Here is a 55,773-nt window from a genome sequence, read left to right as displayed (position 1 = left end):
AAGGCAGAGATGTGGTCTGTTTAGTTCACTCTAAAACAGAACTCCCAGAATAGTGCCTGGCACACAGGTATTTAATAAATATTTGTTAAATTAATATTGTTGAAACAGAGAATGAGGGGAGCAAAGAGTGGCTTCAGGGTTTGGAGCCTGAATGATGGTGCCACTTCCTGAAGTAATATTGAAGATTTTTCAAAATGAGGATTGGGACCCCCTGCTCCAAACTTACAGCTGGAGTCCCTGAACTGCTTCATCTATTGCAGGTTCAGCAATGTCCTGACTTCCTCTCGGACCCACTGAAACCTGTGACAAATCTAGAATCCTGGGGGTCTGGGCTATTCTCTTACCAGAGGGAAAGAGGGAGAAAATAGTGATAAATTAAACTGACTCTCTCAATTCCTGAGACTCAAAATGACATCAGTTTGATCCAAGCCCCACAACTGATGCTTCAGACGTTATTGACTCTGTGTGTGGTTTCCTGGCAAACAATTGGCTGCCTACTTTAAGAGACAATATCGCTAAGTGCTTTTTTTTTCATGCAAAAGAAAGAAATAAAAAAGAGCTACCTATTTTCCTCATTCCTGCAGGTGCCCAACCCGATTGACTTGTTGGAGTGCATTTTCTGCATTCTTAATAGATAGCTAGCAGGAAATGCCTTTTATAGCCCCACTAGAGTGGCAGAGAGCAGCAAGGGGTGGATACAAAATCCCCAGCCCCTGCTTCCGCAAGCACTGAGTTGCTCTAAAGAGGGCCAGGCATCAAGACGCACCTCTGACCAGCGATAGTTTGGCATCTGCATCTTGCTCTGGCTCAGCTGATAGTCAGGAATTAAGGTAGGAGAGGCTGGGGACTTTTTTAGTTGTTTTTTGTTTGTTTGTTTGTTTGTTTGTTTGTTGTTGTTTGTTTTTTGTTTTTTGTGGAGGAGGGATGGAAATTCAAATGGAAAGGAATGGGACACGGGGGTAGGAGGGTAGGGAGCTGTGAGCATCATAAGCTTTTCTCAACGAGATACAATCTAGCCCTTTTGGGGCTTTTATTCCAAGTGATTCTTGTGACAAAGTCTCTGACTCCCTACCCCACCCCTGGTGCTGGGTACCGGTTTGCAGAAGGGTGGTAAGTGTGTCCGTGCATGCAGACTGTGGTAGAGTTGAGGCCAAACAGCTGGTATGGGATTCCATGTTAAAATATTTGTGCAGAGGATTGGGCAATATTTTGAGGTCTAGTTGAACACTTGGTGTCTGTATATTTTGTGTATTGGGGAAATTGTAAGCTAGGTGTACTTTTGTAACTTTGCTGTTCTCACTGCACAGCTGGCAAAGCTTGGCCTTGGGGTTTTGTTTGCAAGAGTATTTTACTACAAGCCAGGTACTTATACAGAAAATCTTCTCTAGGAAAGTCCCCATCCTTTCTCCTGTTTCACTGATATCCCCTCAGTTCCCGCTTTGCAGCATCCATTTCTAAGCAAGACCCATCCTGACCAATTCACTCATTAATAGAGACCCCTCACAGAAGGCTCATTGGAGGATGAAACTGCTCAAGTTTCTCCAAAGATGCACTTCTTAAAAAGATTAAGTCATGTAGCAGTTCTCTGAATTTCAACATCTCTCGAATACAGATCCTGTCCATTGCAATCCAAGTGCAGCCCAGAGAACTGTTTGTGAGCTGGATAGAGAAAAGTCACTCATGGCATTTCTTTGAAAGCATGTCAGTGTTTTGGGGAGGAACAGAGGGACAGAGGGTGTACTTGTGGTTTATTCAGGATCCCCAGTTCTAGGGTCTGAGCCCTTCAAGATGATAAGGCTGAGATGTTGACTTTCTATCTCTACCCTTTCCTGCCTGTGGCCAGGTGGCCTGTGGTCTCTTCCCAAGGAGAGTACGTGCTTTAGGGTCCTGAGGTCCCATGGGTCAAGCCAGCAGTTTCTCTTGTGGTTTCAGGGAGACTTGGCAAAGATAGAAAGCAAGTTCTGTCACGCCTTAGCCTGGAGCAGTGGCCACAGGCAGTTCGGAGATTAAGAGTCCTACAAAGGTGCTAAGCGGCTCTTGAAGGGAGAGGCTTCAAAGAGAAGCCCGGAGGGAGTACGTGAATGTTCTGCCCGCATTCTGCAGCCCGCATTCTGTAGCCCGCATTCTGTAAAAGAAACCAGATGGCTGGATTAAGGTCCTAGCTCAAGGTCCTCTAGAATTTAAAGGCCAAGCCCTCACATTTGGTAGATGGGGAGACTGAGGCCCACAAAGGGAAAAGGACTATTAGTTCCACCAGGTAGACAGTAAGGGACAATGGAAAAAGGACAGACATTGAAGCTAGAGTGACCTGGGTTTAAATCCCAACTCTGCCACTACCTAGCTGTGTGGCTGGGGCAGTTTATTCACATTCTCTAAGCCCCTATTTGCTCATCTATAAAATGGGAATAATGATAGCGACTATGAGGGTTGTAAAGGTTGGAGAAAATATGTATGTTTCTGTCACAAAGTAGGTATTCTGTAAACTGTAGCTTTAGAAAAAGTACTGCCTCCACATTTATTATTACTTTATAATTCACAACACCTTTGCTTTACTTTATTTTTTGAAATATATTTGACATTATATTATGTGACTTTACATGTTACATGAACAACATGTTAATTTGATAAATTTATATATTATATATGATTACCATGGTAGCCACAATTAACACCACTCATGTTTTATAATTATCCTTTTTAGTAGTTGGAATAATTAAGCTCTAGTCTCTAGCAGTTTTGATGATGATAATGTAGCATTGTTGTCTATATTCACTGTACTGTACACTAGATCTTAAGGGCTTATATACAACTTGTTGTAGATTTGTACCCTTAAACAACACTTGTTCCTGTTCTCTGGTCACCACCATCTTATTTTCTGTTTTTACAAGTTTGGCTTTTTAAAATTCCACATCTAAGTGATAACATGCAGTACATGTCTTTCTCTGACTTATCTCATAATGTGCTCAAGGATAATACCTTTGCTTTATTTCTACAACTCTGGGTATGTGAATATATCATGTGCTTTGTCACTGAGGAATAATTTAGCTACAGCAAAATTCACAAATCTTAAGTGCTCAATCTGATGATTTTTGACAAATGTATACATCCATGTATAATCTTCACCCTCGACAAGATGTAGGACATTCCCAGCACCCCTGAGAGTTTCCTCCTGCCTTTTCCTAATCTCTACCTTACAAGCAACTGCTTTTCTGATCTCTATAACCAGAGATTGTGCCTATTTCATGTAAGTGGAATCATATAAGGTGTTCCTTTGTGTCCATCTTTATTTCACTCAACATGTTTTTGTGATTATTCCATGATGTCGTGTGGATTGGTAGTTTGCTCCTTTTATTATTGAATAACATTCCATTGTGTGAAAATGCCACAGCTAGTTTATTTGTTCTCTTGTTGACAGAGATTGGGTTGTTTTCACTTTGGGGCTATTTAAATAAAGTCACTATGAACATTCACATACAAGTCTTTGTGTGGACATATATCTGCACTTCTTTTGGTTATATGTACCTAGAAGTGGGATTGCTGGGTCATGTAGTATGGGTATGTTTAACTTTATATAAAAAACTACCAAACATTTTTTCAAAGCAGTTGTCCACATGTTTTTTGAAATAATGATACAATAAATTCATTTTTCAAGTAGTTCCTGATTATACTTAGTGTGTCTGTCAACCAGGGGGAATAGATTGATGTACTCAATCAAAGGCTTCTGTAGACAATATAGTCCGGTTATGACTGGGGCTAAAGTGATTCTGAAAGGAGAATTCTTTATAAAGTGTCCCCCGCTGACTGCCAGATTCCTTCCTAATGTCCCCATCATAATCTGTTGACACTTCTAGCAAAACCATAAAAGAATAATCTGCAGAATTCATATACTACAATCTCTTCATTTTACCCAAGAGGAATCTGAAGCCCAGAGAGGCCATGTGATTTCCCAAAAGTCAACCCCAGATCCTCTGACTCCTCTAATTGATATGATTTCCTTGCATTGTGCTGTCTCTGCATGAAATGGCATTCAGCCATTGTTTAATGAATACCTATACTGTGCTAGGTGTTAGGGTTAAAGAAATGAATAAGAAAAAGTACCATCCTAAAAGATCTCATAAACAGGACTATTCAACTATCCTCATTTCAGCATATTCACAAGAATGAATATATTAAAGATGTCTTTAGCCTGAGCACAAGAGTGGCCAATGGTAAAGAAGCAATCCGATGAGCTACTTCCCCAGTTAAAGAAAGGCCACAGCATGTCTTGATTGCCTGTTGTGTGCCATTTACTGGCCTGAGTGCAAAAGGACAGCCTCTGCCCTCAAGAAGTTCAAGGTAGAATACAATGATAGAGGCCAAGCTTAAGACAATTCAGTAAACAGTTCTTGAACATCTGCTCTATTTCAGGCCCTGATCTAGGTGCAGAGGATATGGTGGTGAGCAGAGCTGACAATCTTTCACATTTGCAAGAAGTGTGTGTGTGTGTGTGTGTGTGTGTGTGTGTGTGTGTGTGTTTTGAGATCTGCATTTGGTTCAGAATATAGCTTTACGGAGGCCTTATGACTGGAGTGGTTTGTAATTGCTAGTTTCTAAGATTGGGATGGGGTGGGTGGGTGAAGGCCACCATCATACATAGATTTTGGTATCAGGAGGAGTGGGAGAATTTGATGTGTTTAATTCTCTTGCATGGAAGTAGTCAAGATGGAAAGCAATGCTTACTATGACTATTGAAATTGTCAATACACACTGGATTGCTTAGTCAGGGAACCTCATCCCTTTTTCCAGGGGGATCATGTAGTTCTGGGAGGAGGGAGGCACTTCCCCAGAAAGCAAGTAACCTCATGATTTGGCCTCATTATTATTATTTTCTTTCATTTCCTAATGCTCTTCTAGTCATGTTGCCAGAAAATTCTTCTAATTTGTAAGAAAGGGCCCCTTCAGTTGTTTCCTAAACACTGATCAGATCAGGCTCCTCAGCTGGTCCTCAGATCAGCACAGCGTGGTTGTTGAACTTGTACTTCGTAGGAGCTAACTTCTTGCCCCCCAAGGATACTGCTCATCCAAACTATAGCCAAGCCACTTGGAAAATAGTGCCAATAATATTTCACATTTGATCTGCAGCTATCACCTGTATCACAATGGAAGAAATGAGTATGCATGCCACCCAGATGCAGAAGCCTATAAAGACTGAGTGGAATTCTCGGTGTGTCATTTTCACCTATTTTCAAGGGGACATCGGCAGCGTAGTGGATGAACACTTCTCCAGAGCTCTGAGCAATATCAAGAGCCCCCAGGAATTGAGCCCCTTCAGCCAGAGTGGAGATGTGATCCTGAAGAATGGTGAGCATGTTGTGGGGGAAGAGGCTGGAACTTCCAATCGAGGCTATCACTGAAAGATAGTTCTCTGATTCTCTTAATGCACATACACATGTATATATTTGCTGAAGGCAAGCCATATTGTCAGAAAGATGCTGCCACCCCCTTCTTAGAAGTTTAATGTGATAATGGACACTGTTTAATCAAATTAGTTCACCTATTTCACTGTTTCCTCAATTGTGTCAAGTGCTGGCTGGATTAACTACTCGGTACACAATAAGAGCATCATAACTGTTTGCTATTTTTACCTTTACCAGTATTATTATTATTACCATTATATTATTATTATTATTATTATTATTATTATTATTATTATTATTTCTACTACTGCTGGCCTCACAGGGGCAGGATGACCAAAATATTCACAATATAAAAAAAGCATGTCCCATATAGGTACACCCAGACTCCTCTCTACTAATAGTGGATGATCTGATGGTCAGGGAAGGGGCCAGAGAGAGGTAGATGGAACCTTACCACATCCCTCTTTGCACCCTTAACAGTATCAGGGGTGTCTATTGCATTAACTATTTAGTAATTATTTTTAAATATACATTCTTATATCTCAAAACAATTATTTCAAGAGCTATGTAAAAAATGTGCTCATCAAAATATCTAGGTTTGGAGAAAGCCATAAATAAGCTGGCAAGCCCTCAGTATGGCTTTTATGGACCCTGGACACTTTGCTTCATAGGCTCATTCCTCCGTAAAGATATGAAAAAGGACATTTTTTCCTAAAATGGCATAAAAGCAAATATAATCTAGGATGCATTCATTTTATATATTCATTATAATTATTATATTTATTTTTTCTTACAATTTTAAAGGCAGTTAAAATATTTTCATGGGCCCTAGACACTGTACCTGCTGTGCCTAATGGAGAAGTCACCCTGCCAGATGGATGTGATTTGATAGGGCTCTTTATCACCTTTTTGAGATGTGCAAATAGACCAGGGTCTGATTGATTTTTTAAAAATATGTTTTTATAGATTTTTAGAGAGAGAGGAAGGGAGAGGGAGAGAGAGAGAAACATCTGGCCCTGATCTGTCACCTTTTGGTGCATGGGATGATGCTCAACCAACTGAGCTACACCAGCCAGGGCAGGCCTGATTGATTTAAGAGCTCTTCATTGCAGTTGCTGAGCGCACATTAATGCCTTGCTCCCACTGGAAGATGTACATGCCTCCAAATTGGACACTTTGTGCAAAGTGGCCATGCAGGGCCTCTGCCCCCATAGGAAGAGCTCCTGTGTTTTTAGATGCCATCACTCTGGTTTTGTTCTTTGGGTTTGGACAAGGAGTTGGTATACATCTGATGTGCTTACTCACCTTTGCAGAATTTACTTTTCTCTAAGAAATTTCTTTTCCAGTCAAGAGATGTGATTTTCTTAGAGACTCTTGTGAGTTAAGTGAACATGTGGAAGGGGATGTAGTAGCAGCATATATTAAAGGAAATGCTGTAGGTCTTGTTAAAATGGGAACAAGGAGGTAGATGAAGAGGTGAGGAGGTGATGTTCAAGAGTGTTCTGAAGCCCTACCTGGTTTGGCTCAATGGATAAAGCATCGGCCTGCGGACTGAAGGGTCCCAGGTTCGATTCCGGTCAAGGGCATGTACCTTGGTTGCGGGTACATCCCCAGTAGGGGGTGTGCAGGGGGTAGCTGATCGATGTTTCTCATCAATGTTTCTAGCTCTCTATTCCTCTCCTTTCCTCTCTGTAAAAAATCAATAAAATATATATTTTTTAAAAAGAGTGTGCTGAGTACTACAGAGCAGGAGAGGGAATGATTGATCTTGAGTCATTTGGGGAATTGATAGGTGGAAACTGGGATTCAAAGGATCTATCTGGCCCCAAAGAAGGGGCAAAACCCCAGGCTCTTTATGCACAGACAAGATATTGCTAATTTGGGTTCTTTGATTTAGATCTAAATACATTGACTTGAATTCATTACAGTCATTCCTTTGAATACTGACAACTTGGTGTCTTCCTTTTCAGCCAGGGAGAGGAAACTGCCAACATATATTAAACTCCTATTGGATGCCAGGTACCAGGCTACAATTACTGCATCCACTTCAGTGGTTCATAAAGGTCAAAGATGGACAAACTGAACCTATGTTGTTAGAAGAAGATGGGTTGCTTTTGGGAATGGGGGCTAGTGACTGGATGTGGGCACGAGGAGGGCTTCTGGGATGGCGGTCACGTTCTGTTTCTTGATCTGGGTGCTCATTACTCAGTTCGTGAAAATTCCCAAGCTGTACACTTTATTTGTACATTTTTCTGCATGTGGGTTGTACTTCACAAAACCACTTTACAGTAGATTTCTATATCCTCACAGAATAGGAAACTGCAGCCCAGAGAGGGTAAATAACATGGTGCATCACACATGTGAGTGATAGACTGAAACCCAGGTCAGTCAGACTCCAGAGCCAATCTCTTGACTACTTCACTGTCCTTCCTTTGTAGACTCTGACAACACCCTGGCAAGAGAGTTAATAATGCCCATAAGAACTATAGCTAATACTGTTTACAATGGCTAACATTTACTGAGCACATACTTTCTGTGAGTGAGACCTCTTGTTAGGGGTGTCACATGATTGATCTCATTGAATCCTCATACCAACTTACTGGTTAACTCTCACTGTGTCCATTTCATGGTAAAGAAACCGAGGCTCAGAGAGTCCAGGATCCCACAGCTAGAAAGAGGCAGCCATTCACAAGCAAATCAGTTTGATTGCAGATTTTGAGCTCTTAGCCACTTTCTATATTTCACATGTTCTGTATTTCATCTCCATTTTCAGCTGGGAAAAGGAATCTGGATAAATCACCAAAACACTAGGCATCTCAGGGAAGTGATTGTGAAGTATGGTGAGGGACTGAACAGTACCCACCCCCACTCCCAGTGCCCAAGAACGGGACTGTCTCCTATAAGCTGTCCCTCTGTCTCTGGTATTATTTTTATCTTAGCTAATACAAACAATATAACGCAAAGAAGGCAGAGAGGAGAGAGTCAATGTGTGCAGTTTGGGCAGGCCAAAGTTTGGACTTTCATGGTACAAGATGTGGGTGTGTGTTCTGAGGGATCTCAGTTTCAATGTAATCATAAAGCAAGATTTGTATTAAAGGTAGAGACAGGGAGGCCAGGGGATTGTCAAGGGCGGGGGGAAAAAAAGGACACATATGTAATACCCTTTGTAATACTTTAAGCAATAAAAAAAGAAAAAAGAAAAGAGAAAATGACATTCCTATGAAATAGCCACGTGGAAATCTCACGGAGAAGAGAGTAGGCAGGAGAGGGAGCTGCTAGAAAGATAATTCCCCTTTTAGCATTCATTCTAAATGTCGCCTTGTACCAAAGACAGTTTTTAAAGAGGAAGACAACCCCAAGAATGTGCTGCTAAAGATGAGGCATTTTTCTATTTTTAAATAATTGAAAACTTAACCTGGTTGTTGTGGCTCAGTGGTTGACTGTCGACCTATGAACCAAGAGGACACGATTTGATTCCCGTCAGGGCACATGCCCAGGTTGCAGGCTTCATCCCCAGTGGGGGCATGCAAGAGGCAACCGATCAATGATTCTCTCTCATCATTGATGTTTCTATCTCTCTCTCCCTCTCCCTTCCAAAAAAATAAATAAATAAAGGTAGGGACAGAGAGAGGGAAAGAAGGAAAGAAGAAAGTATGGGTGGAAGGGAATCAGGCATTTATGTGTTGGTCTTATCATAATTATGACCCAGAGTCACTGAGTCAAGAGGTTTTTTTAAGTTTTTACTTTAAAGTAACTTTTTCTAACCACAAAAATAATGTGTTAATTTTTGAAGAATTTAGAAAACACGGGTAAGCAATCAGGGCTCAAAACCACGTGTGCATCTATGCACACATACTAAGTTTTACAGCATAACATTATTTTGCACAAAATGGGTTGTAACTTTTTTTAATCGACAATAGTCATATATCTCTCTCTATGCCATTATATGTTCTACTACAACATCAAGAATATCCTCCTTATAGACATACCGAATCTATTAAAAGTTTTAGACATTTAGGTTATTGCCAATCTTTAACTGTATTATGTCACTTTGAATCATTGTAGCTAAATTTATACATGCATCATTGATTATATCCTTAAAATAAATTGCTGTAAGTGCAATGATTGGGTCAAAGGGTACACACAAATTTTAGGGTTTTGACATGTACTGACAAAGCGCTCCCTAGAAGTGTTATGCCCATCTGCCACCCATCCAACCCTAGTAGTGTGGGGAAATGCCCATCTCACAGTACTCTTTGCAATGTTGGAGAGGCATAGCCAGTAAGAGCATGAGGTTTGGAATCAGACAGATTTATCACTTGCTAACTGTGTGAATTAGGCAAATTATTTTAACCTCTCTGAGTCTCTATTTTCTCATCTGGGTTACTACATAAGACCATGTATGCAGAATGTTAAGCAAAGTGTCTGCTCCATAGTAAGTGCTCAATAAAGAAAAGCTTTTCTAGATTTATAGTTGTTCCTGCCCATCTCTGACATAGTCTTCCCTGGGAATGGACACATACTGAGCACAGGCTTCTGAAATCTCTTTTAGAGCCAGTATCTATTCGATCCTCCACATCAGTGATTCCAAAAGTGGGCGCTACCGCCCCCCGGTGGGCGCTGCAGCGATCCAGGGAGGCGGTGATGGCCACAGGTACATTTGGGGGCGATGAGTAACTGCTATTAAAATTAAAAAAAATTAATTTCCAGGGGCTGAGTAATATTTTTTCTGGAAAGGGGGCGGTAGGCCAAATAAGTTTGGGAACCACTGCTCCACATCATCCCTGAAGTGCTGCTGCTGCGGGCTTTTTTGCTTAGTCCTTTCCTCTCTTCCCTTTTTGGCACTGAGGGTAGGAGGACACTCAGGTCTCATACATTACATTTTTGCTTTTTCCTAAGTTGATTATATGAGTGTTGCAAACTAGGAAAGAAACCTATGAATATGAGCCCAAACTGGGTTTATAAACCAAAATAATGATTAACAATAATAGCAACAGCTATCACTATTCAGGACCTATTATGTACCAGGAACTGTGCCACATCCTTTTAAATGGATTGTCTCATTTAATTTCACAACAGTCCCAAAGGCTCAGAGGTTGGTGGGGACATGCTCAGTGTCACACAGCTTGGAAGGAGCAGAGCTGGGATTAGACTCCAAGCCTGTCTGACATCTGACATTGAAGTCTGTGCTCTTAACCACTTTGCATGCTGCTCTCATCAGTGTAGAAAGATTTAATGGAGAAGTATGTGTGTGTGCATATGTTTGAGAATGGGTACATGTATGTGTAAGCGTATGCGTACGTTCATTAGAATAATATTTAGTCAGGGCCTACTAAGTGCCAGGCACTGTGCAAGTTCCTGAGAATATGGTGGTGAACAAAAGAAAAATAATCTCAGTCCTCTCAAAGTTTACTGGCTAGCAGAGAAGGCTAAGAGTGAGTGAATGAATACATGAAGAAATTACAGGTTAGGATTACTGCTATGAAGGAAATAAACAGAACATAGTCACAGTCAATAGCAGGATAACAAACTCTAGATTGGAGGGTCAGGGAGATCCTTTCTGAGAGAGTGCATTCAGTGCCTAGGTCATATGTACAAGATCAGTAAGGCCAGTTCAGATGGAAACGACCCAGTTGTTGGAGGCTACACATTGTTTTAAATTTGTTCTTAGGGCATGTGGTACCCTCATTGAATACAAAGAATGGACAATGATTATACTTAGTTAGCTTAATCACTCTATTTGTGCTATACAGTGCCCTGAATTGCTACTCTCCTGCAGATAATCAGTTTTCAAAAGTAGCATCCATCCCTGGGAACAAATCTTATTATATGTTTCCTTGCTCTTGATTTCATTGAAAGAGGCCAATCATTGTAAATGATGTGAAATGTTGGGCAGAATGTCTGTGCCCCGTAGGTTAGGGCTTTTTTGCTCTTATCATCTCTATGACATCGAAAAGCTAGGGTGGTGGGTGGGAGCACTCCAGTATCACCGGGTAGACCTCTCAGATGTTTTTATCTTGTACAGAATCCAGGCAAACTGAACATTCAGAGGAGCTGAGAGAGGCACATGTGGAGGGAAAAGAGACCAGACAGCCTCTCCAGCCTTCCAATCTTCCTCTGTCTCTACACCCATGCCCCCTTCATTATCTTGGATAGTTGAGAGGTTCCAAGCTTTAAGTATCTGCTAAAAGTCTCTCCTTCTTTCCCTTTTGCTTGAATGGGAGTTGAGAACAGAGAAAACATCCATCATGAAACATCCATGTCATGAACTATCCTGGACTTCTTGAGGACTCAAATTCTGCTGCTATTTATAGGTACAATTAGAATTAGTGTTTCTGAGACCAAAGGAGTCTCCATCCTCATTAGTTAGTCCGCAAGAAGAAACTAAGTTACTGCTTGACCTTGAATGCTTTGCTTATGTAGGAAGAGGTCCAAACAACCATTTCCCTACCCCATCACTTATCACTCCAGCTTAGATCCCTACTTGGCTAATCTGCTTTGCTAACTTGGTTCAGTCTTCTAACATCCCCATGCCCCAAATTCCTCTTGAAAATGGGGTTTCAATCCCTAGTTTTGTGTAATTGATGGACACAGGCAAGTGTTACACCCCTTATAAAGTTCAGTGGAGTCTTCATAGTCTGTGTACTTAAAGGATTAGCTATAAAATAAAGCCAAACAACAGCAACAACCACACACAAATCACCTTTAATCAAGCAATCCTTCAAAAGTTTCCCTGAGGGGCTAGTTGGACAAGGATGCAAAAATGTATATACAAAGGTGTTCATCACAATGTTGTTAATAAACAAAATCGCAAATAACTGAGTTTCTCACAAATACAATGTTTGCTAGTCAAGTTACTACCTAATGATAGAATACTGTGCAGCCATTTAAAAAGCTGGTGTCGTCTCCATTCATGTCTATGGGGGATATTTGTGGTATTTTAATGATGTGAAAGCAGCCTTAAAAACAATATGTGATGTGAAAACAATGCAGCCCTGGCCAGGTAGCTCAGTTAGTTAGAATGCCATCCCAATATGCCAAGGTTGTGGTTTGATCCCCAGTCAGGGCACATATATGAATCAACCAGTGAATGCATGAATGGGTGGGACAACAAATTGATGTTTCCCTCTCTCCTCCCTTTCTCTCTCTTTCTCTTTCTAAAATCTCTCTCCTCTCTCTAAAATCAATAAATAAAAATAAAAATAATACAATGCATACATGAATAAAAACAAACCTTAGTAAGAAATATACCTAAAGGTGGACAATGGTGGTCGCTGGATATTATGATGAGTTTTTTTAATCTTTTCTACATTTCTTCACATTAAAAAATATATTATGTATTAACCAGAAAAATTAAGTTACATCCATTTTGAAAACAATAAATACACACCTAACATGTCTTCTAAATCTTTCCTTCTCAGATAGTGACATGCCTCCAAATCAGTGGCGTTTCTCTTCTCAGTGGACAAAGCCACAACCAGAAGTATCTTTTGCAAATGGCACCGTCAACTGCATCACGAATGGATTTGGTCCCATGGCTATGGATCAGTACCCAGTGCCCCTGACTGGGAGTCCCTCTGTTCAGCCTGGTGAGCTGTGGCATTTCTCCTCCCTAAACAGCGCAGGATCTCCAGAGCCAGAATATCCTCATGCCTTCTCTGCTGGGCACCTGGTTCCAGAGGCCCAGCCTAATGGGAAATATGAGTCCTTCCTAAATTTCATGCAGCAAGAGAGATGTGTAGCCTATCCTCAGCAATCTGCCATGTGGGAGAATTGCAACTCCGCCCAGGCAGCCAGAAGCACGGGAATACCCTTCAACCTGCCTTCCAGCTCAGCCCACTGTAAGTAAATGCTTGCCTCTGGTTGGTTGGGGTTGAGAATGAGTTGGCATGAGGTGGGTTGTCAAGACTAATTGCTGCTACTCTGGACATGGAGGTTTTGAGGGACAGAATGTTCTGCTTAAATGTTCCATATATCTTCACTAGGCTTCAATGACATTCACAGTTTAATGAATAAGGGTTACGTAGAGAGCCAGTCAGATGAACTTGGCCTGGAATATTCATCCAGTCTGTTGACTTGGACTTATCCTAGAAAAACGATGGGTTGCTACCTAAAATTGTAGAGTCTGTATTCACATCACTGTGAGCCACCAAATAATCCATTTGTAAAACAGAACTCGGCGCTATACCTATAAGCTAAAACTCTATTCTTCAAACAGGTTGGCAACTTGCAATGATGTCAGGCTCAGTCAAAAACAAGGGCAATATATACCAGCCATCTGCTCCACACACTAAAATTCAAAGCAACTGTAGAGGCATCCTATTGCTTCCTGGAGACCATCACAGTGCCTGTGCACTTGGCTCTTCCTGCTTGGTTTTCCTTGGAGTCTTGTTCCCTGATCATCACCCATCCCACTGAACTAAAACACTTCTTCACTTACCTACTCATTCAAAAAAATATTTAATTAGTGCCTACTAGATGAAAAAGACCCATAAAAAAGATTCCTTTCTTTGTAAAAATGTGGGGAAGAATTGGCCCCGGGGTACATTTTCACCAAAAGAGCAAACCACTCTGCTATAAGATTTGCCTTTCACATGAAATACTGAAGATATACACTGAGTGGCCAGATTATTATGACCACCTGATGTTTGTAGGCAAATTAGCTATAATTTCACGCTGAAGTTGCTAGAGGGAAGCAGGTTGTTTACCACGACAGTAGAAGTGATTTTTTCCAGAAGATATGGGTAAACAACATGATTTAACAAACTTTGAACGTGGTATATATTTGAACGTGAGTGGCCAGATTATTATGACCACCCCATCAGTACTTCGTTGGACCACCTTTTGCCTTCAATAATGTGGCGATTCTTCCTGGCATTGACTCCATGAGATGTTGAAAGGTGATGCGAGGAATCTGACACCATGCCTGATGAATAGCACTGTCCAGTTCTGTGAGATTTGATGGTTGTGGAACCAACTGCCTGATGACTCTTTTAACTTCGTCCCACAAATGCTCAATTGGATTGAGATATGGTGATTGTGGGGGCCACCTAAGCAAGGTAAAGTCTCCCTCATGTTCTTGAAATCACTCCTGCACAATACGAGCACTGTGGCATGGCGCATTGTCTTGTTGGAGGAAGCCATCTCCATTGGGATACACCATCAACATGATAGGATGAAGTTGATCAGCAACGATACTTAGATATGTTGTGCTATTCAGACGTTGTTCCACACGAATTAAAGGGCCCAAATCATGCCAGGAAAACATGCCCCAAACCATAACACTGCCCCCACCAGCTTGAAGGGTTGTACCCATGCATGTGGGGTGCATGCTTTCATGCTGTTTTTGCCAAATTCTCACTCTGCCATCTGCATGATGCAACTGGAAACATGATTCATCCAACCACGTGACTTTTTTCCAATGCTCGACTGTCCAATCCTTGTGTTCCTGTGTGAATTGGAGACGTTTTATCTTGGTAACTGCAGACAGCAAAGGTGTTCGAACAGGCCATTGGCTTCAATATCCCATACAATGCAGTGTATGGCTAATTTGCCTACAAACGTCAGGTGGTCATAATAATCTGGCCATTCACGTTCAAATATATACCACGTTCAAAGGCTGTTAAATCGTGTTGTTTACCCATATCTTCAGAAAAAAATCACTTCTACTGTCGTGGTAAACAACCTGCTTCCCTATTTATAATGGTCTGGCCCTCTAGCAACTTCAGTGTGAAATTATAGCTAATTTGCCTACAAACATCAAGTGGTCATAATAATCTGGCCACTCGGTGTGTGTGTGTGTGTGTGTGTGTGTGTGTGTGTGTGTGTTTGTGTATTAGTTGTCTGCACTCTGGGTGAATTTTCTTTTATAGTTCTCAAATCCATACATATCTGTGGTTCTAGTGTCCCATGCCTGAAATAAATTGCTAAAAGCTGCCTTTACTCTGAACTAAGTATATAGTACACAAAGAGTCTGTTCAGCATAGCCTTCCTAAGTCAGACCTTGTGTTCCATCCTAATGTTGAAAAAATTTTCCATTAAGATACCAGTCCATCACTTACAGAGTTTGATTAAAAATGTACATATTTAAAAAGAGTAAATTATAAATGTCATGATTGGGAAACCTAGGAAAATTCCCACCCGATACTCTTTGTCAAAAATCTGTTTCTACTATATTCAGAGGGAAGATTAGGCCAACTGTGTTTGTGTATATGCCAGTGTATATATACACAGCAGAGTCCTGTTTCAACAGTTGGTTAGAACACAGATGGCTTAAATTATCGCCTCCCAAACATAACTCTATAGTTCAAATCCAATTCAGCAAATACTTAGTGAGCTTCTACTATAGGCAAAACTAAAAGGCAGGCATATTCTCAAATGTTTGTCACTACAGTCTTGACTGCTGCAAAGTCTTAGCACTTTTCTGCTAATGTTGACATTAGTCATATTAATTGGTGATTGATGCTTCCGGATCTGTTCAGGAAGTTAGTGACCCTTAATCAAAAACACTGCCTAGAAGGTGGGGACAAGACTCAGGGGACCTTAAAAACAGAAGCTTTTCTGTTTTTGTAGCATCTAAGAAAATATGCCAGGTGTCCACAAACTGAGGAGCAAGTGATTTGGAGGTCCTGGGGTACAACTGAGCACTTACTAACCCAGCCCTAGGAATTTCATTTTCAATCATATTTGTTCTTTAGGTAAGAAATATTTCTGCCCAGATCGTGGATCTGCCAGTGCCAGCCTTGCAAGTGGAAGTAAGTATATGGTTCTGCTTTTGATAGTGTGTCTCTGTGTCCTGAGAACAAACTTGAGGAGAAGCTTGTAGTGTAAAAACCAAGATTTTTAACAACAGAAAAGACCCTCATTTGTATTATTTAGTATTTTCATAGTTAGAACTTGTTTCATCAGAATCTCAAAGATTCCATGCACTCGGAATCTTATAAAATTCTTGAGCATTTTCTTATTTTGACATAAATGCTACTCTATTGAGTTTTTAAAAAAATCTGAGCTGGATTTAACTGGGTTTACTGAGGTGACCCAGAAAAATGAACAAGTTCATAATATTAGCTTGCTCTGTCCCAGATGTCCAATTTTCAGTCAAGAACACAGGGCTACTCCAGAACTCTACAGTCAGGGAAAATGACACTGGAGACCAAAGGCCAGGACTATGGGCTTCACACTCAATTTGAAAGTGGTGTCAGTAGGAACTTACAAATAAGGACAATCTGGGTGGAATGACATGAGGATTTTTTTTAAAGCCAGTGTAAAGAACTTTTATTGCAATAATGAAACTTGAAACTCATATGTAGTGCAGGGGAGGTGGATGGGAAGTAGGCAGCAATAATTTCTTTCACCAAATCACTACACAGGACAACAAAGGAATAAGAGGAGGGAAAAAAGCCAGGAAACTTTCAGCTCAGCAGGGGGAGGTGAGCATCAAAAAACAGGAGATGCTGAAGCTGTGATGACCAGCATCATTTTCTTAAGACAACACTCAAAGATTTGTCATGATGGCTGGGCTTTCATTGGGTTTTAAGTGATTTGGAGGTCCTGGGGTACAACTGAGCACTTACTAACCCAGCCCTAGGAATTTCATTTTCAATCATATTTTTTCTTTACTAGGTAAGAAATATTTCTGCCCAGATCGTGGATCTGCCAGTGCCAGTCTTGCAAGTGGAAGTAAGTATATGGTTCTACAAACAGCACCTTCAATTTAAACTTTTGATTAAAGTTCTTAAAATTTAGAGAGTGGAGCCTGGATAGCTATGACATAAAAATCCTGAATATATATTAGAAAAAAACCCCACAGGATTGGGGGGGTGGAGGGAGAGCCAGGACATGAAGAAGGCTTCAGAGGTCTCTGCTGGCCCTGAGATATGGATACCTGTAGTGTCCAACATTACAGTGAAAACAATTTGCTTTTAAAAGGCAGAGGGTTTAGGGGAGAGTGGGATGGGGCAGTGGAGGCATGGGCTCTCCCCTCCTCACTTCAGTTTTGGGTAGGGCTCTTTTTAAAAAATATATATTTTGTTGATTTTTTACAGAGAGGAAGGGAGAGGGATAGAGAGTTAGAAACATGGATCAGCTGCCTCCTGCACGTCCCCTACTGGGGAGGTGCCCGCAACTAAGGTACATGCCCTTGACTGGAATTGAACCTGGGACCCTTCAGTCCGCAGGCCGGCACTCTATCCACTGAGCCAAACCAGTTAGGGCTTGGGTAGGACTCTTAATTCAACCCAAAGACATCTCTCAACTTGGAGATAATTTGGCCCTCAACAGTGCCTCAAGTCTGCTATGGCTTTGCAGGGCAGCAATAAGAATGTTTAATACATAATAGGTAAAAATTTCATCAAAAAAAAAAAGATTCTTGCATCCTCCACACACCAATTCCTAGTCTAAAGTCAACTCATTACTTGTGCAGTTAATACTTAAGTAATATGTAATTGGAAACCTAGATCCAAAAGACTGAAACTGAATCTTCACCCCAAAACAAAAAAGAGTAACTTGAGGTTTATGGCAAGTAGTTTAGGTCAACACACATACGAAGAGAAAGGGGAAGAACAAAGCTGGGTGACAGAACACATTCAGTCGGAACAGATGTTTATACAAAGTGTAGTGCAACATCAGGAAAAGCTCTGCACAGATTCGCGTGTGCGTGTTGGCGCCAGATCCCTCCATGGCACATCCAAGCACAGGGAGCTCAGGAAGTAGGCCATTCCTGTCATTCCAGTTTTAGAATTTCTACGTCAAAGAGAGTGGCATTGGGTGGGATGATGCCTTGGTGCCCAGTGGCACCATAGGCATAGTCTGGGGAGATCGTTTGGCTCTCTGACCCACACTCATGTGGGCAACCCCTTCCCAGCCTTGGATCACCTCCTGCCTGCCTAGCATAAACTTAAAGGGCTTGCTTCTGTCCTGGGAGGAATCAAATTTCTTTCCATATTCAAGCATTCCCACGTAGTGCACGAGGCAGATCTGGCCATGCTTTGGGAAGGTGCGCCCCTCTCCACCTGCACTCCCATAGCAGCGGGCGGTGGCAGGCGTGGGTTGGGTGAGCAGTGCAATGGATGTCAGCGGCTGAACCGAGAGCAGACCTGTAGACTGTGAGGCTTTGCCTCCTCCCTCTGCACGATGCCTCGACATGAGGATCTTCATGGCCTGGGTTCAAATGTGGCTTTATTACTTACTATTTCAGGAACTTGGTTCCATTTCTTAACCTCTCCATACCTCAGTTGCCTTCTTTGTAAAATGAGGATTAAAATAGTGCCCACCTCAGGGTTTCTGTGAAGATTAAATGATAATATATGTAAATGATTTGAATTTATATCCTAATGTAAATTAGCCATGGTAAGCCATGAAACACACACACACACACACACACACACACACACACACAACACACAGCATCTTGTATGCCAAAAGCTGTGCTTCATGCTGTGTTTGAGAGGAACAAAAGAAACAGCTACCACCATGGTACCTGATCTCAGGCACTTTACAGTCTAATGTGAAGTAAGTGGGGAGGCGGGGGGCAACATATAGATCTTACTAGAATGTCAGTTCCTTGAGGGCAGAGACTTTGAGGGGTGTGCCGCCATATTTACATCACCAGCACCTGCAATATTGCCTAGCACAGAGGTCAATGCATATTTTATGAATGAGTGAATGCTGGAAACAATAAAAACATTGATAAGGGAAATGGTACAAATATATCTGCCAATGTAGTTCAAATTATTTTGTTTGAAGCCCTTGTCTGAGAGTAACAAATAAACAAGCCACAAACCACCCTGAGTGATTAATTGTACATGCCCAAATGAGGAGATGGATTTAGGGCTAGTTCAAGAGCCTTAGCATGGCTGAGTCAGGTTTTGTATCAGTCTCTGCCCAAGGGAGTTAGCTCTGCTGGGCTTCTAATTAATGAAGTCAGGATTATAAAGTCTCCTAAATACTTGTTAATAATTTATACATTTTTAAATTGTATTAAATTGTAAGCCTTAGAATTATTGAAAACTTGAGATGTTAAATTGTTCTAGGCCAAAAATAATAACGACATGTATGGGTAGTGACTATGAGACAGATACCCCACACACCATCCTGCTCAATCCTCACAATAACCTCATGATAGGCATATGAGTGTATCTTAGGCACTTTACACATTAGGTTTTCAGTAAATAGGGATTGAACAAATGAATAAATATTCCCATTTTATAGATGAAAAGACTGAGTTTCAAACAGGTGAAAAGACTTGCTTTAATATCACAGCAAGCAGCAGAGGTATCTCTGCTTTCACAGTGTCAAAATATGATCAAAATCATAAATTACAATAAATAAATAATAAAAAAGAATTCCAACTTAAATCAAGTATGTACAACAGTAAAAATTAGCAACTGGTAAGATTGTTTTGTTTTTTTTTTAAATATATTTTATTGATTTTTTACAGAGAGGAAGGGAGAGAGAGATAGAGAGTTAGAAACATCGATGAGAGAGAAACATCGACCAGCTGCCTCCTGCACATCTCCCACTGGGAATGTGCCCGCAACCCAGGTACATGCCCTTGACCGGAATCGATCCTGGGACCCTTCAGTCCGCAGGCCGACGCCCTATCCACTGAGCCAAACCGGTTTCGGCACTGGTAAGATTGTTTTACTGTATATGGGTTCACTGTCTATCTGTGGCCAGGACACTATCCTAGAATAAGCAGAGGGATGTAGAAGGCTTGGAAAACATTCAAAGGAGCAATATTACCTTAGGAAAGGGGCAAGGAATGAGCTTTCATGTGGAGAGTGGTTAAGGAGAGGTGACTATTCTGCCACTTTGGCTCTGAGCAGAGGGAGGCAGAAGAGCATGACAACTGTGAAGGGGGCAACTTAGGGCTCTGAATAAAAGGATCAGGGAACACAGAAAGCCCATGATGCATGCGCTTAGTCAGTCTCCCAGTCTTGCCTGATGGTGAGAACCACAGGGAGGGAGTTTGTGAAATGCAAACTCTGCACCCTCACTTTTTGGTTTGATATATTTGGCATGGAACTCAGTTGCCTCTGTATGTTTGATTATATATTTTATATTAACTTGATTTCAAAGTGAACTGGATGAACCTTTCAGTAGGAATTTTGGTAGTTCTGAAAGATTTCCTATGTGAGGCCCCAGATAAATTTTTGTCAAAAGAAGGAAAGCAGTCTCCTCCTGTCCTTCCAAAATGGCCTAGTCCCCACATGTGGGCTGTCAGGTACCTCAGAAGCAGTGACCATGTGGAAGAGAAGAGCAATCAGCCAGAAGGGTAGTCAGATTTTCTCAAGGTGATTTAAAAACTTTGGTGCCAAGATTTTTAGTGGACTTTATTTTTTTCATTTGTAGAAATAACACTGGATGTATATAGCTTCTATGTCCACAGATAATAATAACATTGGTATTGCTATTTGCCAGACTATATATGAATAAAACTGTCTTGGTCTCTCTCCTCATAGAGTCTAGTGGGAAAGGCAACCCCTCCCCCAATAAAAGGAAAAATAACAAATTTGTAAGTTATGACTAAGTGCGGTGAAGGAACATACAAGATGTTGAAATAGGGAAAGATGGGGGCCAACTTTGGATAAAGTGGTCAAAGAAGGCTTCTTGGAGGAGGTGACATGTGAACAGAGGCCTGAAAGAAGTGAAGGAGCCAGCTTTAGGAAGAGTTGGGGTAGAGATGGAGGGAGATTGAGTAAGCTGCCCCCTGCAAAGACCCAGAAGTATGAGGGGAATGGGTGAAAGATCAGTGTGGCCAGTGTAGTGAGAAACAGAGTAACACAAAAGCAGACTGGAGAGGTAGACAGGAACCAGATGACAGAGGGTCTTATGGGTCATTTTGAGAATTTTGATTTTATATTCTAAGTGATTTGGTGAGCCCTGAAAGACGCTTATTAAATCCAATGTCCATTTAATGAGGTCACAAAAGCTGTGGTAGAGAAGATAGATTGAAGAAAGACAAGAATGAAAACAGACCAGTGTGGAGGCAAGAAGCATGAGAAGATGATAACCTGGATTGAGTGGAGATAGAAGTATATGTATTTGATATCTATTTTGGAGGTTTAGCTCTTAGGATTTGCTAATGCTCTGGATGAGAGTGGCAAGGAAAAGGGAAGAATCCAGATTAGCTCTTTGGTTTACTGTTTGAGCAAGTAGGTAGATTAGTGGTACAAAATGGATCAAATAATATCAAAATGAGGAAGACTGTAGGAGACACAACTGTGTTGTGGCCCTGTAATGTCTGAGGTGCCTATAAAGTACCCAAGTGGATATATCTTTTAAATAGTTGTATATGTAAGTGTGGAGTTCAGAAGGGAACTTAGTAAATTTTTGAGATTGTTTGGTATATAAATGACATTTAAATCCATTGAATGATCCCCTAGGAAGAGAGTGTAGATACAGAAGAAAAAAGGGCAGAGGACAGTTCTGGAATGTGTCAATATTTAGAGGTTGGGGACCCAAGAAACAAAAAAAGGATAGGACAAGGAGCAGTAAGTGTGTGAGAAGGAGAACCAGGAGAGTGTGGTATTAAAAAACTAAAAGAAGATAATTCAAAACAGAGATTGATCAACTGTATCAAAGGCTTCTGAGAGATAAAATAAGAGAAGGGCAGATAAATGTCTATTGGATGTGGCATCAGAGATTTTGATAACCTTGTTAAGGACAATTTTTGTTATGTGATATGTATAGAAGCCAGATTGGAATGGGTTGAAGAGTGAATGGGACATGAGAAAGGGGAGACAATAAGTGCCAGCAGCTTCTTAGAGAAGTTTAGCATTGAGGGGGTAAATAGAAATGAGGTAGTAGCTAAAGAGACTAGTGGGGTAGGGAGGGCTTTTTTAAAGGCAAATATTAGAACCTATTTGTATGGTAATGGGAAAGATCCAACAAAGATGAGGAGTTTGATGATGGAGTCAAATGAAGATAACTTCATGGGTGAGGTCATGGAGGAGATCTAAGGGACATAAGGAAGCATTGCCATTTGCTAGGAAGAGAGAACATTCTACTGTTGAAAGTGTACCAAAAAAATAAGGATATAGGTACAAATATATTTACACTTGTTTGTGGGGAGTCTACAAGGTACTAATCAAATGATTTATATTTTCTCCTTCAACTATGGGGCAAGATCATCAGCTAAGATTGAGAATGTGTGATATTGGGCACTGGGAAAGCAAGCCTTCTGGTAGATAGATATGAGCAGGATTTCTGAGTGCTAATCTCAAGTCTGAGATCATGAGTTTCATGTGGAAACAGTTAGCTGGGTTGTGTGATTTTCACCAGTGTTGTTACATTAGTGTAATGCACAGAGAAGGCAAATTGTGAGGCTCAGCCAGGGTTGAGGTGAGTATGCAAGTGAGTATGATGGATCAAGAAAGAGGAAAAGGAGTCTAGGGTATTACACGTGAGTGATTATCACAAGGGACCATTGTGTCTAAGCTGCACAAAGAAGGAAACAGACAGATGGAGGGTTATGGGTGGTGGAGGTTGATGGAATGGAGGATTAGATTATGTAAAAATGCAGTAATAAGACTAAGCCAATGAAATGGGAAGTGGTGGTTGGAGAGTAGATGTTTGAAATTGAGATGACAAGGGTACCACCTGTGTAGATGATGACAAAGTTTAGTATGTGACTATGGGAATGTCTGACTGAGGTGGAGTAAAGTAAAAGGTCATCAGGTATGAGGAGAATGACAAGAATCACAGAAGTGAAGTAAAATAAGAACCAATATCTACCTATAATGGAAGTGCTATTATTATGCAGTTAACAGATAGAAAAATTGAGGTTTACATAGGTTAAGTAACTTGCCCAAAGTCAAGGTGAGTAAATGCCAGAGTCAATTTTTTCTGACTTGAAAAGTCTTGGTCTTATCCAGTAAGCTTAAGCTATAGTGTGACCACAAATTCCTTTACTACAAATAAAGACATCACCTCTTTAACAAAATAATAGCTAACATTTACTGAGCATATATATGCCAAGCACTGTTCTAAGGACCTTACATGTGTTTAACTCACTTAATCCTTCCAGAATCTTAAGAGGCAGGTATCATTAGTACTCACATTTAACAAATGGGGTAAGTGGAGCTCAGATAGCCCCTAGGTTAACTTGTCCAATGTCACACAGCTAGGCAGTGGTGAGGTCAAGGTTCAAACCTGTATTCATTTAACCCCCAGAACCAGCTTCTTTCTCATCATGCTTATCTTGTTTTTCAGAAGGCCAGTCTCCAGAGAGAAGAAGAGATTTGTTCTTTTATTGAACTTCAGTTTAAAGAAAAGAATCCCTTTTTCCAAACCTGCTCATGATTTTCTACTGTGAAACCAGAGGACCTAAATACAACATGGTCCTTTTCTCTTTTTGTCACTAAAGAGCACTGAGTCTTGAGCAAGTTTCCATTCTCCCTAAAATTGTACACTTCTCTTCCTTTGCACCTATGCCCTATGGCAGGGGTTTTAAAATTTGTTAAGTGAATCCCCAGCACATAAAATCATTAGAAAAGCTATTCAGGGATGGGGAGCATGGAGGCCCACCTGCTTGCTCATCCCACCCTGCCACTGCACCACTGCTTTCCTACTTAGAAATCATAGTACGCTTACTCGCTTACTCTCTACCAGAAGGATCTTTCAAACCAAGACTGACTGTGGGGTATTCTACGAGGTTGTCCCACTTTTCCAATTGAATAGAGATACCAGGATCAGTATTAAGCTTTCAAACCTTAACCAGACTGTGATCAGCTTCACTCCTGCCTTTACCAAAATCAAAATGAAAAAAAATGGGGTGGGCAAGGTAATGGGTTGAGGCTGTCCATTCCGTGCATCCTCAAAGTCTGGAAGAAAACTGAAAAGGTCTCAGGCTGACTCTGATGAATGAAATAGTTTCACTTGGAAATTTGGATTCCTCACTTCTAAAAAAGTGATTCCTACTGGAATTGCTGAGAAATCCGAGGACTAAATTATTGGAAGTTAGTTAGCAAACTGCTTCATTCCAAGTTGGACCTAGAGTAAGTTTTGTATCCCAAGCATTTCTTAGCCACAGTTCCATGAGTTCCTGTCTGCCCTCAGTCTGAGGGTGAGGACTCTGGCATCTGATACTCCACAGGTATTCATTTGGACCTTGGCGGCACCTTGCAGCTTTCCACAGGGGCCAACCTAATTTACATAAACAACGGAACATTTCCTTTAGCTCTTTCACTGTTAGTGACATCTGGGAAAATTAACTTTTTTTCAGCACAGAACCTTTGGGGCCACCCATGTAAATAACACACAGTATCTTAGATGAACTAGAGGTGAAAGGAAAGGGTTGGTCCAAGACATAGCGGCAAGACCTCCCTGCAGATTGTTCCTAGTAAAATGACAAATTTCTCTAAACTCATTAATCTCTCTAATGTAGTAGACAACCTTGCGTCCACTGTGAGCTTGGTACTTAACATGTGACAACCCTGGAAGCCCCTGCAGTCAATGTTCCCCATTCACACTCCACTTGTTCCTGTGTACTGCGTAGAGGGTGAATAATAAAACTTTACTTTTCTGAATTGTGCTGTTCTTTTTTTTATATATATATATATTTTATTGATTTTTCACAGAGAGGAAGGGAGAGAGATAGAGAGAGTTAGAAACATCGATGAGAGAGAAACATCGACCAGCTGCCTCCCGCACATCTCCTACCGGGGATGTGCCCGCAACCCAGGTACATGCCCCTGACCGGAATCGAACCCGGGACCCTTCAGTCCGCAGGCCGACGCTCTATCCACCGAGCCAAACCGGTTTCGGCTGTGCTGTTCTTTTTTAAAAAATATATTTTTATTGATTTCAGAGAGGGAGAGAAAAATAGAAAATGATGAACAAAATAGACCCAGAGACATAGAAGCATGGAGCAGACTGATGAATCTCAGAGTGAGGGGGGTGTGTGGGGAGATTAATGGGGGAATTTATATGCATATATGCATAGCCCATGGACACAGACAATAGTGTGTTGAAGGCCTGGGAGGGGTGGGTGCAGGGTGAAGATCAGTGGAAAAAGGGGAGGCATCTGTAATATTTTCAACAATAAAGATACATTTAAAAAACATAAAGATGTGCCCCACTTTATTAAAAAGTTCAATATGTAAAAATCTTAAAAAACACACAAATATCAATGATTAGAGAGAATCATTGATTGGCTGCCTCCTGCTTGGCCTGTACTGGGGATTGAGCCCAAAACCCGGGTATGTGCCCTGACCGGGAATCAAACCATGACCTCTTGGTTCATAGGTCAATGCTCAACCACTGAGCAACACCAGCTGGGCTGGATTACACTTAATTCTAAATTCTTTCACATCCATGGTCTTATGCGAAGTTTCCAATAACCCTGGGATTGATAGTACATGTGGATACTGAGAGTCAGAGTTGATAAATGGCCTGCCAAGATCTCATAGCCAGGAGTAGTGCCAGTGCTGAAGACATGTCTGACCTCAGAGCTCTTTTCTCTCTAACACAGTGGTTCTCAACCTTGGCTGCACATTAGAATCACCTGGAAATCTTTTTAAATTCCTGATTTCTGGGCCTCATCCTCCGGAAATTCTGTTTCTTTGTTATGGGTTGAGGCCACAACATTAGTAACAAAGAAACAGAATTTCCGGAGGATAAGGCCCAGAAATCAGGATTTTAAAAAGATTCCCAGGTGATTCTAATGTGCAGCCAAGGTTGAGAACCACTGCGTCTAACATAATACTTATCAACATCAGAATGACTCTTAGATATTTTTTCTTCCATCTACTATATATTTTTTGACCACAGCTCTTGTGTGCATGAATCGACTTGGGTAGTAATACAGTAATTCTGTCTCAAGAACAGTTTTTCCAGTGTGTTACATGTTTCCTAGATTAGTTTAAAGAATAAAAAATTACCCAGTACATTTTCTCTCAAAAGTTATTTACCTTCAAGCCCAGCTGGCATGTCTCAGTGGTTTAGCATCGACCTATGAACCAGGAGGTCAGGGTTCTATTCCTGGTCAGGGCACATGCCTGGGTTGCAGGCTCAATCCCCATAGCGGGCGTACATGAGACAACCAATCAATGATTCTCATCATTGATGCCTCTCTCTCACTCTCTCTCTCTCTCTTTCTCTCTCTCTCTCTCCCCCGCACCCTTCCTCTGAAATAAATTTTTAAAAACATATATTTTAAAAAGCCATGCTCTGGTTGGGAAAATTCAGGGTGGAGGCTGATTCTAGCACTTGTTACACATAATTTATATAGATGTGTGCTTATCTTGTCTCACTCTAGAAAGACTCATCTGTATTAGAAGACAACATGTGCCATCAGTATTGAACTCTTAATATGCTATTTAGGGAAAAGAAGTGATTCCATAAAGACTGGCATCTTATGTAGCCCGGGTAATCTGATAACACTTTCCTACAGATCACTCAGTCTGGAAGCTCTTGCATAAAGCTGAAAGCAGTAATCAATTTTTCCACTTTAATAAACAGGAAAGAAAAGGTCTTTCGTCTCTGAGAGATCCTTCACATACATAGGTAAATCCCTGCCCAGATCAACTCCAACTTAAAATCCAAGATTTATTTAGCTCTGGCCGGCTTGGCTCAGTGGATAGAGCATCGGCCTGCAGACTGAAGTGTCTCAGGTTTGATTCCTGTCACAGGGGACATGCCCAGGTTGTGGGCTCTATCCCCAGTGGGGAGCATGCAGGAGGCAGCCGATCAATGATTCTCTCTCACCATTGATGTTTCTATATCTCTCTCCCTCTCCCTTTCTAAAATCAATAAAAATGTATTTAAAAAAATAAAATCCAAGATTTAGATTTCTGGCTTTATATCCATCCTTTATTTTCCTTTCCCAACTCACTTCCAAAAAGCTAACCTGAAAAGCATTTCTTTGAGCCACTTGGGCATTTTACTCTTGCAATGAAAAGTGCATACAAGATGTGTGCCACCTTTCACACACAAAGGCTAGCCCCTGTGTGCTTGCATGGCTTCATCCACACACCTAGTTGATAATCCTGTGAGAGTCTAGTTGAAGGGGGATGTGGAATTAACAGATTGATCAAGGTTTTAAAATTGAAAATGATCAAGGTTTGAAACAGGAAGGTTGGGGCCCAATCGGGTTAGAGCACATAAACCTCATTTACATCTTTCTCTACAGTTTTGAGAAACTGACAAGTGGATTGATAGACTGAGTCACCATCTGCAGGACCCCTCCCTCACACTCCTTACCACCACCTCCTAACCCCCCAAGCCCACCATTTCTGAACTTTACAGACTGGAAGAATGAGGATTGCTTTATATGGGCTGATTCACATGCTTGAAGAATTCCTGTCCTGAAAAAGAGAGAAAAAAAAGGTGACAATTTTCCTTTTCTGGTAGCAAAGACTGTCTTTAGCATTCCAAATAAAATGTTTGCGGATCCAATTGAGACCTGTGTTTAAGCATTTCCATTCTAAAAATCAGTATGACTGAAAATAAAATCATTCCTCCACAAAAATGCTAACTAGAATATAATAGTTATTTTTCTGCCATATAAACAATAACCTCTGCCCTTTTCATCATTGTTTCCCTGGCTTGACAGAATTGAAATTTTTTTTTTTTATGAAGAACATTTTTTTTAATTTTATTAAATCTTTATTGTTCAGATTACATTTGTTCCTCTTTTTTCCCCCCCATAACTCCCCTCCTCCCAGTTTCCGCCCCACCCTCCGCCCTCACTCCCCACCCACTGTCCTCATCCATTGGTGCACGATTTTTGTCCAGTCTCTTCCCGCATCTCCCATTCCCCTTCCCCCCCCAGAATAGTCAGTCCATTCCCTTTCTATGTCCCTGATTCATTATAATCACCAGTTCATTCTGTACATCAGATTATTTATTCACTTGATTCTTAGATTCACTTGTTGATAGATGCATGTTTGTTGTTCACAATTTGTATCTTTACCTTTTTCTTCTTCCTCTTCTTAAAGGATACCGTTCAGCATTTCGTCTAATACTGGTTTAGTGGTGATGAACTCCTTTAGCTTTTCCTTATCTGTGAAGCTCTTTATCTGACCTTCAATTCTGAATGATAGCTTTGCTGGATAAAGTAATCTTGGTTGTAGGTTCTTGGTATTCAGCACTTTGAATATTTCTTGCCATTCCCTTCTGGCCTGCAAAGTTTCTGTTGAGAAATCAGCTGACAGTCGTATGGGTATTCCCTTGTAGGTAATTGAGTCTCTTTCTCTTGCTGCTTTTAAGATTCTCTCTTTGTCTTTTGCTCTTGGCATTTTAATGATGATGTGTCTTGGTGTGGTCCTCTTTGGATTCCTTTTGTTTGGGGTTCTCTTCGCTTCTTGGACCTGTAAGTCCATTTCTTTCACCAGGTGGGGGAAGTTTTCTGCCATTATTTCTTGAAATAGGTTTTCAATATCTTGCTGTCTCTCATCTTCTGGCACCCCTATTATTCTGATGTTTGTACGCTTGAAGCTGTCCCAGAGGCTCCTTACACTATCTTCATATTTTCGGATTCTTTTTTCATTTTGCTTTTCCGGTTGGGTGTTTTTTGCTTCTTCGAATTTCAAATCTTTGGCTTGATTCTTGCGCTCCTCTGGTCTGCTATTGGGTATAATATTCTTTATTTCAGTCCGTGTATGCTTAATTTCTAGTTTCTTTATCGTAGCATCGAGGGTCTCATTAGTTTTTGTGAGGCTCTCCACAAGTTTATTGCAAGTCCTCAAAATTGCGTTTTTTAGCTCCATATCCTCCATTTCTGTCATGTTTTTTTGTCTCCGCATCTTTTATGCTTTCTTGGTGCACCCCCTTGTGGTCTTTGTGCGCAGTCTTGTTCTAGTTAAGCCTTGATTGTTGTAGTTAATACTAGAGGGATTTGACCACCAGGCCGACTTGCTGTGAGAATCAGCTGTGTGGAAAACTTCTGTCCTCTGGGGAGGTGCTAATCTAGCCTTTGCCTGAGGCGATCCGGCAAATGGCTCTGAGCAGGGCTTGGGCGGGGCGGGCTCAACAGGGCGGGCGGAGGGAGCAGTTATGGCTGCTCTCAGTCCCGTTCCCAGAGGCTCTGCTTCTCAGAACCCCAGCAACGGCTGCAAATCTCGGAGAGAAAGCTGCCCTCACGTTTCAACTGATGCCAGACAATTCCACTTCTCCCGTTTGAGTCTGAGTCCCTAGAGACTCGCCCGGATCTCAGAGTCTGAGACTCCCTCCTGATTGAAAACGACAACCGCGCACTCAGCCACCAGCCCGCTTTTCGCGAGCACCTCCGCACCTTGGTATTTTCCACACTGCGCCTCTTCTGAGCCTCGGTATGCTGTTGTCTTTCCTTCTAGTTGAAGAGTCTGTCCTCAGCCAGCCTTCCTGTGGTTCTGGTTGATGTCCGTTCCGTCTTTTAGTTGTATTTTTGAAGTGGTTGTTTGCGGCAGCAATCTCAGGTGTTTACCTATGCCGCCATCTTGGTCTCCCCCTCCCAGAATTGAAAATTTTTGCCAAACATTTGTATTTTCAAAATGTGAAGCAATAATGCAATGGTCTATTTAAATTCCTTTAATGTGTAAGATTTTAAAATGGCATGCTGTTGAATTTTTATAGACTAGTGGTGATTATAGAAATGAACTGGGCTATATAGCATTTTCATAAGGATTGCAGTTTTATCACCATTTCTTTGCAAATTTAAGACAAATTAGGCCTCAAAGATCTTCTCAACGATGTTTTATTATTTTTTTCTTCATTTTAATGATTCGCTTAGAGTCAAGTTGAGACTATTTGGAGTAGTTACAGTTACTTTTTAGGTGAAAACTGACCCTACACTTATTTTTCAAAATGAGCAGTGTTTTCTTAATGCTACTGAAAATCTGAACTGAGAGTTAGGACACCTGAGTTCCAGTCCTGGCTCTGATGAGCTAGCTGTGTCATCTTGAATGCGACACACACACACACACACACACACACACACACACATTATCTGTAATATGAGATGATCCCTAACATCATTACCAGCTCTAATAGCCTATATTTTGAATTAATATAGTAGTTATGACAAGACCTATTAGCAGTTGCCATACTGGGGCTAAATAAAGAGGACAGGGTCTGAACAACTGACGAATAGGACAAACTGGCAGCCAAGGATCTGCCAATCAGCTGCAACGAGTGCAGTTAGTCAAGTGCCTTCATCTATTAGTAATACCTTAGGATCTGCTTAGGCCATGCTCTATGTGGAGAGGCTCCAGCCAGTGACTCAGCATTATAAGTGTACTAAGGCCTAGCCATTTCTGCCCAACATGGTACTCTTCTAATGGGCAATATTTGATCCAGATTTCATGTTGAATTGTTTGAGACTTTGTCAGATTTGCATCATGGTTTGAGTTTTTTTCCCCTGCTCAATTCTGCTTCCTCCCCATTTTATCTTTCATAGGTATTACCCACCAAGCTTCCATACCTCTCATACCCCTAATGCTCAGTGCTTGCTTCCTGGAGGACCCAGCTGACAAACATATAGCAGTATTTTAAGGGCAGACACAAAAGATAATCTCAAGGCTCATGGAATAGATGGTAATTAAACTAGTCCCGCTGAAGTGGAGCATTCAGGTCAATAAGCAGTTGAAAATCAAGCTGGAATAAAAAGATAATCAAACTGAAAAGATAAGTTGGGGAGTCAGATTAGTGAGGTTAATTGACAATGTCACACGGACGTATAGTTAAGGTTGGTGCCAGATTGGAGCCCCAGGTCATCCCAGCCACATCTTAAATCACTTACCAGGCCAGCAATTGACTGTCTACATAAACAGAAGATGGCTACTTCTGCAGCCTATGTGATGTACCTATATCAATGATTCCCAAAAGACCCCCTGGATGCATCATTATCAGCTGGGGAGCTTGGTGAAAATGGATACTCCTCAGTTCTGCCCTAGGCTTACTGAATGGGAGTCTCTGAGGATAAGAAACACTATCCCCCACTTTTCTTTGGCTGGAACCACCATTTCCAGTAATTCACCAAAATAACTAACATAAAGGGAAAGAGGAGAGGCACCCACTACGTGTTCTCTAGGTCTTTTAGAAAACATGGACTTGTTCCTTTGGCCATATAAATGCAAATATACAAGAAAGGTGATATTGTGGACATCAAGGGAATGGGCACTGTTCAAAAAGGAATGCCCCACAAATGTTACCATGGCAAAACTGGAAGAGTCTACAATGTCATCCAGCATGCAGTGGGCATTGTGAACAAGCAAGTTAAGGGCAAGGTTCTTGCCAAGAGAATTAATGTACGTATTGAGCATATTAAGCATTCTAAGAGCTGAAATAGCTTCCTGAAACGTGTGAAGGAAAATAATTAGAAAAAGAAGGAAGCCAAAGAGAAAGGTACCTGGGTGCAATTGAAGAGTTAGCCTGCTCCACCCAGAGCAGCACACTGTGAGAACCAATGGAAAGAAGCCTGAGCTACTGGAACCCACTCCCTGTGAATTCATGGCATTAAAAAATAAAAGACCTCTGTACTAATAAAAAAGAAAAAGAAAGAAGCACCACCCCCACTGACCTTTCCTCACTTCCTCTAGAAATCTGCTGTACAACAATGTGAATATAATCAATATTACTGAACTGTACACTTAAAATGGTTAAGATGGTAAATTCAAAGTATGTGCTTTTTTCCACATTTGAAATAAATAAAACAACTCTTGGAAAGTTCTGGGAACTTTTAAACAAAGTCCAAGAAATTAAAAAAAAAGAAAGTGGGAGAGAGGTGATGAACATATTATGTTCTTTGCTTCAACAGTGTAAGTTTGTTGTTTGCCCTTACACTTGTTGTCAATGCAGACCTAGAATCTTCAGATTGCAGACATGAATCTATTGTATTCATGACAAAATGCATAATCAAGGCACGGAGCTCATAATAATAGTTGAGTGAAGTTTAATATTTCCTTGCACCTATAATCTACATATAGAACAATCAACAATGACCTGAGCCCTTAAAGAGCCTCTTAAAGAACCATTAACTTAAAAAATATTTACATGTCAGCTATATTTGGATACACCACTAGATGGTACAAAAACCTAGTTTTCTGGTCATGATTTGCTTGTTGTGAAGGCTATGAAAGAGTATTTAATTTGAAATACTCTGAATATGTCCTTTGTGAAGTTGGAAAGTGAAATACATTGAAATAACATCTGGAAAAAATAGCATTACATTCTTACTTTCTGTTAGTTTGCCTTCCAGCTTGCTAATGACAGAAAGGGTACTTTTGGGAAGACAATTGGGACACATTTTCAAAATTTCCCAACCTTTTGGCTGGGGTTTTGTGTCCCCCAATCTAATAGAAATAGTGATATTTGCACTCTAACACGCTTAACCTCAATAGCTACTAGGATTATTGAAATTATGGTAGAAACATTTTCAATTCTAGGTCAGAAGAGCTTGGTATTTTAAGAGTATATTGTCTTTTTAAATTATTATTGAAAAGAGAAATGCTTTGCAGTTCCAAAAGGGGAAATAGCAGGATTCCATTTATATAAAGTTAAAAAAATAGGCAGAACAAATCTATGTTATAAAATGTCAGGGTTCTAAATGGAATAAAGCTTGAATTTTAAAATGAAACAAACAAACAAAAAACACCTACCATCTGGAAATAAAAACAAAACAAAAAACCACACACCTATATTAAACAAGTTGGTTAATAGGGGAAAGAATCAGAAATTATACATTTTCTGAAAAAATAATGGTAATGAAAACACTACATATCAGAATCTATGGGATACATTTAAATACTCAGAGGAAAATTCATAACCCTTAAAGCCTATATTTAAAAAAAATACAAGAATTAATTTTTTGACTAAAAAATCTTGAAAAAACACACACAAGGTAAACTAAAAAAGAGTATAGGAAAGACCATAATACAGATAAAAACAAAAGTCAAGATTTCCTGAGGAGGAGAGTAAGTGGCTGAAAGGGGGCACAGAGGACGGGTACCTTGGGAGTACTAGTAATGTTCTGGGTGCTGATTACTCATGTGTTATCCCTTTCTGACAATTCACTGAGTGGCCACTTTAGATCTGTGCCATTTTCTATATGTGGGCTAAATTTCATTTACATTTTTATTTTTCAGAAAACATGGGGGGAAATCTCCTTGACTTTGATCTTGGTGATGATTTTTTGGATATGACACCAAGAAAGTACAGTCAACAAAAGCAAAATTAGACAAGTGGGACTATATCAAACTAAAAAGCTTCCACATAGAAAAGGAAACAATCAACAAAATGAAAAGGCAACCAGTGGCATGTGAGAAAATATTTGCAAACCATATACAGGCATACCGCGGAGATATTGTGGGTCTGGTTCCAGATTACCACAAAAAAGTGAATATCGTAATAAAGAGAGTGACAATTTTTTTCGTTTCCCAATGCATATAAGTTATGTTTACTCTATATTGTAGTCTATTAAGTGTGCAATAGCATTTACATACCTTAATTTAAAATAGTTTATTGCTAAAAAATGTTAACCATCATCTGAGCCTTTAGCAAGTTATAATATTTTTGATGGTGGGGGGTCTTGCCTCAATATTGATGGCTGCTGATTGATCAGGGTGGTGATTGTTGAAGTTGTGGTGGCTGTGGCAATTTCTTAAAGTAAGAGAACAATGAAATTTGCATTTCGATGGACTCTTCCTTTCACAACCGATTTCTCTGTAGCAGGTGATGCTGTTTGATACCATTTTACCCTCCATATTAGCAATAAGGCTGTTTCACTTTCTTATTGAAGGGGAAAATAAGACATTTGGAGAGATAGCTACCTGAATCTGTGCCAGTAACCTGCCTTCTGCCTTCTGACGCACACTCTTGCTTGCCGATAAACTCCATTCTTATCAAGCTCCATTATCTGTGATGCCTGTCCTGCCTTGCAGAACCTGTTTCCTGGAATAGTCCCATTGTACAGAGGCCATGAACCATGAACCATATACAATCCCCGGAGGGGCTGAAACCAGTGCTGGCAGGCCTCTGGGTGTGGTCTCACTTCCCCCATCCCAACTCATGGGGGGCTGCAAAGCCCGAGAAGGGGCTGGAAGCCTGCTCCATATTTGGGGGACAAAGGAACTAAAGGGTATAAAGGGAAAGCTTCGTCCATATTCATCACTCAGGATTTGGAGACTGACTCCCCTGAGTCACGGCGCTAGCGCAATCTGCAATAAAGGCTGCTTTTCTGAATACCCTCTGAGTGCCTGGCTGATTAATTCTCCCGTGCTGCCTGGCAGCTTATTTGCAACATTAATTTGGTGCATTGGCTGGGAAAATATCAGTTGTGCTGCCCACTTAGGGCACCGCTGGTAAAGGCCGACAGCCAGTTCCATTCACCCAGGCTCTCCTGAAGACGGGAAAGGTGCACCTCCAGTGATTTGCTGGATTCCAGTATTCATTGGGCCCAGATGACCAGGACCCCCACTTGCACCCCAATGGACTCCAAGGAGGACAGAAAAGCCCTTACTGGAACCAGACATCTGACCAGTGAGTTTTCCCCCAGGGGAACCAGTTCGAGTTCAGGCCTGTCTTTCGGGACAGAAAAAGTGGCTGATCACCACTTAGGCAAAATATTTGCCTCAGTTCAGGGACTTTCCATGGGTGGAAGTCAAAACTTAGACTGACTGGTGTGTGAATTTGAATGTAAGAGTCTGTGTGAAGCGAAAGCGACCTTGTGTTTGTCCTGTGTCTCGTTAACTGGAAGGGATTACACAGTGTAACTGGAAATATGGAAAGTAGTTCCTCCAAACCTACTGTTTTAGAATGCATGTTAAAGAATTTTAAGAAAGGTTTTACTGGGGACTATGGGGTGAAGTTAGTTCCCTGGAAGTTAAGAAAGATGTGTGAAATAGACTGGCCATCTTTTGGGGTAGGATGGCCAGCAGAGGGCACATTGGATGTCCCCACAATCAGGAATGTTTACAGAGTTATAACAGGAGACCCAAGTCATCCCGACCAGCTCCCCTACATCAATCAGTAGCTGGAAATGGCTCAGCTCAAGCCACCTTGGATCCGGCTATGTGTATGTAAGAAGGGACAGAGTAAAGTTTTAGTGGCAGGAGAAAAGAGGCAGGCAGGAGAAAGAGGCAGGCAGGAGAAAAGAGACAGTCAGGAGAAGAGAAGCAGGCCCCTCAGAAGGAGAATAAACCTCCTATTCTGCAGGAACCCCCTGAGAAAACCCGCCAGTTTTACCACCTCCATATGTGCCTCAAGTGGCACCCAGTGTTCCTTTGCCCCATTAGGGAAGCTTGGATACACCACCTCCTTCCGTCTCTCCCCAACTGGACTCTCCAGAGCCAGTTGGATGGCACTTGCGTTCAGCTGATCAGAGACCCAGGCCACCCCCAGCTTTCCAGATGCCTCTCTGGGAGACTTGGGGTCCCCAAGTGCTTGGAGAAGATGGGACCCTATAAGAGGGGGGATTGGCCTTTTACTATCAGCCTTTTACCACCACTAATCTCCTGAATTGGAAACATCACACTCCTATTCTGAAAAACCTCAGGCCATGGTAGACCTCCTAGAGTCAATTTTCCAGACCCATAAGCCCACCTGGGTTGACTGCAAGCAACTCCTTCTCATGCTTTTTAACACTGAGGAGTGCATGGGAATAGTAACGGAAGCTCAGAAATGGCTCCAGACCCAGGCCCCGGCAGGGATATTAGACACAGACAGATGGGCCAGGGAGGCCCTCCAAGATGAGGAAACTAGATGGGACCCTAACTCAGAAGATGGAAGGGCCAGGCTAGAGAGATACCTACTGGCCTTCCTCCAAGGGCTCAGGGCCAGGGCCAAGAAGCTCACCAATATGGCTAAGACCTCAGGTCTTCTAGAAACCTGATGAAAGTCAAGCAGCCTTCTATGAGAGACTCTGTGAGGGATATAGGATCTGCACTCCTTTAATCCTGAAGCCCCAGAAAATCAAACTATGGTCAATGCAGCCTTTTTGGCTCGGCTCAGCCTGACATAAGGAGAAAGCTACAAAACCTTAAAGAATTCAAATTTTCTGTGTGGTGTGGGGGGGGGGGGACACACACACGCAACCAAGCTGCTAGAAATAGCAAACAAGGTTTTCATCAACCGAGACAGGGTGGCTAAGGAGGAAGCAGAGGAGAGACTGAAAAAGAAAGCAACCTTGATAGCAGCAGTGATTAAGGAATCAAGCTCCCAGACAGATAAGAAAGGAAAACAAGGACCCAGGCCAGGGGAAAGGAGGACAAACTTTAAGCAGGATCAGTGCGCCTATTGTAAGGAATCTGGACACTGGAAAAATGAATGTCCAAATCACCAGAAAGGGGTCAGGGTCATCCAACCCACCCAGCCGCAGATCTCATTGGGCTGGTGGCAGTCGACTCTGACTAGGACAGACTCGGCTCTTTCCAACTGGGCTCCCGCAAGCCCATGGTCAGAATGAAAATTGGGGGCCAGACTGAACTTTATGTTTGATATTGGGACTGAGCACTCAGTAGTTACTCAGAAGGAAGCTCCTCTCTCAGGAAAGGAGGCCACCATTATTGGAGCTACCAGGGACGAGACCTGTAGATCATTCTGCTGCCCTCATTGGTGGCCACTAAGTTATTCATGAATTCCTGTACTTGCCAGATTGTCCAGTGCCTCTAATGTGTGGAGACCTTTTAGCCAGATGGCTCAGCACAGTTGTGCCTAGGTGAGGAGACCTCGCCAATGATCCTGTCCTTAGCAGTGCCCAGGGAGGAGGAATGGAAACTTTATACCTCCCAGTCAAAGGACTCACCATTAGAGCCTGAATTAGAGGAAGAATTCCCACTGGCCTGGGCAGAAGGAAATCCTCCTGGCCTGGTCAAGGACCATGCCCCAGTACTAATTGACTTGAAGCCTGGGGCACAGCCTATCAAAATCTGCCAATATCAGATTCCAAGGGATGCATGCCTAGGAATCCAGGTCCACTTAGACCAGCTGCTTCAGTGGGGACTTCTTAAACAGTGTCAGTCTCCATGGAGCATGCCCTCTTGCCTGTCAGAAAGCCTGGGACTAATCATTACCACCCAGTACAGGACCTGTGGGCTGTTAATGAGGCTGTTAAAACCCTGCATTGGCACTGCTGAACCCTTACACTCTTCTGGGACTCATTCCATCAAAGGTGGAATTGTTTACATATCTAGATCTGAAAGATGCCTTTTTTCTGCCTTCAGTTGGCACCCTCCAGTCAGCCCCTGTTTGCCTTTGTGTGGAAACCCCAACTACGGGGGCCAAGGAGCAGTTCACCTGGACCAGACTGCCACAAGGGTTCAAGAACTCCCCAACTCTTTTTAGCAGAGCGCTAGCATCTGATCTGTCCAAATTCCCAGGACAGGACTTGGGGTGCATTCTACTCCAATATGTAGACAACCTCCTACTGACTAGCTCCACGCAAGCTCAGTGCTGGGAAGGAATACAAGCCCTTCTGAGATTCTTAACTGAAACAGGTTACCAGATGTCCAAGGAAAAGGCTCAAATCTGTCAGAGAGAAGTCAAGTACCTAAGTTTCCGAATCGCCCGAGGTAAACGAAGACTAGGGACTGAAAGGAAGCAGGCAGTATGTGCTATTCCAGTCCCCAGCACCTGGCGGCAGATTTGGAAATTCTTGGGAGCAGCAGGATTTTGTCACCAAAAAGGGAAGGACTCAGTGTCAGAAGGAAACAGTTGTGAAGACACAGCAGCCAAGTTGGCTGCTAAAGAACAAGTACCACTGTCGCAGATCATGTTGGCCCCTGAATTACCTGAACCTCCGAAATAGACTTTTCAGGAAGAGGAATGGGCTCAGCAAGATGGGGGTAAGAGGATGAAGGAAGGTTGGTGGACACTTCCAGATCATAGGGTCTATGTTCCAGAACAGTTAGCCCATAAGGTAGACCTCCAGCAGCATGAACTTACTAATTTAGGGAATACTTCCCTAGAGGCTTTGTTAGGCAGATACTATCTAATTGCCCATCTTTCCTCCTCATGTGCCGCAGTCTCTCAGCGCTGCCTCCTCTGTGCACAGAACAATGCCAAACAGGGTCCTGTAGGACTGATGGGAGTACAGCACTGTGGGCAAGCTCCCTTTGAGGACCTAGAGGTAGATCTTACAGAAATAGGGCATAGCAGAGGGAATAAATATCTTTCAGTCTTTATCTGTACTTTTTCAGCCCAGGTCGAGGCATATCCTACTTGCACAGAGAAGGCAAGAGAAGTCACTAAGGCATTGCTGAAGGACATAATTCCGTGGTATGGAATGCCTCTGACCATAGGATCAGATAATGGCCCAGCCTTTGTAGCCAAAGTGGTAAACAAGTAGCTAAGGTCTTAGGAATGAAACAGAACTTATATACAGCTTACAGACCCCAGAGCTCAGGGCAAGTAGAGTGCATGAACCAGACTCTCAAGCAGGCTATGGCTAAGCTATGTCAAGAGACAAACTTACCCTGGACAGATATCTTGCCTCTTGTACTCCTGTGGGTACACTGTGCCCTGAAGACCAGGGTAGGTTTCTCTCCCTTTGAAATTCTATATGGCAGACCCTCTCCCTTAATTCAGCCAAAGGGAGATTTGGGGGAAATAGGAAACTTAGAAATTCAGAAGCAATTACAAGGACTTGGGAAAACTACCTTTGAAGTCCACAGATGGATTACTGACCAATTGCCCATCTCTTTAGGAACGGCTATGCACCCTCATAAACCTGGAGACCAGGTTTGGGTAAAGGATTGGAAAAAGGAGCTCCTTAAGCCAACTTGGAAGAGACCCTATCCAGTCATACTAACCACCCCCACAGCTCTCAAGGTTGCAGGATTGAACACCTGGATCCACAACTCCCAGGTGAAAGCAGTCCACCAGCTGAGTGACACCCAGCCTGAGTGGAAGGTGACCTCCGACCAGAAACACCCCCTGCGGATCACCCTCAAGAAAATGGCGGACTTGGCTGACCAACTTGTTCCAAGGAATTCAGATAACATCCTGCTGAATTCTGCCTTACACTAATATTTCTTTCTTATCTCCCCCCTAAAAGTAATATACTCTGGTATTTCTGGATAATCATTGTTTTTATCTTTCTAATAATTCTTATTTTGTCTTTTTATGAGTGTTGCCAGAACTCTAGACTAGTACCAGGAGGAGAACTTTTCTGTCCCTGCTGGGACACAGAAACACTATAAATTACTACCTCCTCCACAGCAAAGGAATTTATTGCTGTCCCTGACCAAGATGAGACTGGTTCTTTTACTGTAAATAATTGCTCTCCCCTTCTTGCCTGGTATCATAGCTGGCCATCTGAGGTGGGGTCCCAACGACAAACCCAGAAGAGAATGCTCATGTTTTAAGGAGGGCCAGACCCAGCATATCACTGACTACAATCCTGCCTGTTACCAAGATATTGCCACTTACTGTGAGTGGCAAGGAAGAATTTATATCACAGGAGCCAACTGGTACCCATCTACGACCTCAACTAGCTCCTTTATGAAGAAAAATAACTGCATAGGTCACAATTTTCAAAACATATGTGGGGATACCAAGGCCAAGAGGGCTCTAAAAATAACCCTGGGCCACCAGATAAGAAAAAAAAAGAAAGCGTGGGAAAAGGAGACATATGTAAAACTTTAGACAATAAATTTTTTAAAAAAGAAAAGGGCTATACAAGTTGCTGAAGGTATGACAGAAATAAAGAATACTAGAGTAGAAATACTTAATGGAAGGTCTGAGGCATGGTTATGGATTTTTGAAGGACACAGAAAGAAGGTTTGAAGGCTGATTTGAAAGTGTGAAATTTGTGAAGGTTGTGTATGTGATGAGAAGGAAAAGAGAAATGTTGAAAGAAAGAAAGAAAAAAAAAGGGCCATTTTACTCTGAGCAAGAGAGCCTGAGGCTTCAGTCTCCAAGCCTGACAGGACAAGGTTGCTGGATACTTCTTAAACCAGAATATTCAGCAGCAGAATTTTAAGACAGAGTGTACATAATGCTTCAGACCCCCACCCAGCAGGAGCTGCCCCCTGATGGTCAGTGAGTTCCCACCAGGGGCACACCGCTCAGCCAGAAGCCAGGCTCACGGCTGGTGAGCGCAGTGTCAGTGGCAGGGAACGGGCCTAAGCTGGCAGTCAGATATCCCCCGAGGGCTCCCGGACTGCCTCAGTCTCTCAGCGCTGCCTCCTCTGTGCACAGAACAATGCCAAAGAGGGTGCAGGCCGGGCTGAGGGAGCCCCCTGAGTACATGAATTTCATGCATTGGGTCTCTAATTGATAGATAAATAAAGAAGATATGATACATGCACACACATGCAATGAAATATTATTCAGCCATAAAAAAAGAAAACCCTGCCCTTTGCAACAGCATAAATGAACTTGGTAAACATTATGCTAAGGGAAATAAGCCCAGACAAAGTAAGACAAATACTCTATGATCTCACTTATATGTGGAATCTAAAAAAAGCTGAACTCATAGAATCATAGAGTATAATGGTGGTTGCCAGGGGTATGGGGTGGGAGAAATGTGGAGGGGTTGGTTAATTATAAGATGAATAAAGTTCTGAGGATATAACATACAGCTTAATGACTATAGTTAATATTACCATATTTTATACTTGAAATTGATGAGATCTTCAGTGTTCTTGCCACACACACATATAAAAATGGTAACTATGTGAGGTGATGATTACATTAATGAACTTGATTGTGGTAATGATTTTGCAGTGTATTCATATGTCAAATCATCATGTTGTACACTTTAAATATATTTTTGTCAATTATACTTCAATCAAGCTGGAAAAAATAAAAACGTCAAACTAATTTTAAAAGTTTATCAAAAGAGCCCTAGCTGGTTTGGCTCAGTGGATAAGCATCAGCCTGTGGAATGAAGGTCCTGGGTTCGATTCCGGTCAAGGGCACATGCCTGGGTTTCAAGCTCATTCCCAGTAGGGGGCATGCAGGAGGCAGCCAATCAATGATTCTCTCTCATCATTGATGTTTCTATCTCTCTCTCTCCCCTCTCCCTTCATCTCTGAAATCAATAAAAATATATTAAAAATAAGTTTATCAAAAGAGAAGTTATAATTTTATTATTCAGTTTTCCCCAGTACATTATTCTTCCCCTGATGCTTAGCATAGTATCTTTCATAGAGTAAGGACTCAATAAATGTTGAATCTTTTTTAATGGCTTTGTGTATCCTATTATTGAACCTACCATTATTAGAATGAGACATCTATCTACACTAATAAAAGCAAAACATGCAAATTGGTGTCACTCCGTTACGCCCGCCAGCCAATCAGAGTGACTATGCAAATTAACCCAACAAAGATTATGGCTAATTTGCATATGCAGGCATGGAATGAAGACTGAAGGCTCTGACCAGAGTGAAGACTGAAGATTGAAGACTGAAGACTGAAGACTGAAGAGGCTTGGCTTCTTCGCTGTGGCCAGACCAAAGGTCTGGGTCCCGGGTGCTGGAGGAAAATTGGTGCCGGCAGCCAGGGGAAGGAAGGCCTATTGCACGAATCTTCGTGCAACGGGCTTCTAGTATATATAAAGAGGTAATATGCTAATTGGTCCTAACGGTGTCCCAGTTATGACCTTTCAACAGGCTGCAGTGCACAGGAGCTGGTGGGCAGGGACGAGGGCAGGGACTTGCACCACCCGGACATGAGGCTGCTGCCAGGGGTGGCCCCCTGCCCCGGTGGAGGTGTGCACAGGCCTGCCGTACCACCTGGCTTAGAGGGCAGCATCAGGACAGGCCACGGCAGCCCCCCCCCCCCCCCCCGGAGGAGGCACATGCAGGCCTGCCATGCTGCCTGGCCCAGAGGGGGTCGTCAGGATGGGCTGCGGTGGCCTCCCCAGTAGAGGTGTGCACAGGTCCTCAGTGCTGCCAAGCCTGGAGCGGGGAGTCAGGATGGGGTTGGGGCCTCGGCAGAGAGCTCTCAGCACTCCTGCACTGGGGTCTGAAGGCAGGGAGAGAAAGGGAGAGCAGATGGGCAGTTAGGGAGTTTAGGCCAGGAGGGGAGTGCAGATAGGCAATTAGGGGGATCAGGCCAGGAGGGGAGAACAGTTAGGGCCATCAGGCTGGCAGGGGAGCAGTGAGGGGCATCAGACAGGCAGGAGAGTAGTTAGGGGCATCAGGCAGGCAGGCAGGTGAGCGCTTAGGAGCCAGTGGTTCTGGATTGTGAGAGGGATCCCAGATTGGAGAGAATGCAGGCCAGGCTGAGGGACCTCCCCCCCCCCCGCACAAATTTTGTGCACCAGGCCTCTAGTTATACATAATAAGAGTAATAATAATAATTTAAACAACTATAGCACTTTACAGTTTGAGGCTCTCAATTCCTGACTTTCATGTACATAGAGCAGGTTGCCTGGATCAGACAGGGGTTGTAGATGAGATATTTGTCGAGAAAGAGTCCCCTAACCTGGAGATGGTGGCTATTTAGTGATAAAACAAGGAAAGAAAACACCTACTTCATACTCATATGGGGTGACTAACCAACCAGGACTGCCTTGGTTTTAGCACTGGAAGTCCAGTGTCCCATGAAACCCCTCATTCCCAGGCAAACCAGGATAGTCAGTCACCCTAAATCACTTTTCATGTGTTATCTCATTAATCTTCACAGTAACACTATATAGGAGGTACTATTATTATTTTCATTTTAACAATGATAAATGGAGGCTCAAAGGGGTTAAGTCACTTGTCTAGGGTCACACAGCTAGGAAGTAGTGAAGTCTCAACTCTAGTCCTAATTGGACTGACTCCAAAGTTAGCAGAGAGCTGAAAGAGACAGGTGACCTCAGTCAATGAGGACTGAATTACTGAAGTCCTCCTGTTACAAAGGATATTCTTTGACTTGCTCAAAGAACAACAGAGAATTTAAGACAACTGGAAGAAGTGCAAATTGGGATAACTTTCATGGCCCAGAGCTGAAAACTCTGATTCAGTACAGTCATTCTGGGCAAGGTATCCATTAAAACCTTCCAAAGGGGGTAAGCTTTGCAGAGTTACTCCAGGACATTTTAAATTCATTAGCAAAGGGCAAAATTCCCAGAAGGCTGAAAGAATTTCCTCTGACAACACTTTTTAGATAACCTACCAAGTAGTATGGCCAAACTCCACCCGGAGTAGAAATTCAGAATCACAGTCACAGTTTGAGCTAATTATTGTTGTTTTTTCCAAATGACCCACAAAGACCTACTAGGGAGCACTGTTGTCTTTCATTGAGAAATCAACATCATGACTGTTTTCTTATCTTTAAGGTTCATAAGGCCAGGATCCGATTATAGACTCAAAGTCTCAAGAGGAAATGCAAGGTTGGAAGCTCCAGGATGGAACTTTCAGTAGGCATATGGGCAGAAATAGCAAAAGAAGTACATGAAAACAAGTAAACAGAGGATGTATCAGAAAGAACTAGCAATGCCTTCCATACCACTGTAAGAGTGTAGGAAACTGTATACTTAAGAGGTACTATGAAGGAACATTCTGGAATTAATAATAAGCACACCATTTAAACATTTCCCAAGAAACTTAGGTAGGATTTTGTGTCAACTTCCCATCAAAGCAATTTAATACATCCTACCCAAGTGCTCTGCACCATGGTAGGTGGGACAAACTTCAGTGTTAACATGTCTGCTCATATCACTGACATTGAGATTGATTTCATCCTCAAAAGTTGAAGGTATGCCCTAACCGGTTTGGCTCAGTGGATAGAGCATCGGCCTGTGGACTCAAGGGTCCCAGGTTCGATTCCGGTCAAGGGCATGTACCTTGGTTGGGGGCACATCCCCAGTGGGGGGTGTGCAGGAGGCAGCTGATCAATGTTTCTCTCTCATCGATGTTTCTAACTCTCTATCCCTTTCCCTTCCTCTCTGTAAAAAAAACCAATAAAATATATATTAAAAATAAATAAATAAATAAATAAAAATTCTTCTTAAAAAAAAAAAGTTGAAGGTAAGTCTTTCAAGACTCCGTTAGCTAATATCATAACATATAACCATGCCAAAAGATTCCAGAAATTCGGGTACACTTTCTTGCTCATGAACCAACACCATTTTGTGACACAAAAAGAACAATCAACAGATGTTTTAACCAGGCAAAAATCCCACCAATGAGTTCTTCAGACTTAGTTATTGCTACTTGTTACCTGAAGTTGATAATTCTAAATAAACCAAAAAAAAAAAGCATCATTGCCACCCACTTCTTAAAGGAAAGAGCCAACTTTCAGAAGGGCAATACCCATCTCTGCCTACTACAGTGCCTGGCACAGGGACATCTCATTCATTAAATTGATATTACTTTTGGCCAACAAATATAACAAGTAAACTGTACAGATCATTCCTGGATCTCTACCCAAGGCAGAGTTAGCTGCCTTCTTCTGAACTCCCATGGCTCCCTGGGCTTCCCCTATCATAGTGCTGGTCACACGTGTTGATCCCAATGGACTATTTCCTTGTCTGTCTTTCCCACTAGACTGTGAGCTATGTCTGCCCTGATCATCACTGCACCCCAGTGCCATGTTTATGAATGATTGAATGTATAGAATATTAATTATACTCTATGTTCAAGAAGTACAAGGCTATGGAATACTATATTTGTCACTCTTTCTCCAGGTTTCCTTGCTCAGCCAAATCTGTGAACTTAGACAAATAACTTGGCTTCCTGGGAACCAGCCTCAGTTAGAGCAGTGGGCTCGGTGACAGACCTTCAAGGGGGCACAAGGCATTTTCTTACACTAGGACTCTGAGTGATCTAAGGCTGTAGGGAAGAATAGATTGTCCCTCCAGAAAAAGTTGACAGGGGAGGCTTAGTTCTTATGACTAGAAGTAGGGCCTTTGGCTTCAGACAGGGCTTAAAGTCAATCTCTAGTATTTTCTGACTAACTGGGCAATTACCTTAGCCTTCTAAAGCAAGCATGTCAAACTCATGGCCAGCCACGAGTTTGACATGCTTTCTCTAAAGCCTCATTTCTTTAACAGGGCTTGTTTTGAACATCTTATCATTGCCATTGACTATGCTCAAGATGAATTCATAATTGCTTGTGTGTTTAGAATTATTACAATATTTGAGTAATAAGGGCTATGATTTACTGAGTACTCATCGTGTGGCAGGCTCTTGGCTCAGTGCTTTAGATGCATCAACTCATTGAATCTTCACAATAACCCTTCAAGGAAAGGATTTTTTTTTTTTTTTTTAAATATATTTTATTGATTTTTTACAGAGAGGAAGGGAGAGAGATAGAGAGCTAGAAACATCGATGAGAGAGAAACATCGATCAGCTGCCTCCTGCACATCTCCCACTGGGGATGTGCCCGCAACCCAGGTACATGCCCTTGACCGGAATCGAACCTGGGACCTTTCAGTCCGCAGGCCGACGCTCTATCCACTGAGCCAAACCGGTCTCGGCAAGGAAAGGATTTGTGTTGCTATTTTATGGATAAGAAAATTAAAGCTTGGAGCAGTGGCTCAGCCCCTGCAGCTGGTAAATTGTAGAGCCAAGATTCAAGCCTGATTTTGTCTGACTCCATACTCTTAACCTCTATACTCAACTGCTGTAGAGTAATTAAGGGGTATTAAAATGGAACCTTGTAAAAGCCATATATATATAAATATAAAGCTTTTGCCTTCTCTTAAGAGGCCATTAGTTTCAGCAGCCTTTTGGCGTCAAATGAAAAAAATAAGGTTGGTCCATCAGTACAAGCAGACAGGCCACTCTACCAATATACTGGGCCCTTCTTCCCATTGCTAGCTAAAATAATTACCATCTATTTAATCACTTGAATGATTCACAACCTGGACTTGTGGGGCTTTCATTTGATTTTCTACGTAGTTGTAGAACATCAGAATAATATGTAGATAGGCAGTTCTAAAGGACCTTTAAAAGCACTACTTAAAAAATAAAGAAGTCTCCAGTTCTCAATCTTCTAAAGCCAGGAATTCTTTCCAAACTTGATAGGACCATTTGTCAAATTCATTGAGCTTTGTGTGATGGAATTGGTAAGTGCTGTCCTTCCCTGGGGAGTGTCAACCTCATGGATGCTTCAGCTTAGTTAACATTGGGAATGGCCTTGGTGACTAAAACTGCTCCTGTTGCCCTAGTTTCAGGCCAAAATTTGCAAACTGCTTAGGTTCGGGGAAACATTTTAGTCAAACTGAGCATGATTTCCACTTCTTTGGAGAGAGGCCAAATGCTGTGCAAGATTAGAGATAAAAGGAAACCTGGTCCGGATACAGGGGCGTGCATGGAGACAGGTCTATGCTTGGGGTAGGGGGTGGGGAGTCTCTGCTGCTCTCTGCTGGCCATAAGCTGGTGCTATAGTCACTGAAAAAGTGACTCATTCAAAGTGCTGCCGCTGGGGCTCCTCCTCCTATTGCTACTACCATTATTACTACCACAAACTAGTAGCACATATCAAGTGCCCTTCCAATGCCAGGTACTGAACGAGGTGCGGTGGAGAAAGAGGGGACAAGTTCTGGTCGGTGTTCTTGACAAACGCAATATGATGGGGAAGACAGATTCCCAGACAGAGAATTATAATAAAGTGCAGTTAGTGTCCACAATAGAGCAAGGAACAGGATATGTGTGTTCCTTCAATCAGCAGTACTGAGCTCTTACTCTGTGTCAACTTCCAAGTGAGGTTCTGGGAAAACAATGCCACCTACTTGCATTTGTACAGAGCTTGGTGTTTTAAACATTCACTTAGTACACATCTCATTTGGTCATCACAACAAACCTGTGAGATATGCAGAACAAATATTAATTTCCCAATTATTTAGATTAGGAAACTGAGGCTCAGATGGGTTGCATGAGTTGCTATATGATATAGAGCTGGCTGTTAGGTTACAGAGCTTGGACTTGACTGTCTGACTTCAAATCCATTCCCATGACTGTTGCACCACACTGCTCTGTGCTGCTTACTGAGATGTAAGTAGAGTAATGGTTAAGGCCAAGTGCTCCTAGAGTCCAACCACTCTCTATAGACAGTGGCTGGCAAATTATTTCTCTTTGCTTCATGTTTCCCATCTTTTAAATGGGAATAATAACAGTACTTAATTTATAAGGTTATTATGAGGACTAAATGAGTAAATGCCTATGTCAGTAAAATAGTAAACACTTAATAAACATTAGCTCTTAATATCACTCTCAACACATGAGGCAGACAACTTTGGCAACGTGTGAAAAGTCCACTCTAATAGCTCATTTTTCAGTCTTCCAGGGACAATACCTCTTCCTCTTGTCTCTAAGAGTACCTGTAGAAATAATGGGGCTACCAAGGGTAGAGGAACAAAGTCTGCCCTAGAGAGGTGACCTCTGTCTTTCGGCACAGGGGTGAGGGGGAAACTGCCAGAGGGATCAGGACTTGTAAAATAGAATTTTAAAATGTTCATGTTAAACACAATGTCATTGAGAGATAATATGTCAATATTGCTCTGGACTCATCAGTGAAAAATCACATGCCACTCATGTCAATGACCAGAATTATAGCTTATACATTAGCAGTTTAATTAAGTCGTATTTTTTAAAAGATATTTTTATTGATTTCAGAGAGGAAGGGAGAGGGAGAGAGAAATAAAAACATCAATGAAGAGAGAGAATCATCTATTGGCTGCCTCCTGCACGTCCCACACTGGGGACCAAGCCTGCAACCCGGGCATGTGCCCTTGACCTGAATCGAACCTGGGACCCTTCAGTCCGCAGACTGATGCTCTATCCACTGAGCCAAACTGGCCAGGGCAAATTAATTAAGTCGAATTTTAAGAGATGAGATGTTTGGTATGCATTTTAACAATTAGAAATGACTCTTGTTAACAGGACATTTATCAAAGAAGGAACTTACAATACTTATCCACGTACGCAGTTGGAAAATTTTATCTGGCTGAAAATAAGTGGATTTTGTAGCAGAAGGAAAACAAAAGAATTAAAAAGTGTTTTTATTGAGCCCAGCCAGCATGGCTCAGTGGTTGAGTGTCGACCTATGAACCAAGAGGTCACGGTGCAATTCCCAGTCAGGGCACATGCCTAGGTTGCGGGCTCAATCCCCAGTGTGGGGAGTGCAGGAGGCAGCAGATCAATGGTTCTCTCTCATCATTGATGTTTCTATCTCTCTCTTTCTCTCCCTCTCACTTCCTATCTGAAATCAATAAAAATATGGTTTAAAATGTTTTTATTGAAAAAGTTACCTTGTTAAAGAGAATTTAAAAATTATAGAGACTTTATCACTGGACAAAATTCATCTTATTCATATCTGCAAAACAAGGTCAGTATGAGCTGGTACTGAGAATGCGGACAAAGAATTATATAATAGTATTTGAACTGGATCTTCTATCTATCTGGGATCCCATGAAATTTCTTTTCCCACTTTGCTGCATCTCCTCAACTCTTCTGAGTGTCCTCTTTTGGCTCCTTCATGAACTCTTCTTTCTCTACCATCTCCTAAATGTTTGTATTCTCCAGGGATCTTCCTTTGCCTACAGCCTTTATACACTACACCCTCTTCCTAAGTGATTGCATTCTTTCTCACAACATCAATTAGCATTGATGACCAAATTGATTACTCCAAAATCTCCATTTTCCACCAAGACCTCTCCCAAGAGCTTGAGACTCATTATCCACCTGTCTATTGGACATTGGTATCCAAGATCCCACAGACACTAGTACCTCTTAAATGTGTTCTGCCACCTGACTTCTCTGCACTGTTTAAATGACACCATCATTAACCCAGCCAGCCAAAGTAAGAACTTGAAAGTCATTCTTTTTTTATTGAGATATAATTCAATATTCATCCTTTTAAAGTGTACAATCTAGTGCTTTTTAGTAAATTCACAGAGTTGTGCAACCAGCAACACAATCTAGTTTTAGAGCATTCAATTACTCCTGAAAAGATCTCTCATATCCATTAGCAGTTACCCCTCCTACCCCTGGAAACAACTAATCTACTTTCGCCCTCTGTAGATTTTGCCTATTCTGGATATTTCATATAAATGGCATCATATAATATGTGGTCTTTTGTGACTGGCTTCTTTCACTTAGCCTAGTGTTTGCAAGGTTTGTCCATGTTGTAGCATATATTAGAACTTCATTTTGTTTTATGTTTGAATAATATTCCATTGTATAAATGTATCACATTTTATTTATCCATTTATAAGTTGAGGGACATTTTGGTTGTTTCCAATTTTGGTTTTTATAAATTAAGTTGCCATGAACATCCATATGTAAGTTTTTGTGCAACATATGTTTTCAGTTCTCTACAAGCAGAATTTCTGGGTCATATGGTGATCTATGCTTAAGCTTTTGAGGAACTGCTAAACTATTTTCCAAAATTAATATGCCATTTTACAACCCCACCAGTAATGTATGATGGTCCAAATCCTTTTGGAGTCATTCTTGATTCCTCCCTTTTCCTTAGTTTACACATTTAATCAATCACCCAAGTCTTGCCAATTTAACATACTAAGCATCTCTCAAAACTGTCCCTTGCTCTCCAGTCCTACTACTACTGTTTTGGTCAATCCTATGTCATCTCTCATTTGGAATATTGCAATAATCTCTAAATTGGCTCTTGCCTCTAACTGCTCCTCTAATCTGCTGTCAGAAAGAGATTTCTAAAACAGGCATCTGACAACATCATAGTTCTGCTTGAAAGCCTTTAATGCAGTGGTTCTCAACCTTATGGCCCTTTAAAGACAGTTCCTCATGTTGTGACCCAACCGTAAAATTATTTTCATTGCTACTTCATAACTGTAATGTTGCTACTGTTATGAATCGTAATGTAAATATCTGATATGCAGGATGGTCTTAGGCAACCCCTGTGAAAGGGTCGTTCGACCGCCAAAGGGGTCGCGACCCACAGGTTGAGAACCGCTGCTTTAATGCAATGGCTCTCAACCGTGGCTGCGCAGTAGAATCACCAAGACAGATTTAAAATATCCTGATGCCCAGGTTGCACCCAAGGTCAGAATCTCTGGGGTGGGATCCTGGAATCAATAGTGTTAAATCTTTCCAGGTGATTTCAATATGGAGCCAAAATGGAGAAACACTGCTTTTTAGTGGCTTCCTATTGCTCCTAGGATACAGTTTAAGCTTCTTAATGGCCCAGAGGTCCATCATCAGCCCCCTTATACCTCTTTATCTGCATCTCTTGTCCCTCCCTTCCTCACACTAAATACGCCAGCCACACTGATCTGCACATGGTATCCAGCAGAAACATGTTTTTTTCTTCCCTGTCTCTTCTGCCTGGATCATCCTTCCCAGGTCTCTTCCCCTAGGGAGCTTCTACTCATTCTTTAGGATTCAGCACCCCCAGGTCCATCCATGTTGTCACAAAGGGTAAAATTTTCTTCTTTTTATGGCAAAGTAGTATCCATCATGTAAATGTACCATAGCTATTTTATCCACTCATCAACTGATGGGCTGTTTCCAAATCTTGGCTATTGGAAATAACACGGCAATGAACATAGGGTGCATATGTTCTTTCAAATTAGTGTTTCGGGTGAACATTGTGCTAAGTGAAATAAGCCAGTCAGAGAAAGACATGATTTCACTCATATCTGGAATCTAATAAACAAATCGAACTAACAAGCAGAATAGAGACAGACTCATAGAGAACAGCTCTCTGCCGGGAGGGAGAGAGGCTGGAGGTATTAGGGGATTGAACAATAAAGGAAAAATAAGAGAAAGAATTCATGGACACAGACAACAGTGTGGTGACTATGTGGGGAGGGGTGTGGATAGAGGTGGGAGAGGGTACAAGGGGGATAAATGATGGAAATAGAATAAAATTTAATAAAAAGATTCAACACCTCTAGGAACTCTTCTTATATAAGATTTCTCTTGCTCTGTGTACTCCTTGAACCCTATTGGAATCATCTTCCTCCCCTCCCCCACCCTCTGCTTAGCTGATTCATTCATCTCTCATCAGCACCTGAAATTTATATGCACTCTATAAAGAGTTGTTGGGTGAATAAATTAATGAATATCCTCAACAATACAATATTTATTGGTTGACATCTTAACAGCCAGACCATGAAGGCAACTGGGCCAGAATAGATAATGACTTCAACCATGGAGAAAGGGCCTGGCATAACCAGTCTTACCATACCAGCATACAGCTTCCCTAGCCAGGAAACTCCCAGGCACTTCAGAACTGTCCTCAACCAGACAAGTGGCTCTTGACTAGAACACACTGAACATAAAACTAGGACTGACCATGAAGCAGATGCCTTAGCAACAGTGGTTGGCAAACTCATTAGTCAACAGAACCAAATATCAACAGTACAACGACTGAAATTTCTTTTGAGAGCCAAATTTTTTTAACTTAAACTATATAGGTAGGTACATTGTTATTTAACTTAATTAAGGTACTCCTAAGGCTTAGGAAGAGCCACACTCAAGGGGCCAAAGAGCCGCATGCGGCTCGCGAGCTGCAGTTTGCCGACCACGGCCTTAGCAGATCCCTCTCCTGAAACTTCAAAAAACCTGCCAAAGAGAAGGGAAGCCACTGTCTGCACCTGAATAAAGACTAGTGTGGCAAAAAGTGAAGCACTCTCGCTCTCTCCGAGCCCATTCTAATGCTCTATCCCATCTCTGGGGCTTCCATGTTTCATGCCTCTCCACACTGTCTCAAACTTCAGTATCAAATAAACCCTGCCTGCTCTGACCAATCTCTATATCAGGGGTCCCCAAACTTTTTAAACAGGGGGCCAGTTCACTGTCCCTCAGACTGTTGGAGGGCCGGACTATAGTTTAAAAAAAAAACTATGAACAAATTCCTATGCACACTGCACATATCTTATTTTGAAGTAAAAAAACAAAACAGGAACAAATACAATATTTGTATTTGCATGTGGCCCACGGGCGGTAGTTTGAGGACCCCTGCTCTATATACTTGCCTGGCTCTCATACTTTGGTTCCACCTTGATTATATGATAGCAACTGATTGGCCAACCACACCAAGTGCCAAGACCACAAGCTCTCAGGAGCCCATATCTCTGAGAAGGTTGTCAGCCTTGCCAGCCTACTGTCTGCTTAATGTCAGGTCACAGACTTGGCTTCCTGATTAGGTATTCACTTTACATATATTTATTTCAGTACTAAAATGAGATACCACATATAAAATGGAATATTACTCAGCCATGAAAAAGAGAAAATCTTCCCATGTGCGACCATATGGATGGACGTTGAGGATATAATGCCAAATGAAATAAATCAGACTGAAAAGGCAAATACCATATGATCTCAACTTATATATGGAATAAAAATAACACAAACAAACAAAATAAAACAAAACTAACTCATAGATACAGAGAACAAACAGATCAGTGGTTACCAGAGGAGAAGGGAATTGAGGGTGGGCAAAATGGATAAAAGGAGTCAACTCTATAGTAATGGATAATAACTAGACTTTTGGGGGTGATTGCTTTCTAGTGTATAAGAGGTCAAATTAATAATGTTGTACACGTGAAACTTATGTAATAAAAAATTAAATAAAATGAAATACCAACACTAACATTAATTGTCTATATTGCATGCCAGCTATAAAAGAATGCACCATTTGGAAAAACACAAGACTATATAAACATTAGAATATTTTGTTATTTTAGCAATGCTTTATTGTTGTTTAATTCATGATTTTCACTCAACCTTGGCTATACTAGTACATTGAAAATACCTAGGGAGTTAAAAATACTGCTACCTATAAGTAAATCAATCAATCAATCAATCTGAAAAAATACTTATTTAAATAAACATATTATAAAATACTGATTTCTTTCCCAGAGATTTTCATTTCATCCATTTGGAGCATCTCCTGGACATTAAGAGTTTTTAAATCTCTGCAGATGATTCTAATATGCAGGTAAAATTGAGACCACTTACCTTAGGTTTACTTCCTAGACACCAAATACACTTCCCCTGACTTGGTTCTGGGCAGTTGACATTGGCAATGCTATGACTTGGTATCTTACAATGGTTTTAGTCCCCCACAATCAGGACTTCCATTTATGCCCAGGATCTTAGAGGCTACTCTAAGGGCATTATTTTGGAATGATAGCTTACCACCTCTATGAGTTTCCTTCCCCCCAGGCCTTTGAGAGTTTATTCCTATTATTCCACCTGTATTTGCAAAGGATCCTGAAGCCCACTCTTCTTTGCAACTTGGCCTTTTAAAAATCACCCCTTCTGGCTTTAATTTTTGGCTTGCTCTTTCTGTGTCCAAACTGAAAACTCAAAGTGAGAGAAACCCACACTACAGAGTGAGATGCTGGGGTTTGGTGCCAAATTCTAAACGCCCACTTTCCAATCAAGGGTGACTAAACTATGAAGTAGCACAACCCCACCCCCTCCTTTTTAGTTCCTCACAGTGCCTGCTATAACCGATTTTATAATTAGTAGTTGATTAGCATAAAAAAGATCTTCCTTCCCGAATGAGGCCTCGCAATTGTGTTTTTCAACTTCTGACCCAAATTGCAGAACAATTTAGGGTTTTGGTTTGTTTGCTTGCTTGCTTTTTGTTTTTACTCAAACTCATTTTGAACAAAGTAGCTTGAAAACAGTGTTAGGCTGTTTCTGCATACAAATAGCTAGAAGAGCACCTCTCTAAGCCCGTGTCTTGTCAATGTAAGAAACATTCAAACCTATGAAGAATTTTTGTGAGTTTATTTGAGCCAAACTTGACAATTGCCAGGAAGCAAAGTCTCAAAGGATTGAGATAATGCTCCAGAGAATGGCAGTTTTGCACCTTATTTTATACTTTACAATCAAGAGAGGAGATATATGTAAGTTACATGAAATCCATTGGCAATACATTAGGCGGGGGGTGAGGGGGATGGGAGAAAGCAAAGCAGGGATACCTCTGGGATTGGATAGACACATACTTCATTTATATAAGTGGGTATTGGATAGTTAACAGTCAACAATTAACTCAATGACAATGAGGGGGACTTGTGGTCTCTGCAGAGTGGTGGATGTTCTTTGAGGGGTCTGGAAAAAGGAAAATTACTTTGATAGCCCAACGATATGTTATCGTAGATGCAAAAAGACAATAGACAGGCTCAGTTAAGGTAAAGATTGACCTTTGTCAGGGAAGATACCAGCCTAGGACATGACTAACCACCACAAACTGCTTTTGGTTTTAAAAGTTTAATTTCAGACCATCCTTTGTGATTACTTTAGGTCTCTGAGTTTGCAAGGCCACCATGCAGGCCTTCCCTGAGCTAGTCAGGTTAGCATGTGGCTCCTTTTCGTCCACTATCCAACAGTGGTAGAAAAATGACTTTTTCCTATTGTAGGAAAAGATAAAGATCAACAGCCATGGTGGACCAAGGCTCAAGATTCACTTAAAGGAAACTGGATCCAATTTTCAATGTGACACTGAGTTTTTATTCCAAAGTCAGGGTTTACCAAGCCAGAGCTCCCTTGTTTTAAGGGAAAGTGTGGATTCTACATATTGGGTTTTTAGGGTTCATTACTGGCCAACACAGAGGTACCACTGCAGCTCTCTCTTTGAGAAGGTTCCTCCCACAAAGCATCCCACTTCCTTTTCAAAATTTACTTATTTTGCTTATCAGCAAGAAAATGAAAATGTCTTTTTCAGTTCTCTATGATCATCTTCCCAACTCAGCAACTTAATGCACCTTTGTCACTTTGATTTATTCAAATGACTTGAAATGTCAACCTGTTGAAGATCTGTAGGGGAACGTGGGTAGTGTCACCCACTGCCCTGAAAAGGCAATGGATTTCAACTCTCTGAACGGATGTCAGAGAGGCACAAAGCTGAGCCCATGGGATCTCTTCCTGCCATGCTTCTCAATGGAGTGATTCGCTTGCGCACTCTTATTGAGGAAGCCATATCTCCTGCCAGTTTGAATAGCACCATCTTGGCAACAAAGTAAATAATCTCTGAGAGACTTTTCCTCTAACTGATTTATTAGACTCACAGCATAATTTTTATTATTTTTTTAATTTTTCAATTACAGTTTAGATTCAATATCATTCTGTATTAGTTTCAGATGTACAGCAAAGTGGTTAGAAAAGTTATATACTTTATAGAGTGGTTCCCCCTGCTGCTTCAAGTACCCACCTGGCCCCATAGATATTTATCATGATACTAGAGGCCTGGTGCACAGATTTGTGCACTGGTGAGGTCCCTCAGCCTGGCCTGCACCCTCTCACAATCCAGGACCCCTTGAGGGATGTTGGAGGCCCAGTGCACGGATTCAGCCCAATCCCCGCAGGCCAGGCTGAGGGACCCCACCAGTGCATGAATCTGTGCACCAGGCCTCTAGTATGCATATAAGATCTTTGGTTAATCTCTTTCCACCCACTCCTCTCCCCTCTTCCCTCTGAGATTCATCAGTCTGTTCCATGTTTTCATGCCTGTGTATTGAGCGACTGCCCCCTGGTGGTCAGTGCGCATCATAGCTACCAGTTGAACGGTCGAACAGTCGCTTAGGCTTTT

At 41.7% G+C, this 55,773-nt stretch overlaps 1 protein-coding gene, 1 long non-coding RNA gene and 1 pseudogene across 2 annotated transcripts; 2 read left to right on the top strand and 1 right to left on the bottom strand.

The window, feature by feature from the left end:
- Nucleotides 1–5,125: 5,125 nt before the first annotated feature.
- On the top strand, nucleotides 5,126–17,113 carry VGLL1 (vestigial like family member 1). Its single transcript, XM_023757129.1, has 4 exons — nucleotides 5,126–5,340; nucleotides 12,818–13,237; nucleotides 16,094–16,150; nucleotides 17,019–17,113. The coding sequence occupies exons 1-4, from the start codon at nucleotides 5,139–5,141 to the stop codon at nucleotides 17,111–17,113; spliced, it is 774 nt and encodes a 257-aa protein (XP_023612897.1). The 5' UTR covers nucleotides 5,126–5,138.
- An 852-nt stretch (nucleotides 17,114–17,965) lies between these two features.
- Nucleotides 17,966–18,362, bottom strand: LOC111826662 (annotated as a pseudogene).
- Nucleotides 18,363–19,983: 1,621 nt separating this feature from the next.
- Nucleotides 19,984–24,925, top strand: LOC111826661. Its single transcript, XR_002830018.1, has 2 exons — nucleotides 19,984–20,025; nucleotides 23,610–24,925. It is a non-coding gene; the product is annotated as an uncharacterized LOC111826661 (long non-coding RNA).
- The last annotated feature ends 30,848 nt before the right edge of the window (nucleotides 24,926–55,773 follow it).

This window comes from Myotis lucifugus, unplaced genomic scaffold (assembly GCF_000147115.1).
Source record: "Myotis lucifugus unplaced genomic scaffold, Myoluc2.0 scaffold_2, whole genome shotgun sequence".
In the NCBI taxonomy this organism is placed as follows: domain Eukaryota; kingdom Metazoa; phylum Chordata; class Mammalia; order Chiroptera; family Vespertilionidae; genus Myotis; species Myotis lucifugus.
Note: the sequence above shows the minus strand (reverse complement) of the source record. Positions and strands in the feature narration are given on the sequence as shown.

Excerpts from the sequence above, each read along its gene's own strand:
- VGLL1 (XM_023757129.1), top strand. The coding sequence starts at position 5,139 with ATGGAAGAAATGAGTATGCATGCCACCCAGATGCAGAAGCCTATAAAG. Across the intron at positions 5,341-12,817 it reads AGATGTGATCCTGAAGAATG|ATAGTGACATGCCTCCAAAT; the intron begins GTGAGCATGTTG and ends TTTCCTTCTCAG. Across the intron at positions 16,151-17,018 it reads TGCCAGCCTTGCAAGTGGAA|GTAAGAAATATTTCTGCCCA; the intron begins GTAAGTATATGG and ends TTTCTTTACTAG.